This window comes from Agelaius tricolor, unplaced genomic scaffold (assembly GCF_023055355.1).
Source record: "Agelaius tricolor isolate 1412-34295 unplaced genomic scaffold, bAgeTri1.0.p SCAF_101, whole genome shotgun sequence".
Taxonomy (NCBI): Eukaryota; Metazoa; Chordata; class Aves; order Passeriformes; family Icteridae; genus Agelaius; species Agelaius tricolor.
In genome coordinates, this window is record NW_027269361.1 from 258,607 (window position 1) to 328,365 (window position 69,759).

A 69,759-nucleotide genomic window follows, 5' to 3' on the forward strand; every position below is an offset into this window, starting at 1 on the left:
AAATGAAAATATGGGAATAAATGAAAATATGAGAATAAAATGAAAATATGATGTGAATAAAGTGAAAATATGGAAGCGAGAGGAAAACGAAATGGTAAAAATAAAAAAAAAAAAGAGAATAAATTGTAAAAAAATCAAAATAAAATGTGAATAAAATGTGAATAAATTGTGAATAAAATGTGAATAAAATGTGAATAAAGGAGATCGCGGTTCCCGAGCGTCCCCGCGGCATCGGCACCGAAAATGCCCCAAAAATGCCCCGAAAATGCCCCGAAAATGCCCCAAAAATGCCCCAAAATTGGGAATTTCCGCCCCATCCCGGCGTTAATGAATCTCCGGCGTTAATTAATGCTCGTTAATTAACGAGCGCCGTAATGAGCGCGGGAATTGGGGAATGCGCGGCCGAGGCTCCTCTGGGCGAGCTCGGGGTGCAATTAATGGGGAGTAATTAATGAGGGATTAATGAATGAATGAATGAATGAATGAATGAACGAACGCGCTGATTCATTGCTGGGGAATAAAGGAACGCGCGCCGGGATCCTCTGGTGTTATTTATTATTTATTTGACTTTATTTTATTTTATTTTATTTTATTTTATTTTATTTTATTATTCTATTTTATTCTATTTTATTATTTTATTTTATTTTATTTCATTTCACTTTATTTTTAATTTTATCTATTTTTATTTATTTTATTTTATTTCATTTCATTTCATTTCATTTCATTTTTAATTTTATTTATTTTATTTATTATATTTTATTTTAATTTATTTTATTTTCTATTTTTTTCTATTTTATTCGATTTTATAATATTTTTTTATTTTATTTTATTATTTTATTTAATTTTATTATTTTATTTTATTTTGCGCTGTTTTTAATTTTTCAAATTTCATTTTATTTTTTCATTTCTTTCTTTTTAGTTTGGTAGTTCTATTTTTTATTTCTATTTTTATTTTATTTATTTTAATTGAATCTTTTACCTTTGTATATTATTATTATTATTATTATTATTATTATTATTATTATTATTATTATTATCAAAAAATCCCGCCTGAAATTCATCAAAACCGAGAGAAAACTCCGAATATTCTCCGCCTTTTCCGACTTTCTGAGGGTGACAATAATTGGAAAAGGTGCTGAGGTGAAATTAGCCGAGAAATTCAAAATATGGAGGGGAAAAATGGGGAAAAATCCCCGGAAAACAAAAATTCAGGGAGGTGAAAGTTGGAATTTGGATTTTTGGGGGAGAGGCCGGAACGAGGAGCTCGAGGGGCTCCTGGGGAATTCGGATCCTTTTGCCAGCCCGAAACCTCCCCAGAAATTCGGAAAAATTCGAATTTTCGGAGCCGCAATTGCAGCCGGAAACCCGGGGGGAGAAGCGGAGGAAATGAGGAAAAAATCGGGAAAAAATTGGGAAAAAATCGGGAAAAAATCAGGGAAAAAATCGGGGAAAAAATCGGGGGAAAAATCGGGGAAAAATCGGGGAAAAATCAGGGAAAAATCAGGGAAAAAATCGGGAAAAAAATCAGGGAAAAAATCGGGGGAAAATCAGGGAAAAAATCGGGAAAAAAAATGTGGGGAAAATGAGGGAAAATATCAGGGGAAAATCGGGGGAAAATCAGGGAAAAAATCAGGGGAAAATCGGGAAAAAAATCGAGAAAAATTCGGGGAAAAATCGGGAGAAATCGGGAAAAAAATCAGGGGAAAAACAGGGAAAAATCAGGGAAAATATCAGGGAAAATATCAAGGGAAAATCGGGGAAAAAATCGGGGAAAAAATCGGGGAAAAAATCAGGAAAAAATCGGGAAAAAATCAGGGAAATTTTGCTTTTTTTATTTTCTGGCTGCTGGGCCTGGAGGAGCCCCGGGGGGTTTTTAATTTTTAATTAGCGGGGATTAATTAACGAGGGAGGGAATAAATGAATGAATGGAGGAGCCTCGTTGAGGGGAGATGGATGAACCCAAACGAAAAAGGAAAAACGGGAAATAAAAGGGAAAAACCCGGAATAAAAAAATGGAAATAATAAATAACAATAAAAAGGAAAACTGGAAATAATTCGGGGCTTTTTTTTATTCCCCTTTTCCCCCTTTTTTTTTCCCCTTTTCCCCCGAATTTCCCCTTTTTTAGTCACATTTTCCCCCATTTCTCCGTCCCAAAGAATCGAGGCCTTTGGGGCCTTTTTGGACCTTGGATCCATTTCTGGGATTTTTATGAACCTCGAATCCGTTTTTGGGATCTTTTAGGACCTTGGATCCATTTTTGGGGTTTTTATGGACCTCGAATCCGTTTTTGGGATCTTTTAGGACCTTGGATCCATTTTTGGGGTTTTTATGGACCTTGGATCCATTTTTGGGATTTTTTTTGACCTTGGATCCACTTTTAGGGTTTTTATGGACCTTGGATCCATTTTTGGGGTTTTTATGGACCTTGGATCCATTTTTGAGGCCTTTAAGGACCTCGGATCCATTTTTGGGATCTTTTAGGACCTCGGATCCATTTTTGGGATTTTTTTTTGACCTTGGATCCATTTTTGGGGATTTTTTTTGACCTTGGATCCATTTTTGAGGCCTTTATGGACCTCGGATCCATTTTTGAGGCCTTTTCGGACCTCGGATCCGTTTTTGGGATCTTTTAGGACCTTGCACAAATTTTTGGGATTTTTTGTTTGACCTCGAATCCGTTTTTTGGATCCCGTGGGGCCTTGGATCCATTTTGGGGTCCCAAGCGCCCCCAGGTCCCTTTTTGGGGTCCCACCCGCTCCCGTTTCCCCTTCAAATCCTCCCTTCCCTCCTTGGCCCGCCCAAACCCCAAACCCCGAACCTCAAAAACCCCAAAAACCCCAAAACCCCCAAACCCCAAAATCCCAAATCCCCAAACCTCAAATCCCGACCCCCAAATCCAATCCTAAAACCCCAAAACCCCCAAAAACCCCAAACCCCAAAACCCCAAAATCCCAAATCCCAAATCCCCAAAACCCCCAAAACTCCAAAACCCCCAAAACTCCAAACCCCAAATCCCAAACCTCAAAAACCCCAAAAAACTCAAACCCCAAAATCCCAAAACCCCAAACCCCAAAATCCCAAATCCCAAACCCCAAATCTCAAACCCTTAAACCCCCAAATCCCGAACTCCAAACCCCAAAACCCCAAATCCCAAACCCCAAATTCCCGACCCCCAAATCCCCAATCCTCAAACCCAAAATCCCCAAACCCCAAACCCCCCAAAACCCCCCAAAAACCCCAAAAAACCCAAAAACCCCAAACCCCCAAACGCCCCCAAATTCCCGCTTTTCCCGGCCCATCCCCTGCCCGGTTTTATTGGGATTTTATTGGGATTTTATTGGGATTTCTGCCCCTTTTGGGATTTTTATGGCTCCGATTTTCTCTTTATGGGGCGCGGCTGAGACAAAGCAGCCGCTCCTCCCTGGCCGCGCCATTTCCTCCTCCAAACCCCAAATTTCCCCTTTTTCCCCCCATTTTTGCGCCCCAAATCCCCCGGATCCCAACCCCAAAACGGAACCAAACCCTAAAATCGGAGTTTTGGGCTTTTCCCTTTACCCAAAGCAGCAAAAATCCCGATTTTCCCGGCCGGGCTTTGTTGTTGCTGTGGGGTTTTTTTAAGGGGAAAATCCGAATTTTTTAGGGGAAAAAAAAGGAGAATCGGGGAGAAAATTCTCAGCTTTTTGTGGGGTGGGAGCGGAATTTGGGGGGAAATGCGGGAAAGGGAAAAACGCGGCGGAAAATCCCCAAAAAAAGCGAAAGATCCCATAAGGATCCCATAAGGATCCCATCAATCCCCTCCCGCCCCACCCCGAGCCCGCCCCAAAAGGGCCCAAAATCCCAAATTTCGCGGCGCTTTTGGGGCCGGGCTGGGATTTTTGGGGTTTTTCTCCAACGCCGCGGTTGGGATTTGGGATTTTGGGGGATTTTGGGGGATTTTTGGGGGATTTTTGGGGGATTTTTGGGGGATTTTTGGGGGATTTTGGGGCCTTTCCCGGGCGGAGCCGCCGCCGTTCCCGCCGGGCTGGGCGGGCAAAGTGAAGGTCAAGTTAAGCTCGGCCTAAGCTGCGCCCGCCCGCTCCCTTTTTTTGTCCTTTTTTCCCCATTTTTTCCCCTTTTTTCCCCTTTAATTTTACCTAAAATCCCAAATCCGCCCCCCCGAATCCTCGGGGTCGATTTTAGGGAAGATTTTCCCCAAAAATTCCGATTTTTCCCCTCTAAAATTTGATTTTTTTCCCTCTTTTTATTCCCCTCCACGCGGCTTAAAATCAATTTTCCCCCTTTTTTTCCCCTTTTTTCCCTTTTTTCTCCCCCTTTTTCCCCATTTTCGCCGCCCAGGGGATGAAAAAGCAGCGGGAAAATCCCAATAAAGGTGAAAAACCCGAAAAAGGCGAAATTCGCGCGGTAAGAGGGGAAAACAAGGAGGGGGGGAGGGAGGAAAAATGGGAATTTTCCCTTAAAAAAAATGGGAATTTTCCCTCAAAAAAAAAGGGGAATTTTCCCTAAAAAATAATGGGAATTTTCCCTTAAAAACAATGGGAATTTTCCCTTAAAAAAAAACCCGGGAAAAATAAAATCCTAAAAAAAAAAAATTGGGATTTTTGGGGGGTTTTGGATCTTTGGGGGTGGCAGGAAAGGGGAAGGGCTGGAAAAATTGGGATTTTAAGCGGGTTTTAAGCGGATTTTTAGCGGATTTTTAGCGGATTTTAAGCGGATTTTTGGGGCTTTTTGGCTCCGGGAAAAGCGAGAAAAGGGTTTGGGTTAAATAAAGAAAATCCAGGGGAAAAAATGGGAAAAAAATCCCATAAATTCTCCCCAAATCCTCCTTAATTCCCTCCCTTTCCCCCGGAGCTGATTCCACCCCGAAATCCGAAAAAAATTGAATTAAAATCAATTAAAAATCAAATTAAAAATAACGGGGGGGGAGGGAGCGAAAATCCCCAAAAATGGAAACAAAATTCCCCAAATGCCCCAAAATGGAAAGGATGGGGACAAAGCTCGGCCGGGACCCGAATTTGGGAGATTTTGCCCCAAATTTTACCCCAAATTTCGCTCCCTGGGTGGGGCCGGACCCCGCGGGCGGACAATGGGAAAATTCGGATTTTTGGGGTTTTTTAATTCAATATTTTGGGGCTGATTTTGCTTTTTTGGGGGGAATTTTTTCTCCTCTTTATTTGGGGTTTTTTCCTCTTTTTTTTGGGTTTTTTTTTTCCTCTTTTTTTGGGGGATTTTTTCCTCTTTTTTTTGGGGGGGATTTTTTCCTCTTTATTTGGATTTTTTTCCTCTTTTTTTTTAGAATTTTTTCCCTCTTTATTTGGATTTTTTCCTCTTTTTTGGGGGGATTTTTTCCTCTTTTTATTTGGATTTTTTCCCCTTTGTTTCCCTCCTCAGCGCCCCCCGAGCCGCAGCAGCAAAACCGGCACCAAAAAATGGGGAAAAAATCCCAATTTTCCCCCAAAAATCCCAAATTCCCCCCGATTTTCACCCCCCGAGTGCCTCAAAAACCAAAAAAAATCCGAATTAAACCCGCGGACGGGGTGGGAGGGCGGAGAAACGAAGAAATTTTGCAGAAATTCGCCCAAAATTCGAATTCTTGGAGGGAAATTCGCTGCCTGGGTTTCAGTGGGGTGGGGTAAAATGGAATAAAATGCGAATTTTTGGGGTAAAAACGCCGAGTTCGGGGTTTTTAGGGAGGCGGCCGGGGTAAAAATCCGCTTTTTTAAAAATGGGAGAAAAATAAGAAAAAAACCCAGAGAGGAGCAATAAAACCAGAGGGAAAAGGGAATTTTAACCCATTTTCAATGAGATGAAAGAGGGGGAGAAGCCAATAAAAGTTGAATTTGGTGGGGGAATAAAGAAATCAATCAAAAATCTGATTTTCGAGGGATTTCCGGCCCTAATCCCGGGGATTTGGGGTGGAAAATGCGAATTTTATTGGGAAAAGGCGGCGGGAATTCCTGGGGATGCGGGCAGGGATGGAAAAATGAGAATTTTCCGCTTTGTTCGCCCCAAATTTATCCCCAAAGAAATAAAAAAACAACAACGGGAAGGGTTTTATGAACGGGAATCCCGAATTCCGCCGGGTTTTCCCCAAAAAAAACCCCGAAAATTCAGGAAAAAACCCAAAAAAAAACCAAAGTGAAAAAGCCCAAAATGGAGGGGAAAAAATCAAAATATAAAAACACAAAAATGGAAATTGGGAACGAATCCCGAGGGGTTTAGGAATAAAAGACGCCAAAAAATCCCAAATTTTATCCCCAAATCTTCATTTTAGGGTTTTAAACCCAGAACGGGGCCCGGGGTTAAAATAATCGAAATTTCCGCCCCAAATTCCCGATTTTCCCCATTTCCCTGCCCTTAATTCCCCATTTTTCCGCTTTTTCCCCCAATTTCGGGGAAGCTTTGCCGAGGAATCGCTGGAGAATAAAAGGAAAATGGAAATGCTGAGGTTCCGAGTGGTTTTTGGGGCTTTTTGGGGTTTTTTTAGGGGTTTTTGGGGCTTTTTTGGGGGGATTTTGGGGTTTTTTGGGGGCTTTCTTTGGGGTTTTTTTGGGGTTTTTTTCAGAGGTTTCTTTGGGGTTTTGGGTTTTTTTTGGGGGGGATTTTTTTGGGATTTTTTTGGGGATTTCTTTCGGTTTTTGGGGGTTTTTTTTATGGGTTTATTTGGGGTTTTTTGGGGTTTTTTTTAGGGGTTTCTTTGGGTTTTTTTTTTTTGGTTTTTTAGGGGTTTCTTTGGTTTTTTTTAGGGGTTTCTTTGGGGTTTTTTTGAGTTTTTTGGGGTTTTCTTAGGGGTTTTCTTTGGGGTTTTCTTTTGGTTTTTTGGGGGGTTTTTTTGGTTTTCTTTGGGTTTTTTTAGGGGTTTCTTTGGTTTTTTTTAGGGGTTTCTTTGGGTTTTCTTTGGGGTTTTTTTGGGGTTTTTTTTGGGGTGAAACGCGGCGGGATTGGGGTCGGGGTTGGGGGGCGTTGCCGGGCCTGGGCTTTGTTCCCTTCCCGGCCCAAATTTTGGGAATTTTCCCCCGAATTTCCCCAAATTTCGCCCCTCGGAGCCGGGCTGGGGGATGGAAAATGGGGGGGAAAGGAAAAAATGGGGAAAAATGGGGGAAAATGGGGAAAAAATGGGAAAAAATGGGAAAAAATGGGGAAAAATGGGGGAAAATTGGGAATAAAGGGAGAAAAATGGGAAAAAATGGGGGAAATTGGGAATAAAGGGAGAAAAATGGGAATAAAGGGTGGGAAATGGGAATAAAATGTGAAAAATGGGAATTATTTCTTTCATTTCTATGATTTATTTTTATTTTTCAATCCCATTTTCATTCATGGTTTATTCCATCCTTTGAGCATTGATTCTTTTATTATTTTATTCCTTTTTTCCATTCCTTTTTTCACTTTTCCATCGTTTCTTCCTTTCCACCATTTTCATTTCCATTTTTAGGGATTTCTTTCCTTTTTTAATGATTTCTGTCCATTTTTTAAAATTCTCCCTTCCCTTCATGATTTATTTAATTTTTTTACAATTATTTCTTTCATTCTTTATTATTTATTTGCATTTCAAAATTCTCCATTTCCTTCCCTCATTATTCATTTCATTTCTGCTTTATTCATTTCTTTCCTTTCCTCCTTATTTATTTCGTGTTTTATGATCACTGAAATCCCTTTAATTTTTATTATTTCAAATCCGGGCGAGAAAACCCCAAAAATCCCCAAAACTCCCCAAACCCGCGGTTTAAAATCGCTTTTTTTTCCCCACTCTCACCGTTCATTTTCCTGCCCTAAAATCGCTTTATTTTCCCCCAAAACCGGCGGCGAAATCCGCGGTAAAACCGAGCTCCGACCTCTTGAAATTCATTTTTATTTTTTATTTCTTTCCATTTTTTTGGGCGGTTTTTAAAGTCCCTCCACCCCCACTTTTTGGACTTTTCCCCATTTAAACTCCTTTAAATCAATTTTAATTTTCTTTTTCCTCTTTAAACTCCTTTAAATAAATTTTAATTTTCTTTTTCCCCCTTTAAACTCCTTTATATAAATTTTAATTTTCTTTTCCCCCTTTAAACTCCTTTAAATCAATTTTAATTTTCTTTTTGCCCTTTAAACTCCTTTATATAAATTTTAATTTTTTCCCCTTTAAACTCCTTTAAATCCAAAATTTCTTTTTCTTTTCCCCCTTTAAACTCCTTAAAATAAATTTTAATTTTCTTTTTCTTTTTCCCCCTTTAAACTCCTTTAAACCCATTTTTAAATGCACTTCCCCTTTAAACCCCCTTAAACCCACATTTTTATTTTTAACCTCCCTTAAACCCAAATTTCTCCCTTTAAATCTCCCTTAAACCCCATTTTTTAATATTTTTTTGCCCTTTAAACCCCTTTAAACACAATCCCCTCTATTTCCCCTATTAAACACCCTTAAATATCCATTTTTATATTATTTAAATATCCAATTTTTTATTATTTAAATATCCATTTTTATATTATTTAAATATCCATTTTTATATTATTTAAATATCCAATTTTTTATTATTTAAATATCCAGTTTTATATTATTTAAATATCCATTTTTTATTATTTAAATATCAATTTTTATATTATTTAAATATCCATTTTTAAATTATTTAAATATCCTTTTTTTACTATTTAAATATCCATTTTTTTATTATTTTCCTGCCTTTTAAACACCCCTCATTCCCATTTTTAATTTGATTTTCCCTTTAAACCCCTCAGCCCCCGTTTACAACCTCACATTTCCCATTTCCGATGTTATTTTTCCCTTTTCCAATCCCATTTTTTCCCTTTTTTCCCCCCTTTTTCCCACCCCGAACAAAGAATCCTTTCTACAACACCCACAAAAATCCCCGGAGGCCAAATCGGGGCTGAAAAACCCAAATATTATTGGGGAAAAAAGAGAAAAAATGAGGCAAACAAAGGAGATTTATTGGGAAAAGTTCAAGGCCAGGCCGAGCCCGCAGCCAAACAAAACTCGGATTTTTCTGGGCCCATTTCCAGCTTTTTTGGGAAGGAAAAGGCCCCGAAAATTCGGAATTTTGGGGCTTTTTGGGGGGCGCTAAAATCGCCTGGAAAGGGCGGGGAGCGCTCGCGGATTGTGGGGAAAACGGGGCCGGAATTTGGGGATTTTGGGGAGGATTTGGGGGTTTTCTGGGGGGGTTTGGGGTGGGAGAAAATCAGAAAATCCCGAGTGTGGAAAATGGGAAATTCGAAATAATTCGGGAGCAAAACGGGGAAAAGGCGAATGGGGCTTTGATTTTGGGGGGAAAAGGGGAAAAATGGGAATTTGGGGTTAATTTTGGGGAGGGAAAATGGGAATTTCGCGTTAATTTTGGGTGGGGAAAATGGGAATTTTGTGTTAATTTTGGGGAGGGAAAAGGGGAAAAAAGGGAATTTCCTGCTCATTTTGGGGGGAAAAAACGGAATTTCCTGCTCATTTTGGGGGGAAAAAGGGGAATTTTGAGGCGGGGAGAAGCCTCCGGTTGTGAAAATGGGAAAAAATGGGGGAAAAATGAGGGAAAAAAACGGAATTTCCACCTTTAACGGAGCAAAAAGCGCCGGGACCTCGCGGCTGCGCCTCCTCTCCCATCCCTGCGGCCCCAAAAATCCCCAAAAAAAGGAAAATAAAAATCAAAATTTCCCCTTTTTTGGGGGGGTTTCATTTCCTCCACCGGGCGCTTCCCAAGGCCCCCAGAATTTGGGATTTTTGCCGCTTTTCCCCCGTTCCCCGCTCCTTTTTTTAATTTCCTTTTTTAAATTCCCTTTTTTAAATTCCCTTTCTTTAATTTCCTTTTTTCATTCCCTTTTTTCATTCCCTTTTTTAATTCCCTTTTTTTTATTCCCTTTTTTTTAATTCCCTTTTTCAATTCCCTTTTTTCATCCCCTTTTTTAATTCCCTGTTTTATTTATTCCCTTTTTTCATTCCCTTTTTTAATTCCCTTTTTTTAATTCCGTTTTCATGTTCCTTTTTTTTAATTCCCTTTTTTTTTTTAAATTCCCTTTTTCTATTCCCTTTTTCAATTCCCTTTTTTCATTCCTTTTTTTTTAATTCCCTTTTTTAATTCCCTGTTTTCATTCCCTTTTTTTAATTCCCTTTTTTTTAAAATTCCCTTTTTTTTAATTCCCTTTTTTTTTAATTCCCTTTTTTAATTCCCTTTTTCATTCCCTGTTTTCATTCCCTTTTTTTTTATTCCCTTTTTTTTCATTCCCTTTTTTTAATTCCCTTTTTTTTTTAATTCCCTTTTTTTAAATTCCCTTTTTTTTAATTCCCTTTTTTAATTCCCTTTTTTATTCCTTTTTTTTCCATTCCCTGTTTTCATTCCCTTTTTTATTTATTCCCTTTTTCATTCCCTTTTTCATTCCCTATTTTCCATTCCCAGTTTTCACCCCCCCTTCCCACCAGCGCCGCTTTTCTCCCGCCCCCGTTTTAGGCCGGGGCTGCCAAAGCCGGGCCCAGCCGCTCCCGGTGTTAAATTTTATTGGGGTTTTTGTTTTTCCCTCGGTTCCTTTGGTTTTTTTGTTGGTTTTTTTTTGGTTTTTTGGGTTTTTTTTCCTGCAGGAATCGGAGCCGCCGGGCCCGGCCCCGTTTATGGCCGCGGTCACTTCTGGTGGTCAAATTCAAGGCCTGGGGCCCTGCAGGAAGCGGCCAAATCCCGGCCCTAAGCCCGGCTTTAAACCCGAGCCCGCCCGCAGGCCCCGAGCCCGGCTTTCAAACGCCATTAAACCACAAAAAAACAACAAAAAAACACAAAAAACCCCAAAAAATCCACAAAAAACCCACAAAAAAACCCCCCAAAAACCCCAAAAAACCCCAAAAAAACCAACCAAAAAACCAACAAAAAAACCACAAAAAACCCACAAAAAACCCACAAAAATCCCACAAAAAACCCACAAAAATCCCACAAAAAACCCACAAAACCCCCCCACAAAACGCACAAAAAAACCCACAAAAAACCCCCAAAAAACCCACAAAAAACCCACAAAAATACCCCAAAAATCCCACAAAAAACCCACAAAAAAACCCCACAAAAACCCCACAAAAAACCCACAAAAACCCACAAAAAACCCCAAAACCGCCCTGAAAACCCAGAACTTGCCTGGAAACCCCAAACTTGTCTTTGAACCTCAAAACCCCAACGTTTTACACCCCAAATTTGCCTTAAAACCCCAAACCTGCCCTGAAAACCCCCAAACCTCCTTTAAAACCCCAAATCCGGCCCTGAAACCCCCAAAATTTGCCTTTAAAACCCCGAACCCGCATTGAAACCCCCAAATTCGCCTTTAAAACCCGAAATTTGCCTTGAAAACCCCAAAACCTCCTTGAAAATCCCAAATCCGGCCTTAAACCCCCAAACCTGCCTTGAAAATCCCAAATTTGCCTTTAAAACCCCGAACCCTCCTTTAAAGTCCCAAATTCGCCTTTAAAACCCCAAATTCTCATTTAAAACCCCAAATTTGCCTTGCAACCCCCAAACCCCTCCCTTAAAACCCCAAATTCGCCTTTAAAAGCCCCAACCGCGCCTTGGAACCTCAAAACCCCCATTTTACACCCAAAAATTGCCTTTAAAACCCCCCAAAAAAGCATTTAACACCCCAAACCCGACTGCAAACACCAAAAAACCCTTTTAAAACCCAAAAACCGCATCTCAACCTCCCCGAATTCGCCTTTAAAATCCCAAATTCGCCTTTGTCCACCCCAAAACTGCCTTTAAAATCCCAAATTTCACTTGAAACCCCAAACCCGCCTTTTTCCACCTCAAACCCAGCTTTAAACCCCAAAACTCGGCTTTAAACCCCAAAACTCGGCTTTAAACCCCAAAACTCGGCTTTAAATCCTTTCCCCTCCCAAACCCCGGGAATTCTCCCCCTCCCAAAGGCTTCGCTCCGATTTCGGGGTAAATTCGGGGATTTTTGGGGTCAATTCGGGGATTTTTGGGGTCAATTCGGGGATTTTTGAGGTAAATTCGGGGATTTTTGGGGTTAATTTCGGGCCTTTTGGGGTTTCAGCATTTTAGGACCGGCTCCAATTCCCCCTCCGGTTACAAAATCCCCGTGGGCTCTAAAATCCCCCAAAAATTTGGATTTTGAACCATTTTCCTCCACTTTTGGAGGGGATTGAGGGGCTCAAAAATAAAACTTAAACCCATAAAAAATCCGCGCCCATCGTTAGTCCGGACCGCGGGATTAACATCGCCCCATAAAAGCCCCGCTACTCACAATTTTAATTAAAAGTTTTGCCCCAAAACGCCATAAAAATTAAAAAAAAAAATTTAAAAAAAAATGGGTCAGGAACAGTGAAAAAATCCGGGATTGGGGCTCGGAGCGGAGCCGCTTTATTTGGGTTTTATTCCGCTTTTTATTTCCATTTTTATTGGGATTAAAAACCCTCAGCCCGCAATTCCTGGGGAATTTATTTGTGTTCCCAGCCCTTATAAAAAGGACCCAAAAAAAAAACCCCGGGATTTTATGGGATTTTATGGGATTTTATGGGATTTCATGGGATTTTATGGGATTTCATGGGATTTTATGGGATTTTATGGGATTTTATGGGATTTTATGGGATTTCATGGGATTTTATGGGATTTTATGGGATTTCATGGGATTTTATGGGATTTCATGGGATTTCATGGGAATGGGGAGGACAAAGCCCAAGGAAAAGGGTGCGGAGAGCCCCAAATCCACGGGAATTATTCGGCCCCGAGAATCCCCCCCCAAAAAACCCCAAAATCCCCGAAATTCCCCCCAAAATCCCCGAAATTCCCCCCAAAATCCCCGAAATTTCCCCCAAAATCCCCGAAATTTCCCCCAAAATCCCCGGCGGGGTTCGGGGGGCGCTGCCCAAATTCCCGGGGTTTTTTTTCTTCCTCTTTAGGAATTTTCGCCCTCCGGGCTCTTCCCTCCAGAAAAATCAAAATTTTCCCCCATTTTCCCCCAAATTTGGGGACATTCGGATTCCAGCCGCTGCCCCCCCTCTCCAGGGAGGTTTTTTCCCATTTTCCCACTTTTTTCCCTGGAATTCGGCCGAAAATCCCCAATTAGGGGGGAGTGGGAGCGAAATAAATGGAATTAAACCGGGGAGGGCCTGGGGGGCGGATTGGGGATTTTGGGGGGAAATTCCCATTTTTTGGGGGCGAAATCGCCGTTACCGGGGGCGGGTTTCTCATTTTGGGGAGAAATTCCGATTATTTGGGGCGGATTTGTTATTTTGGGGTGAAATCCGGGTGGTTTTGGGGTGAAATTCCCATTATTTTGGGCGGATTTGTTATTTTGGGGTGAAATCCGGGTGGTTTTGGGGCGCAATTCCGATTATTTGGGGCGGATTTCTGGTTTTATTTCGATTTTTTCTCTCCGAGAGCGAGGCCAACCCAAAGCCGCCCTCGAGGCTTTTCCCGCCCCTGAAATTTCCCTTTTTGCCCTTAAATTTCCGGCTGGATTTGGGACAAACCCCTCCTAAAACCTTCCCCTCCTTTTATTGGGAATTTCCACCCCTTCAAACAAATCCCTGCCCAAATTCCGCATTTTTGATCCAATCCCACCCCAAATTCCACAATTTTTATCCAATCCCACCCCAAATTCCCCATTTTTGATCCAATCCCACCCCAAATTCCCCATTTTTGGTTCAATCCCATCCCAAATTTCCGCTTTTTCAGGGCGGGGATTCCCGAGGCGCAGCCTGGAAATAAAAATAATGGGGAAAAAAAAAAAGAAAAACCCGAATTTCCCGAGGTTTTATTCCCATGGGGGAAGGATCCGAATTCCCAGCCCAGGTGAAATCCCCAATTATTTATTCCCAATTATTAATCCCCAGTTATTTATCCCCAATTATTTATTCCCACTTATTTATCCCCAATTTATTTATCCCAAATCAATTATTTATCCCCAATTATTTATTCCCAAATTTTTATCCCAAATTTATTTATCCCCAATTATTATTCCCCAAATGTTTATCCCCGAATTATTTATCCCCAATTATTTATTCCAAATCAATTATTTATCCCCAATCAATTATTAATCCCCAATTATTAATCACCAATCAATTATTTATCCCCAATCAATTATTTATCCCGAAATATTTATTCCCAATTATTTATTCCCAATTATTTATCCCCAATCAATTATTTACCCCCAATTATTTATTCCCAATCGTTTATCCCCAATTATTTATCCCCAATAAATAATTTATCCCCAATTATTTATCCCGATTATTTCTCCCCAATTATTTATTCCCAATAAATTATTTATCCCGAATTATTTATCCCAAATAATTATTCTCATTTGTTTACCCCCAATTATTTCTCCCCAATTATTAATCCCCAATATTTATCCCCAGTTATTAATCCCAAATTATTTATCCCCAATTATTTCTCCCCGATTATTAATTCCCGATTATTAATCCCCGATTATTTGGGCCATTTTCTCTCCTCCACAACCAAACCCCGACCCCGCCGGAATTTCCCATTTTTCCCCTTTCCCGAGCGGTTTTTTTCCATTCAAATCCCTTTTTTCACTGAAATTCGCCCAATCCCGTTGCCAACCCCCCCATCCCCGGCCGCCCTTGGATTATTTCGATTTTTGGGGTGAATTCCAGCGGGCCGGGGCTCGCCGAGGGTCCCGGGGCAGACAAACGAATTTAACCAAAATTCCCTTTTTTAATTTCCTCTCTTTTAATTTGAATTCGGGCAGCGCCGCCTCGGATTTGGGGTAAATTCAAGGCCGAGGGGGTGAAAATCCCAGCGAAAATCCCAGCGAAGAAATTTTTCATTGAAAATCCCAGCGAAGAAATTTTTCATTGAAAATCCCAGCGAAAAGGGGGAGCTGGGGACGCGGAGCGGGCGGGGATCCCCGCCCTTCGTTTTCCTGCAGAATCCGCGAGATCCGCACCTAAACTCGGTCAAAATAGCGTTAAAAAAACATTAAAAATATTATTGAAAATTCATTTTAAAATCCATTCTAAAACCACCCAAAAATTATTTAAAATTCATTTTAAAATCCATTCTCAAACCACCTAAAAATTATTTAAAATTCATTTTAAAATCCATTCTCAAACCACCCAAAAATTATTTAAAATTCATTTTAAAATTCATTTCAAAATTCATTTATAATTCATTTTACATTCATTTCAAAGTTCATTTTATATTCGTTTTAAAGTTCATTTTACATTCATTTAAAATTCATTTTACATTTATTTTAAAATTCATTTTACATTCATTTTAAAGTTCATTTTATATTCATTTTATAATTCATTTTACATTCATTTTATAATTCATTTTACATTCATTTTATAATTCATTTTACGTTCATTTTACGTTCATTTTAAATTCATTTTACATTCATTTTAAAATTCATTTTTAATTCATTTTAAATCCATTTTAAATTCATTTTTAATTCATTTCTAATGGATGAAACGCCCGGGCCTGCTCCGTGTTTGAGGTTGGGAAATCCGCGCGCTCCGGGGCTGGAATTTTTTCATTTTTTCCATGCGAGTCACGAGGAGAGGCGCAATTAGCGCTCATTAGGGGCTCATTAATTAGCGCCAATTCCCCCGGCCGCGGGGATTCGCTGAATTTCGCTGAATTTCCGTTTATTGGGGAAAATCCCCCCGAAACTGCCGGGGTTTTATGGAGCCGCCTGAAGCTTCTGCGGGCGCGGGAATAATAATAATAATAATAATAATAATAATAATAATAATAATAATAATAATAATAATAATAATAATAATAATAATAATAATAATAATAATAATAATCAGAGTATTAAAAAGGCTGAAAATGGGAATTCCTGGCCCGTGGAGCGGTGGGGGCGGCGGGAGGGGAAAATGGGGGAAAAAAGGGGAAAAATGGGGTGGGGAAAAGGGGAGGAAATAAAGGGGGAAAAAGGAAAAATGTAAAGGGGAAAAAGGAAAAGAAAAGAGCGAAAAGGACGGGGAAAGGTAAAAAAGGAGCGAGGAAGTGGAAGGGAAAAAGGGGAAAAAAAGGGGGAGAGAAAAACGGGGAAAAAGGGAAGAAAAGGAGAAAAGAGAGGAAAAAGTGGCAAAAAGAGGAGAAGGAAAGAAAAGGGGAAGGAAGAGGGGGAAAAGAACAAGAAATGGGAAAAAGGAAAAAACCCCAAAATAAAAATGGAAGGAAAAGAGAGCGAGAAGAGGGGAGGAGAGAGGGGAAAAATAAAGGAGGAAAGAGGAGAAAATCAAGGAAAAAATGGAAGGAAAGGAGAAAAAGTGAGAGGAGAGACAGAAAGATAAAAACGAGCAAAAAGGGGAGGGAAGAAAAGGGGAAAAAAGGGGGAAAGAGAGGGAAAAAGAGCAAGAAAGGGGAAAAGGGGAAAAATAAAAATTAAAAATTGGAAGGGAAAGAGCGAGGGGAGGGGAGGAGAGAGAGGAGGAAAAGGAGCGAGAAAGGGAAAAAGAGGAAAAATCGAATTGAAATATTGGAGGGGAAAGAGAGAGAAGAAATGGGAGAAAGAGGAAAGAGGGGAAAACACGGGAAAAAAACAATTGAAGAAATAGAAAAGGAGTGAGAGGAGAGACGGAGAGGGGAAAAAAGAGCAAAAAGGGGAAGGAAAGAGAAGAAGGGGATGGAGAGGGGGAAAGGGGCAAGAAAGGGGAAAAGAGCAGGAAAGGGGGAGAGGGGAAAAATGGGAAGAAAAAAGGGAAAGGAGCAAGAAAGGGGGAAAGGGGGAAAAGGGGAAGAAAAAGAGAAAGGAAAAGAGCGAAAGGGGAGGAGAGCGGGGAAAGCGTCGGGAGAGGAGGGGACGGAGCCCCCGGCCGTGCCCGCGGAGCGGGGCCGGGGCTGGAGCGGGGCCGGGGCTGGAGCGGGGCCGGGGCTGGAGCGGGAGCGGGGCCGGGGCTGGAGCGGGGCCGGGGCCGGAGCGGGGCCGGAGCGGGGCTGGAGCGGGGCCGGAGCGGGGCTGGAGCGGGGCCGGAGCGGGGCTGGAGCGGGGCCGGAGCGGGGCCGGGGCTGGAGCGGGGCCGGGGCTGGAGCGGGGCCGGGGCTGGAGCGGGGCCGGGGCCGGGGCTGGAGCGGGGCCGGAGCGGGGCCGGGGCCGGAGCGGGGCTGGAGCGGGGCTGGAGCGGGGCCGGGGCTGGAGCGGGGCCGGAGCGGGGCTGGAGCGGGGCTGGAGCGGGGCCGGGGCCGGGGCTGGAGCGGGGCCGGGGCCGGAGCGGGGCCGGGGCTGGAGCGGGGCCGGGGCTGGAGCGGGGCTGGAGCGGGGCCGGGGCTGGAGCGGGGCTGGAGCGGGGCCGGGGCTGGAGCGGGGCTGGAGCGGGGCCGGGGTCGCTGCGCTCGCCCGGGGCTCGGGCCCGGCTCTGTCCCCGCCCGCGGCGCTCCCGGCCCGGCCGTGCCCGGTTCCAATTCCTCAATTCCCCAATTCCTCAATTCCTGAACTCCGCAATTCCCCAATTCCCCAGTTCCTGAACTCCTCAATTCCTCAACTCCTCAACTCCTCATTTCCCCAACTCCTCAACTCCTCAACTCCTCAATTCCCCAACTCCTCAATTCCCCAATCCCCGAATTCCCCAACTCCTCAATCCCCGAACTCCCCAACTCCCCAATTCCCGACTCCTCAATCCCCGACTCCTCCATCCCCGAACTCTCCAATTCCCCAACTCCCCAATTCCCAATTCCCCAATTCCCCAGTTCCCGACTCCTCCATCCCCGACTCCCCAATCCCCGAATTCCCCAATTCCCGACTCCTCCATCCCCGTCTCCTCCATCCCCAACTCCTCAATTCCCAATTCCCCAATTCCCCAATTCCCGTCTCCTCCATCCCCGGCTCCCCAATTCCCGAATTCCCGAATTCCCCAATTCCCGAATTCCCCAATTCCCCAGTTCCCGTCTCCTCCATCCCCGGCTCCCCAATTCCCGAGTAATTCCTGGTTCCTGCCCGGGCTCCGTCACGTGGCGCTGCCGGCGGCTGAGGCGGAGCTCGCGTCATCCGATCCCAGCCTCCCCAAAATTCCCTTCCTTTTTTTTCTTTTTTTTTTTTTTTTTAATTTATTTTCCGCCCCTTCCGCGCTGCTTTCGCCCCCCCCCTACCCCCTCCCACCCCCTCCTTTTCCACCACCAAAAAAAAAAAGCAAAAGCCCCTTAAAAAAAAAGAAAAAAAAAAAAGAAAAAAAAAAAAAAGCGCCTCAGAAGCCCGAGCAGCGCGGCCGAATATAAAATAACAAAACCCCCCAAAAAAAGCCCCGTGCGAGCGGCGGGGCCAGCGATGTTCAACTCGGTCAACCTGGGCAACTTCTGCCCCTCGCAGGCGCGCAAGGAGCGCGCGGGCGGAGGCGGCGGCGACTTCGGCGAGCGCGGGGGGAGCCTGTACGTGCCCGGCTGCGCCTACTACGTGCCCGAGCTGCCCGCGGTGCCGCCGTTCGCGCCGGGCCGGCAGCTGCCGTACCCGCCGTACCCGGGCGTGCCCCGCGAGGTGCCCTACGCGCTGGAGCCCGCGGCCAAGTGGCCGCCGCCGCCGCGCGGGAATTACGCGGCCTGGAGCTCGGCGGAGGAGCTGCTGCACCGCGAGTGCCTGCCCGAGGTGCTGATGAAGGGCGAGGGTTTCCACCACCACCACCACCATCATCATCATCACCACCCCCAGCACCCCCAGCACCCCCAGCCCGCCCCGGCGGCCGCGCCCGGGTTTTACCCGGCCGCCAGCAAGGGCTCGGTGCTGCCGCAGGGCTTCGATCGATTCTTCGAGAACGCCGCGCTCTGCGCGCCCGAGAGCGCGGCCGAGAGCGCGGACGGCGGGAGGAGCGCGGAGGGGAACGCGCAGGAGGAGGAGGAAGAGGAGGAGGAGGAGGAAAACGCCAACCCCGGCTCGGCCCCGGCGGCCCCGGCGGCCGCGGCCAAGGAGGGCCCCAAGAGCGGCGCTCAGAGTAGGTAGAGCCGGGCTTAGGGCGGGGAGCCCCGGGCAGAGCCGGGATTAACGGGGAAAGCCCAGGGTAGAGCCGGGTTTAAGGCGGGGAGCCCAGGGTAGAGCCGGGTTTAAGGCGGGGAGCCCAGGGTAAAACCGGGATTAATGCGGGGAGCCCCGGGCAGAGCCGGGATTAATGCGGGGAGCTCAGGGTAAAACCGGGATTAACGCGGGGCAGCTCCGAGTGGGTAAAACCGAGATTAACGCGGGGAGCTCAGGGCAGAGCCGGGATTAACGCGGGGAGCTCTTAAAGAGGAGGCAAAGCCGAGTTCAGAGTAGGATAAACCGAGCTCAGAGCGGACAGAACCGAGTTTAACGCGGGGAGCTCAGAGTGGATAGAGCCGAGTTTAACGCGGGCAGCGCACAGGAGGCAAAGCCGAGCTCAGAGAAAGCAAAGTCGAGCCCAGAGGAGGCAAAGCCGAGTTTAACGGGGGCAGCCCAGAGGAAGCAAAGCCGAGCTCAGAGAAGGCAAAGCCGAGTTTAACGGGGGCAGCCCAGAGGAAGCAAAGCCGAGCTCAGAGAAGGCAAAGCCGAGTTTAACGGGGGCAGCCCAGAGAAAGCAAAGCCGAGCTCACAGAAAGCAAAGCCGAGTTTAACGGGGGCAGCCCAGCCCGGCCGCGCTTTGCCGAGCCGAGGTTTTTATGTGCAGTTTTATAAGCGCGGCCGCGGTTTTACGAGAAGCTCCGCAGCGCTTTCTTCTTTCTCTCTCCCGTTTTTTTTTCTTTTTACGATGGCGGCGAAAAAAAAAAAATAAAAGGAGAAAAAAATAATAATAAAAAAAGCAAATGAAAAAAAGCGGCGAGAGAAACAAAAAAGAAGAAAAAAAAAAAAGGAAAATAAAATAAAAGGTGAAGCCGGGGATGTTAAGCCCGGCCGGGTCCTGCTCTGCGTCTCGGAGTCTGTGAAATTTTAAAAGCGCGGCCGGTGCCAAAATTAACTTTGATCGTGAACTTAGGCGGGCGTTTTAAAGCCGGGCTCGGGCGGCGGGAGGCGATTGGGCAGAACCCGGCCCCATTGAACCGCGCCGCGCTCGGGCTCGGGGAACCGGCGGAATTGGGGGCGGAAAGGAGAAATTCGGGGCGAAAAGGAGAAATTCGGGGCGGAAATGGGAAATTTGGGGCGAAAAGGAGAAATTTGGGGCGAAAATGGGAAATTCGGGGCGAAAATGAGAAATTTCCCCATTTTCAGGGGCGCATCCTCCCCTCCCCGCCGCGCTCGGTCAGGAGAGGATTTCCCCTCGCTCCGGCTCCAAAGGCGATCTTAAACCCAATTTTAATTCCTATTTGAGGGATTTGATTTGATCTTATTTGATTTTATTGGATTTTATTGGATTTTATTTGATTTTGATTGTTTATATTTGATTTTATTTGATTTTATTTGATTTTATCTGTTTTTATTTGATTTTATCTGATTTTATTTTATCTGTTTTTATCTGTTTTTATCAGATTTCCCTCTCCCCGCGCCCCCTCGGCGCCGCTCTGGGGACCCGGGAAGGTTTTGGGGCGGTTTCGGGGAATTTTCGGGGCTCTTTCGCCTTTCGGGGTGGGTTTCGGGGCTGTTCTGCCCAGTGAAATTTTTTGGGGGCTTTTTTTGCCTTTTTGGGTTTTTCTCTCGGCTCTTTTCCCTTTCGGGACGGTCTCTGGAGCTGTTTTGCCTTTCGGGATCTTTTCCTTGGCTGTTCCTCCTTTAGGGATATTTTTGGGGGGAAATTTTCCCTTTCGGGATTTTCCCGGGGGGATGCTCTGCCTTTTGTGCCATTTTTGGGGCTGTTCTGCCTTTTGGGATGGGCTTTGGGGGCTCTTCTCAATATTGGGATTTTCCGGGGTCTCTTTCCAATATTGGGATTTTCCGGGTTCCCTTTTCCCCATTGGGATTTTCCGGGGTCCCTTTTCCCCATTGGGCTTTTCCCGGTGCTGTTTTTTTCCCCTTTTCCCGGCTCTCTTATCCCTTTTGGGATTTTTCTGGGGTCTCTTTTCCTTTTGGGATTTTCCCGGTTCTTTTTCCCCATTGGGATTTCTCCGGGTCTGCTTTCCCCTTTTGGGATTTTCCGGGTTCCCTTTTCCCCATTGGGATTTTTTGGGGTCTCTTTTCCCCATTGGGCTTTTCCCGGTTCCCTTTTCCCCATTGGGATTTTCCCGGTTCCCTTTTCCCCATTGGGCTTTTCCCTGTTCCCTTTTCCCTTTTTGGGCTTTTCCCGGGCTGTTTTCCCCCTTTTCCCAGGTCTGTTTTTCCCTTTTTGGCTTTTCCCGGGCTGTTTTCCTCCATTTCCCGGTTCCCTTTTCCCCTTTTTTGGGATTTTCCCGGTTCCCTTTTCCCTTTTTGGGATTTTCCCGGGCTGGTTTTCCCCCTTTTCCCGGTTCCCTTTTCCCCATTGGGCTTTTCCCTGTTCCCTTTCCTCTTTTTGGCTTTTCCCTGTTCCCTTTCCCCTTTTTGGCTTTTCCCGGGCTGTTTTTCCCCCTTTTCCCGGGCTGTTTTTCCCCTTTTTTGGCTTTTCCCGGTCTCTTTTCCCCCATTTCCCGGCTCCCCCCCGCACCCCGCGTTTCCCCTTCGGTTTCGATTCCCTCGCTAATCCCGGCCTAGGCTGGCGTTGATCAAAGCCCGGCCCCGCTAATCCCGGCCTAGGCTGGCGTTGATCAAAGCCCGGCCCCGCTAATCCCGGCCTAAGCGGGGCCGCCCCCGGCGCCGCCTTTGATCCCGAACCGCGCCCGGAGCCCCAGGCCCGGCTGCGCCCCCAAAATCCCCAAAATCCGCCCCAAATCCCCGCGCGGGAGGGGAAAACGGCCCCAAAATCCGCCCCGAGCCCTCCCGGGAATCCCAAATTCCAGCCGCGGGTTCGGGATTTGCTCATTCTGGGGGGGTTTGCTCATTTTTGGGGGGATTTGCTCATTCTGGGGAGGTTTGCTCATTTTGGGGGGGTTTGCTCATTTTTGGGGGGGTTTGCTCATTTTTGGGGGGATTTGCTCATTTTTGGGGGGGTTTGCTCATTTTTGGGGGGGATTTGTTCATTTTGTGGGGGTTTGCTCATTTTGGGGGGGTTTGCTCATTTTGGGGGAATATTTGTTAATTTTGGAGGATGTTTGTTCATTTTTGGGGGGATTTGTTCATTTTTGGGGGGATTTGTTCATTTTTGGGGGGATTTCTTCATTTTTAGGGGGCATTTGTTCATTTTTGGGGGGGATTTGCTCATTTTTGGGGGGATTTGCTCATTCTTGGGGAGATTTGTTCATTTTGGAGGATATTTCTTCATTTTTTTGGGTATTTATTCATTTTTTGGGGTATCTATTTATTTTTGGGGTATTTATTCCTTTTACGGCAATTATTCCCTTTGAGGTTATTTGTTCTTTCAGGATATTTACTCATTTTTTGGGGTATTTATTCATTTTTTGGGGTATTTATTCATTTTTTGGGGTATTTATTCATTTTTGGGGTTATTTGTTCCTTTTGGGGTTAATTGTTCCTTTTGGGGTTAATTGTTCCTTTTTGGGTTATTTACTCTTCTTTCCTTTTGGGGTTTTCCATCCCTTTTTGGGCTCCCCATCCCTTTTTGGGATTATTGATCCTTTCCAGGTTATTTATTCCTTTTTCGGGCCACTCATTCCTTGCTTTTCTCCGTATCTTTATCCCATTTTCGGGCCACCCATCCCTTTTAAAATTTATATTTTTTCCACCATATTTATCCCTTTCCCAGGCCACCCACCCTCTATTTTATTTCATATTTTTCCGGTGTATTTACCCCTTCCTTGGGCCGCCCATCTCTTTTTGAAATCACGTCTTTCTTCAGGTTATTATTTATCCCATTTTCTGGCCACTTATCCCTTTCTAAATCACTTCTTTTTTCAATATATTAATCTCTTTTTCCAGCTACCCATCCTATTTTTTAATCATCATTTTTCCTACGTTATTTATCCCATTTTCAGCCTACCCACCCCTTTAAGAATTCCCTATTTTCCCGTGGTTTTACCCCCTTTTTGGCCCACCCACCCCCTCTATAATTCCATTTTCCCCCACGATATTTTCCCCATTTCCGGCCCACTCACCCCTTTAATAATTCCACATATTCCCAGTGTATTTCACCCCATTTTCGGCAACCTTCCCCATCCCCAACCCCCATTTTTCCCCCGCTATTTCACCCCAAATTTCCCTTTCATCTCACCCCAAATTTCCCCTTTATTTCCCCCCACAATCCCCATTATTCCCCCCCACATTTCCCCTTTATTTCCCCCCCATTCCCCCTTATTTCCCCCCCCACATTTCCTCTTTATTCCCCCCACATTCCCTTTTATTCCCCCCAAATTTCCCCTTTATTTCACCCACATTTCCCTTTTATTCCCCCCAAATTTCCCTTTTATTTCCCCCCCACATTCCCCCTCATTCCCCCCCACATTTCCCCCTCATTTCCCCTTCATTGCCCCCACATTTCCCCATTATCCCCCCCCACATTTCCCCATTATTTCACCCCACATTCCCCTTTATTCCCCCCACATTTCCCTTTAATCTCACCCCAAATTCCCCTTTCATTCCCGCCACATTCCCCCTTATTTCCCCCCACATTTTCCCTTCATTTCCCCCCACATTTCCCCCCAAATTTCCCCTTCATTCCCCCCAATTCCCCCTCATTACCCCCCACATTTCCCTTTCATTTTCCCCCCATTTCAGCCCAAATTTCCCCTTTATTTCCCCCCCAATTCCCCATTATTTCCCCCCCAATTTCCCCCTCATTTCCCCCCCTCATTCCCCATTATCCCCCCCCAATTCCCCATTATTTCCCCCCCACATTCCCCTTCATTTCCCCCCAAATTTCCCCCCCAATTCCCCCTTATTTCCCCCCCTCATTCCCCATTATTTTCCCCCCAATTCCCCCAAATTTCCTCCTCATTTCCCCCCAAATCCCCCCCAATTTCCCCATTATTTTCCCCCCAATTCCCCATTATTTCCCCCCTAATTTTCCCCCCAATTCCCCCTCATTTCCCCCCCAAATCCCCATTATTTCCCCCCTAATTCCCCATTATTTCCCCCCCCCATTCCCCCTTATTTCCCCCCCAATTCCCCATTATTTCCCCCCCAAATCCCCATTATTTCCCCCCCTTATTTCCCCCCTAATTTCCCCCATTTTCCCCCCGTTTCCAGGCGCTCCCCGCGCGAGGAAGAAGCGCTGTCCGTACTCCAAGTTCCAGATCCGGGAGCTGGAGCGGGAATTTTTCTTCAACGTTTACATCAACAAAGAGAAGCGGCTGCAGCTCTCGCGGCTGCTGAACCTCAGCGACCGCCAGGTCAAGATCTGGTTCCAGAACCGCCGCATGAAGGAGAAAAAGCTCAGCCGGGACCGCCTGCAGTATTTCTCCGGGAACCCCTTGTTGTGAAATCCGCCCCAAACGGCCCCAAAACGGCCGCGGCCTCGGGGGGGACAGTGGCGACCTCGCAGCTCAAGAGTTTTCCTTTTTATCCTGATTTTTTTCCGGTTTTTTTCCCATTTATTTCAATTTTTTTCGAGTTTTTTCCCATTTTTTCCCAATTTTATTTCGATTTTTTTTTCTGATTTTTTTCCCGATTTTTTCCCGATTTTTCCCCCCATTTATTTCAATATTTTTCCAATTTTTTCTGATTTTTTTCCGGTTTATTTCCATTTTTTTTTTTCAATTTTTTCTGATTTTTTCCCGATTTTTTCCCATTTCCCCCCATTTTTTCCCAATTTTTTCCCAATTTTCCCCAATTTTTTTTTCGATTTTTTCTGATTTTTTCCCGATTTTTTCCTGATTTTTTCCTTTTTTTTCCTTTTATTTTCCCAACTTTCTTTTCAAAATTTTCTGGTTTTTTTTCTGATTTTAAATTTTTTTTTAGGTTTTTTTTTCAGTTTATTTTTTCCTAATATTTTCCTGATTTTCCCTATTTATTTCTATTTTTTTTTCTGATTTTTTCTGATTTTTTTTCCTGATTTTTTTCCAACTTTTATCTGTTTTTTTTCCTGGTTTTTTTTCTTTTCCGGATTTTTTTTCTGATTTTTTTCCTATTTATTCCTGGTTTATTCTATTTTCCCCCCCCTGGGTTTTTATTGTGTTTTTTCCTGATTTTTTTTTCTGATTTTTCCCGATTTTTTCCGATTTTTTCCTTATTTTCCTTGATTTTCCCGGATTTTTTCCTTATTCTCCTTATTTTTCCCTATTTTCCCTTATTTTCCTTATATCCCTTATTTTCCCTGTTATTTTTCCCGATTTTTCTGATTTTTCGCTGATTTTCCCCCTTCATTTCAAGGACTTGAACTCCACGGACTTTATTTAATTTTATTTTCCCCCTTTGTTGTTTGTTTTTCTCTCCGGACAGTCTGTGATCCCTTTTTTTATATATATATTATATAATTATTATTATTATTATATTATTTTATTTTTATTTTTATTCTCCTTCAGGCACACGGGAATTTCAACCCAACCCTGGAAATTTCCATCCCCAAACCCCCAGATTTGGGGCATTTCCCCCCAAAAACCCCAAATCCCCGCATCCTTAGGGGAGAACGGGCTGGAAAATTCAATTTTTGGCCTCAGAAAAATCCCCTTGCCCACGCTCTGTACAGAAACCCCCGCGCGGTCCCTTTTGTATTTTGATTTTATTTTCGTTTTTTCTCCTCGGGAAACGGGAGGAGAAGCAGCAGCGGAGGAAAAGCTCCCGGAAAAGGTGAAAAATGCTGGAAAAAAAGCGGAATTTCTGTGTGTGTGTGAGGAGGGGAGGTGCGGAATAAAGACGTTCACGGCCTGTTCTCCATCAGGGTTTTATTTGACGTTTTATTGGAATTTCCCTTTTAAAGCCTCCTTGCGGTCGTTGGGGCCGGGGCTTCCCCGGCCAAAATCGGGAATTTCCTCCCGGATCCGGCCCAGATTCGGCCGGGGCCGTTGGGGTTTATGGGGTGACCTTGGCGCTTTTATTTCTCCTCCGTTTATTTATTTTTCCATTTATTTTTCTATTTATTTTTCTATTTTTAATGTATTTTATTTTATTCTTTAAATTATTTTTCTGTTTATTTTCTATTCATTTTAAATGTATTTTTTTTAATTTTTATTTTTTACTTTGTTTGATTTTAAATTTATTTTTATTTCTTTATTTTTAAATATTATTTCAATTTTAATTATCTACATTTAAAAAAATATCCTTTTCCCTGTTCCTATTATTATTATTATTTTCTTATTCCTATTCCTATTAACCTTATTATTTTCTTATTCCTATTCCTATTCTTATTATTATTTTCTTATTCTTATTCCTATTCCTATTATTATTATTTTCCTATTCCTATTATTATTATTATTTTCTTATTCCTGTTATTATTATGACTATTTTCTTATTCCTATCCCTATTATCCTTATTATTGTTATTTTCTTACTCTTATATTTTCTTATTCCTATTCCTATTATTATTTTATTCTTATTTTCCTATTCTTATTATTCCTATTCCCTTTAAAATTATTTTATTCTCATTCTATTATTATTATTATTATTATTATTATTATTATTATTATTATTATTATTATTATTAGCCCAAACCTCCCGTTCCTCCCCCATTTTTAAATTCTTGCCCCTCACGATTCAAATCCCCCCAGATTTATTTTAATTTAATTTTATTTTTTTTACCCTTTCCAAGACCTCCCTCTCTTTGGGAAAAAAAAAATCAAAATACCCCCAAATAATCCAAAATACCCCCAAAAAAATTCAAAATACCCCCCAAAAAAATCAAAATACCTCCCAAAAAATTCAAAATACCCCACAAAAAAAATCAAAATACCCCACAAAAAAATTCAAAATACCCCAAAAAAATCCAAAATACCTCCAAAAAATCCAAAATACCCAAAATAATCCAAAATACCCCAAACCCGACCCGAGAACGGGGGGAATTGGGGATCGCGGTGTCCTCAGTCAAGGCTGCCGACCCCACGGGCAAAGTTCAAGTTTTGCCCAAATCGCCGCAAGTTCACAGCCACAAACTCCATTTTTTTTTTTTGCCACTTTTTGTTGTTTTTTCCGGATTTTCTGTGGGGCCAAAGGGCGCGGTTCGGGCTCGGAGCCGCCAATTCCGGCCCCGTTGGGGTTTTATGGACTTTGGGGGGGAGAAAAAGCGAGGAAAAGGCCCCAAAAAATCTCATTTATTTCGTTTATTCGCGCGCTCCCGGAACGTCCCCGGCTCCTTTCAAGGCCGCCGCTAAAAGAGGGAAAAAAAACAACAAAAAAAGCCCAAAAAAAGCCCAGAAAAATCGGCTTTGATGGGGCCGCGTTTTATGAGGGGAAAATATGGAGGGAAAACCACAAAAATGCGGCGGGTGCGGGCCCGCGGCAATTAAATCGCAATTAAATCCTAATTAAATCCAAATTAAATCCAAATTAAATCCGTGCGAGGGCTGCGAGGGAGCGGCCTGGGCTGGTTCTGATTAAAATGGGGGGAAAAGAATTTTATTTCTCTTTATTTCAGTTTACTTCTTTATGTTTCTCTTTATTTCTGTTTATTTTTCTTTTTCTCTTTTTTTTTTCTATTTTATTTCCGTTTTTCTCTCTTTATTTCGCTTTGTTTCTCTTCGGTTCCGCTGCTTCTGCTGGGCCCAAACCTTGGAAAAATTCGATTTTTTTTTTGGAAGGGAAAATGAAAATAAACACAAAGATCAGAGGCGGCTTCGCGGCCTGGGGGAAAAATACAAAAGAAAAGCAAAATAAAGCCAAAAAAAAGGGCAAAAAGGGCAAAAAACCAGTTTGAAGGATGGCAAAAAAAGCTAAAAAGAGGGGATAAAAATTAAATAAATAAAGGTAAGGAAAACGAAGTTTTAAAAGCCAAAATAAAGCGAAAAAAAGGGGGGAAAAGGGTAAAAAATGAGGCGTTTTTAAGATGAAAAAACCCCACAAAATAGAAATTAAAACCCCACAAAATAGAAATTAAAACCCCACAAAATAGAAATTAAAACAGGCCAAAAAAAAATAGAAATTAGAACAAGCCAAAAAAAAAAAAAGGGGGGGAAAATAAAATTAAGAAGGCCAAAAAAAGACAGAAATAAAATTAAAAAGGCCCAAAAAAAGACAAAAATGAAATTAAAAAGGCCCAAAAAAAGGACAAAAATAAAATTGAAAAGGCCAAAAAGCAGAACCCAAACCCAAATCCAGACGGGATCAGAACAAAAAGGGTCCAAAAGGGCCAAAATTGCATTTTCTGGAGCGGCGGCCCCGGGCGGCACAAAGGCCCCGTCTAGACAGCCCCAATTAGCACCGAGCGTTAATTACGGCTGGGCCGGCGGCTTCCGCCCGCCGCGGGGCCGCCCCTCGGGCCCTGCTCGCCTTTCCCATTTTATTCACTTTTACCTTTTTACCTTTATTCACTTTTACCTTTTTACCTTTATTCACTTTTATTCACATTTCCCATTTACCTTCATTCACTTTTACCTTTTTACCTTCATTCACTTTTACCTCAATTCACTTTTACCTTTATTCACATTTCCCACTTACCTTTATTCACTTTTACCTTCATTCACTTTTACCTTCATTCACTTTTACCTTTATTCACTTTTACCTTTATTCATTTTTACCTTTATTCACTTTTCCCATTTACCTTTATTCACTTTTTACCTTTATTCACTTTTCTCTTTTTACCTTTTATTCACATTTCCCATTTACCTTTATTCACTTTTCCCTTTTATTCACATTTCCCATTTTCCCTTTTATTCACATTTCCCTTTTTACCTTTTTATTCACTTTTCCCCCATTTCCCCCCTTTTATTCACATTTCCCCCCCCTTTTCCCCTTTATTCCCATTCCCCACTTTTCCCTTTTATTCCCATTTCCCATTTTCCCCTTTTATTCACATTTCCCCACTTTCCCCCTTTATTCACATTTCCCCCTTTATTCCCATTTCCCCATTTCCCCTTTATTCCCATTTTCCCCATTTTCCCCCATTTCCCCCCCTTTAATTCCCATTTTCCCCATTTCCGCCCCTTTTATTCCCATTTTCCCCCCCTTTTCCCCTTTATTCCCATTTCCCACATTCCCCTTTTATTCACATTTCCCATTTTCCCTTTTATTCCCATTTCCGCCCCTTTTATTCACATTTCCCATTTTCCCTTTTATTCCCATTTCCGCCCCTTTTATTCACATTTCCCATTTTCCCTTTTATTCCCATTTTCCCCCTTTTATTCCCATTTCCCCACTTTTCCCCCTTTATTCACATTTTCCCCATTTTCCCCCCTTTTATTCCCATTTTCCCCCCCAATTTTCCCCCTTTAACTCCAATTTTTCCTCCCCTTTTCCCCCTTTTATTTTAATTCCCCCCCCATTTCCCCCCTCTTACTTCAATTTCCCCCTTTATTTTAATTTTTCCCCAATTTTCCCCCTTTTATTCCCATTTCCCCCTTTAATTCCCATTTTCCCCCATTTCCCCCCCTCTTATTTTCATTTTTCTCCATTTTCTCCCTTTTATTCCCATTTTTCCACTTTTATTCCTATTTTTCCCCAATTTTCCCCCTTTATTCCCATTCTCCCCCTTTTATTTCCATTTCCCCCCATTTTCCCCCTTTTATTCCAATTTTTCCCCTTTTATTCCAATTTTTCCCCCTTTTATTCCAATTTTTCCCCATTTCCTCCCTTCTGTTCCCATTTTTCTCCCTTTATTCCCATTTTTCCCCATTTTCCCCCATTTATTCATATCCCCCCCTCTTTTTGGTGTTTCCCCCCCTTTTTCTCATTTTTTCCCTTTTTTTCCCCATTTTTGGTTTTTTCCCGCTCTCCCTCCCCAGGCCGAGTTCAAAGTTGGTTTTTATTTGGTTTTATTTGGGTTTTTTTTTGTTGTTTTTCCCCCCAGGAAAAGGCGCTGGAGGCCATAAAATGGAATTTATGGAGCGTGCAGGGAAAGCTCCTTAAATAATCCAGGGAGAAAAAAAAGGGGAAAAAAAAGGGAAAAAAGGGAAAAAAAGGGAAAATCGCGATGGGGCCGAGCCAGGAATTGAGGCGAGAGTAGAACAAAAAACCCCAAAAAATCAAAATATTCGGATTTTCCCTCCAATTCCCCTCGATTTTGGGTGGAAAAATGCGAATTTCGGTGTCCCTGAGCTCCCAACCGCGGTGGGGACGAGGCGCGAATTGAGGCGAGAGTGGGGAAAAAAACCCAAAAAATGAAAATATTCGGATTTTCCCCCAAAATTCCCGGGTTTGGGGTGGGCAAGGGGAATTTCGGTGCCTTTGACCTTCAGGGAGTCAAGGGCAGCGCCGCGGCCCCGCCCGCCCGGGGCCCGAATTTCGCTTTTTTCCACCCAAAATCCGCCCGGGCCTGGCTCGGCCCCGGCCCCGTGAGGGAAATCCGCGATTTCCACCCCAGAATTCGCAGCAGCTCCGATTTCTTGGTTTTCCTGCCTTTTTCCCTGGTTTTTGATTTATTTTTGTCATTCCTGGTGAGTCTATTCCTATTTTTAAAAATTTTTCCCTTTATTTCTATTTTTTATTATTTAATTTAAGGGTTTTTTTTATTATTTTATTTTAAATTATTTCTTATTTGATCTTAAATTTTTTTAAATTTTATTTTTATTTATCTTATTTTAAATCCCTATCTTATCATATCATTATCATTTATTATTTTTAAAGTATTTTAAATTAATTTTAATATTTTATTATATTTTAATTGTATTAATTTTTAATTATTTACTTTCAAATTATTTCTGTTATTTTGAATTCCGCTTTTTAATATTGGTGTTTTCTATTCCTGCCTTTTTATTCCCTTGTAAAAAAATCACTTTTGGCAGCCGGGCTTGGGGCAGGGATCCCTGAGGCCAAATTGAGTTAAAAATTCAATTTTTAAAGCCTTAAAAAATGATCCGAAAGGCCCAAAATTGGAGAAAACTTCCGGCAGGGAGGAGTGGAAAATTAATAAATGAAGAGATAATTGGGTAAATAAATGGTAAAAGGAGTGTTAAGTTAAATATAAAATTAAATGTTAAAATAAGTATGGAAATAAATAAATAGGTAATTAAAGAGATAAATAAATATATAAATACAATAAATAAATTATACACATATACTTAAATGTATGAATAAAATTAAATAGATGAATAAATATATAAAACCGCAGAAATAAATAGAGAAACAAATATATAGATAAATATATGATTAAAATTTAATAAATAAATCGAGAAATAAATAAATTAGTGGATAAGCATAGAAATAAACAGAGAAATAGAGAAATAAATGGAGGAAGAAATACGGAAATAAATCCCCCCCAAATAAACCCGGCTTAAAAAGGGATTTGGCCTCTTAAAAACACAAAAAAACCCCAAAATAGCGCCTTAAAAATCAAAATAAAATAAAAATACAGCTCCAAAAAAGAGAAATTTTAGCCCTAAAATCTGCAGAACTGGGGAGAGGCGATGCCGGCGATTTTGGGGAGGAAATCCGGGTTTGAGAAGGAGAAAAAATCCGAATTTTGGGGCATTCGGGCCCGAAATGGCGGCGGGGCCGAGCCAGAAAGGCACAAAAACCCCTCGGGAACGCGGCGGGAATTCCCTCAAAAAAAAAAACCCCAAAAATGCGAATTTTGGGGTGGAAAAAATTCAAAATCCCCCGGGATTGGGAATTCTGCGCTGGGGGGGAGGGAGGAGGAAAAGCGGCGAAAATGGCGGAAAATTGGGAATTTTGGCCCCTCCCGAGGGCCCCGCGGCGCCGCCGGATCCAAAATCTGGGCCCAAGATGGGCCCTGATCAAAAGCGGCTGCGAGGGGAAAGCGGAAAGACGGGAAAAGACGGGAAAAGAAATGGTAAAAATTCAATATATTCCGTAAAAAATCAATATATCCCGTGAAAACTCCATATATCCCGTGAAAATTCAATATATTCCGTGAAAATTCCATATATTCCGTAAAAATTCAATATATCCCGTGAAAATTCAATATATTCCGTGAAAACTCCATATATTCCGTGAAAATTCCATATATTCCGGAAAAATTCCATATATTCCGTAAAAATTCCATATATTCCGGAAAAAATTCAATATATTCCGGAAAAATTCAATTTATCCCGTAAAAATTCAATATATTCCGGAAAAATTCCATATATTCCGGAAAAATTCCATATATTCCGGAAAAATTCAATATATTCCGGAAAAATTCCATATATCCCGTAAAAATTCAATATATTCCGTGAAAATTCGACTGGGCCCTTCAAAGGGTTAAAAATCCGGTTATTTACTCCAAATCTGGGGGAAAAAGATCCAATTTTTCCCCCCTCAAAAATTCAATTTTTCCCTCCTCAAAAATTCCAATTTTCCCCCCTCAAAAATTCAATTTTCCCCTTCAAACCTTCCAAATAAACTCAATTTTTCCCCTTCAAAAATTCAATTTCCCATTCAAATATTTTTAAATGTCCGTTATTCCCTTCAAACCATGTAAAAAAATCCAATTTTACCCCTCAGAAATTTTAATATTCGCCTTGAAATGTGAAATAAAAATCGATTATTCCTCTAGCATGGGGTTCGAAAAGGCCGAAATTCAATTTATTCCCATTGAACTGCAGCGGGTTAATAAAGTCTGGGTGTCCAAGCTGTGAAATTTCATTTTTTTATTAATTTTTTTCTCCCCATTCCCATCTCCCGAGAAAATCGCATTTTAGCCCCAAAAATCGCAATTTTGAGGTGGGAAAAAAACCCCAAAAAATTCATTTTTTTTCTCTCCCAGATAGGTCAAAAATGGGAATTTTTGGTGTTTTCCCCGTGGTTCTCGGGGGCCTCGCGTTGATGATTTTGGATGGATTTTGATGATTTTGGATGGATTTTGATGATTTTGGATGAATTTTGATGATTTTACGACTTTTCTTTAGCAGCCAGCGCCCCCCGGGCCCACAAAGCCCCGAAAATTCGGAATTTGCCCCCAAATCCCAGCGGCGCCGCCCGCCTGGCCCCGCCTCCCGCGGCAGCCAAAGAAAATCCCGATTTTATTCGGTTATTTGACCCAAAAAAGACGATAAAAATCGGAATTCAACGCAAAAATAATGGGAATTTTTGGGGTTTTTTTGGGGGGAAGTTTTGGGGGTTTTTTGGGAATTTTTTTAGGGTTTTTTTGGGAATTTTTGGGGGATTTTTTAGGATTTTTTTTTGGGGGCGATTGGGACTTTTCGAAGATTTTTTTTGGTGTGGTTTTGGGGGGGATTTTGGGGAATTTTTAGGGGATTTTTAGGGGATTTTTAAAAATTATTTTTGGGGGAGTGTAGGGGGATATTTATTTTTAATTTTGGGGTTATTTTATGTTTCAGTACTTTTTTATTATTTTTGGGGGGATATTTTGGGGCTTTTTCAGAGGGTTTGGTGTTTTGGGGGGGATTTTTTTATTTTTATGGGGATTTTTTTATTTTTCGGAGATTTTGGCTGTTTTTGGGGGGGGGTTGGGGGATTTTTAAGGGATTAATTTTTTATTTTGGGGAAAATTCTTTTATTTTTTGGCCTTTTTTTCTTGGATTTTTTGGGGGGATTTTTTGGGCCTTTTTGCCTGGAATTATTTTTAATTTTTTTTTTTTTTTTAATTTTTGGGGGCTTTTTTTGGGGGATTTTTTTTTTTTTTGGTCCCTTTTGCCTGGAATTATTTTTAATTTTTTTTGGAATTTGGGGGTTGGATTTTAGGGTTTTTTTGTGGTTTTTAAAAATTTATTTTGAAATTTTTTTTTTTAATTTTGGGGGCTTTTCTTGGGGTGAATTTTGGGGGTTTTTTGTGGGTTTTTTAAAATTTATTTTTAAATTTTTTTTAAATTTTTGGGGGCTTTTTTTGGGGTGAATTTTGGGGGTTTTTTTGTGGGTTTTTTAAAATTTTTTTTTTTTTTTTTTAATTTTTGGGGGCTTTTTTTGGGGCGAATTTTAGGTTTTTTTTGTATATTTTTAAAATTTATTTTTAATTTTTTTCCCGGGCTTTAGCGCAGGGTGGGGGGCAAAGCAAAGGCCGCCAAGGATTCCAGAATTCCGGGATTTGGGGCTGCGGGGAAGGAGCGATTGTAAAATTTGATGGATTTCTGGTGCTGAGCGTTTACAGTTCCTGAGCCAACAAATAAAAAAAGGCGTTGAGGGTTTCCCCCTTTTTTTTTTTCTATTTTTTATTTAAAGTTTTTGTTTTTTGGCGTCGCTGGTTTCTGTTCTCCCCCCCGGGCCATAAATCAGAATTATTGAATTATTTCCGGCGCTGGGGGCGAAAAAATAAAATAGAAATTGGAGGTGATGGTTAAAGGCGAGAACAAGTTCCTAGAAAGGGGAGGGAAAACGGGAATAAAATGAAGGGAAATGGGGAGAAAAATGGGGAGAAAAATCGGAATAAAACCGGGGGATATTGGGGGGGAAATTCAGAAAAAAACAGGGAAAAAATGGGGGGAAAATTCAGAATAAATCAGGGGAATATTGGGGGAAAAATGACAATAAAATGGGGGGCAAAAATCAGAATAAATCAGGGAAAAATTGGGGAGAAAATTCAGAATAAATCAGGGGAATATTGGGGGGGAAATCAGGATAAAATAGGGGGAAAAAATCAGAATAAATCAGGGAAAATTTGGGGCAAAATTCAGAATAAATCAGGGGAGTATTGGGGGGAAAATTCAGAATAAATCAGGGGAGTATTGAGGGGAAAATGAGAATAAAATAGGGGGCAAAAATCAGAATAAAACAGGGGAAAATGGGGAGAAAATTCAGACTAAATCAGGGGAGTATTGGGGGGGAAATCAGGATAAAATAGGGGGAAAAATCAGAATAAAACAGGGAAAATTGGGGGCAAAATTCAGAATAAATCAGGGGAATATTGGGGGGAAATCAGAATTAATCAGGGGAATATTGGGGGAAAAATCAGGATAAAATAGGGGGCAAAAATCAGAATAAATCAGGGAAAATTGGGGGGAAAATTCAGAATAAATCAGGGGAGTATTGGGGGAAAAATTCAGAATAAAATAGGGACGAAAAATCAGAATAAATCAGGGAAATCTGGGGGAAAAAAAATCAGAATAAATCAGGGGAATTTGGGGCAGGGGAAAGGAGAATAAAGCAGGGAAAAATCCGAATAAAAGATGGGAATTCGGGGAAAAATCCGAATAAAACGGGGGAAATTGGAGGGGGAAAACACGAATTTAATGGGATTATTAAAGGCACCCAAAGACATCCCAGAGGAGGGGGAATAAAGGAATCTTGGCCATAAAAATGGGAATAAAACGTGGAAATTGGGAGGGAAATAATTCGGGATAAATTGGGAGGTGGGGAATAAAAAAGGGGGAAAGGGGAGCAGGAAAAGCCAAATTTTAAAATTTTGGGGATTCGTTGACCCAAAATTGGGTTCCGATCTCCAAAGGGAGGGGGAAAAGCCAAATTCCGGGGTTTTTTTAGGGTTTGTTGGGCCAGGAAACCCAGAAATGACCCCAAAAATTGTCCCCAAACCCCGGGGGTGAAGAAATGAAAAATCCTCGGTTTTTAGGATTTCATGGGAAAAAAATGACACAAAATGAGGGCGAGGAAGGGAAAAATCCCCAATTTTTTCTGGTTTATTGGACAAAACCCCTGAATCGGCCCCAAAATTGTCCCCTAACCCCGGGTGAGCGAGGAAGGAAAAAAAATCCCCAATTTTTTCGAGTTTGTTGGCAAAATCCGCCCTGAATTGGCCCAAAAAAGGAAAAAATCCTCATTTTCCCCCTTTTTTCTTTTTGGCCCCAAAAATTCTCCCGCATCTCCAAGGGGACGAGGAAAGGGGGGAAAATTCAATTTTTTTGAGGTTTTTTTAGCCCCAAAATGGCCCAAAAGGCCGGGCTGGAGCCGCCGTGAGCCCGGGCACGGCAGGGGCTGAAATTCCCAGGAAATTGGGCAAAAATGGGGAAAATCCCGAATTTTCCTGCGCTGCCTTTTGGGGCTTTCTGGCCGTTTTTGGGGATTTATTCTCCCCCCGCTCAGGCCGCTGAATTTGATTCCTCTCCCCTCATTAAAACCGAGTTTTAATCGGATTTGGGATTTTTGGGGATTTTCAGCAATTTTCCCTCTCCAGGCCTTTTCCCTCCCTTTTTTCACCCCAAAAATTGAAATTCCCAGGAATTTCCAGCTCGCAGTTTAGGGATAATTTCATTTTTTTGTCATTTATTCGCCACTTCGCGGCCCAGACGCTGATCGGGATCATGAAACGGCCTTAAAACCTTCCAAAAATGGTAAAATCCGCTCAAAAATCCGCTGGAAATGCGGATTTCCCTGGAAAAATTACCTTTTCAGCGCCTTTTTGCCCCATTTTCACACCCGTCTTGGGGGGACTTTCGCTCCAGTTGTTCCTGCGTGGAGGAGAAAATTCCAATTATTTCAATCCAGCAAACCGGGATGAGAGGGTGGAGAAAATGGGGGAAAACTCGGGGATAGAGAGCAAAAAATGGGGGAAAAAATCAATTTATTGTCCAGGCTGACAGCGCGGGGCGAAATTTGGGTGTCCCAAAAATTGGGGAGATTCTGGGGCGGAAAAAATGAAAATAAAAAGCAAAATGTAAATCAAACCGGAGGGGGAAAAATAAAATTAAAAGGGGGAGAAAATGAAAAATAAAAATAAACCAGAGGGGAAAAATAAAGTTAATGGGGGGAAAATTTAAATAAAAAATAAACCAGAGGGAAAAAAATAAAATTAAAAGGAAGAAAATGAAAATAAAAATAAACCAGAGGGGAAAAATAAAATTAAAAGGGGAGGGGAAATGAAAATAAAAATAAACCAGAGGGAAAAATGAAGTTAATGGGGGAAAAATTAAAATAAAAAATAAACCGGCGGGAAAAAAAAAAAAAATTAAAAGGGATTGGAGGGGGGGGGAAAAAAAGCGGAATAAAATGAAATGAAATAAAATAAAATAAAATGAAATAAAATGAAATAAAATAAAATAAGGTAAAATAAAATAAAATAAGGTAAAATAAGGTAAAATAAAATAAAATAAAATAAATAAAATAAAGTAAAATAAAATAAAATAAGGTAAAATAAAATAAAATAAGGTAAAATAAAATAAAATAAATAAAATAATAAAATAAAATAAAATAAAATAAAATAAAATAAAATAAAATAAAATAAAATAAAATAAAATAAAATAAAATAAAATAAACCCCCGGCGCTGCTGGGCTTTAATTTCCTCGCCCATAAACGAAACTTTGGGAAAGAGGCGGCGGAATTTGCCCGGATCCCATAAAAAGCCGCGATTCCCCCCGCGGATCCCCCATTGAGGCCATAAAGCCGCAATTCGCTTTTTTCCCTTTTTTTTTTTTTAATTTTTTGGGTTTTTTTTCCTTGCCGAGGGCACCAAATGGCGCCGGAGCCGCGGGCGATTCCAACGCGCGGCGCTTTTAGGCCCAAACCTCGGGATTTTGGCTCATGGGCTGCGGGAAGGGACCCGGGCAGGGCCTGGGGGAACCTCGGGGAAATCCCTGGGAAATCTCTGGGAAAACTTTCCCAAGAAATTCCCGGAATGCCCCGGGCTTTGCCCTAAACCGTCACAAATCGCCCCAAACGGTCAAGTTCCACTTCTTTTTTTCTCCTCTTTTTTTTCCCCTTTCCCTCCGTTTTATTTTTCCCCTTTGTCCTTCCCTTTATATTCTCATTTTTCCCCTATTTTTTCCCTGTTCTCCCGCGCTTTTTGTTGCTGTATTTTGGGTTTTTTTTCGTGTTTTTTGTGTGTTTTGTGTTTTTTTTTTTAAATGAACGCCGCGTTTTCTTTCTGTTTCCCTTGGAAGTGACTCTGAACCCGCCTCTTTCTCCCCCGTCGTGATCTTGAAATTCCCGGCCTTTTTTCCCCTCTTTTTCCCCCCATTTATTCCTCGTTTTCCCCATCCCCAAACGCTGGAAAAACCAAAATCCGGAACAAGAAATGAAATCAAGTTGGAGGCCACCAAACTCCAAATTCCACCAAACTCCGCCAAAAACTCCAATTCCGGCGCCTTTTGGGGAGTCCGATTTTCGCTGGGAGATGAAAAATTCCCAAAAAATCCAACTTGAGGAGCCTCGGTGGGAACCGCGCTGAGGAAAAAGGGGAGAAAAGCAAAAATCTGGGGGGAAAAAAAGGGAAATTAAATCCATAATTCGCTGCGGGCAAAACAATGAAACCCCGTTTAAAAACTGCAGGGAAAGAATGAAAATTAAATGCGATTAAAATCCGCCCCAATCCGGAGAGTTTCGCTTTAAAAATAAAAATATTTTTGGGTTTTTTCCGAGTGTTTTCGGCTGGATCGGAGAATTCCCGGAGCCAAAGAGGCAGCGGCGCTTGGCGCTCTCCAAATTCCGATTTTTTTCCCCAAATTCCGGCTTTTTTTGCCCCAAAATTCCGGCTTTTTTTTTGCCCCAAATTCCGGCTTTTTTCGCCCCAAATTCCGTTTTTTTCTGCCCCAAATTCCGGCTTTTTGTCCCCCAAATTCCGGCTTTTTTTGCCCCCCTTCTCCAATGGGATTTTTCTTTTTTCCCCTTCCCGCCCGATGCGGTTTTATCCCAGAAATTCCAGACATTGGGGAATGAGGGCGGATAATTAAAAAAAGCTGCTCGGGCAGGGCGAGGGGAGGCGAAGCTGCTGCGCAGCGGGGAAAGGGAGAAGAGAAAAAGAAATAAATTAAAATTCAAAATACACCAGGAAAAAAAGGGAAAAAAACCCGGAATAATGAAAGAAAATTCGGATTTCACCTTTTTTTCCTCCGTCGCGGGAAACCCCTCGGGAAAAACCCAACGCGCACCGAGGAGCTGAGGGAGAAATTGGATTTTTTTGGGGGATTTTCCCCCAAATTTTTCTCTCCCGGCCCCGTTTTTTTTTCCTGAAGGGCCAAACCCGAGCGCGGCCCCCAAAGCGCCCCAGGCCCTGCAGAGCCCGGAATATTCGGAATAAAAATCAAATTTCGGGCGAAATTTGCGGCTCCGAGGGGGAGGAAGGAGCGGCCGGGGGAGGAAGGCGAAGGAGGAAGAGGAGGAGGGGGGGGGGGGCGATAATTAAACCGTAATTAAACCAGAATTAAACCAGAATTAAACCAGAATTAAACCAGAATTAAACCAGAATTAAACGGGGAGGGGGTTTATTTTCGACCGCAAAAAGCGGATTTTCCACCGCTGCAGCGCCGACAGAATGAAAGAACCAAAAACCCAAACAAAACCAGAAATTATAGAAATATGAATAGATATAAAGCAGTACATTATTTTTATTTTTTAACCCAAACTTCCCCGGTTTATCACCGCTATAAAAACGCGCGCGGGGGGCGAATTTCGGCCGGGGATTTATGGGGAAGTGAGGATTTTTTTGCCGATTTTTTGCCGGGTTTTTGCCTCTTTTTTGCCGGGTTTTTCCCCTGTTTTTTTGCCCTTTTTTGCGGGTTTTTTACCGATTTTTTGCCGCTTTTTTTTTGCCGGGTTTTTGCCGGTTTTTCCCCGTTTTTTTTTTTTTGCCGGTTTTTTACCGGTTTTTTTCCCCCACTTTTTTGCCGGGTTTTTTGCGGTTTTTTTGCCGGCTTTTTTGCCGGATTTTTTGCCGGTTTTATTGCCGGCTTTTTGAGGTTTTTTTTCCCGGTTTTTCCCCTTTTTCTTGCCGTGTTTTTTCCCGCTTTTTCCCCGTTTTTTTTTTCCCGGTTTTTGCCGGGTTTCTTTGCCGCTTTTTTCCCCTGTCTTTTCCCCATTTTTTGCCGCTTATTTTCCCGCTTTTTCCCCGCTTTTTTTCCCGGTTTTTCCCCGTTTTTTCCCGCTTTTTTCCCGGGTTTTTTGCGGGATTTTTGCCGCTTTTTTTCCCGTTTTTTTGCCGCTTTTTTGCCGGTTTTTTTGCCGTTTTTTGCGCGGCCGGGCACGGGCAGATGTCGCTGTTGCTCCACGGAGGAGCCGCGGCCGCCGCCGGCGCCACCTTGACCCCCGTGACGCGCGCGGCGCCGTCTGAATCCCCAAGGCCATTTTCAGTCCTTCGGCGCTCATTGGCCTCGCGTCACGTGGGGGGCGCGAAGGGAAAAAAAATAAAAAAAAAAAATTCAAAAAAAATTAAAAAAAAAATAGAGGGGAAAAAATAAAAAAATAAATAAAAAAGAGGCGGGGGTGGCGGCGGGGCGGGGAGGGGGCGAGCGCCATGCGCGGGTAATCACCGCGCTCCGGTTTTTTTTTTTATTTTTTTAATTTTTTTTTTTTTTTCCTCCTCACATCCCTTCCCCTTCTATTTTTTTTTTTTTTTTCCTCCCTCTCTCTCTCTCTCTCTCTCTCTCCTCCTTCCCCCCCTCGCTAAAAAAAAGATGTCAGCCCCTGGCTGGAGTATTCCTGGTTCCTGCCGCCGAGGCTCCGGCCGAAAATGTCCTGTCCGGGGGGCAGCGCGGCCGCCGGCGCCTTCCTGATGGAGCCGCTGGCCCGGCCCGAGCCCTTCGCGCCCGCCGCGGGGCTCTTCCCGCAGCCCGGCGACTTCGCGGCCCTGCGCAGCTGCCAGAAGCGCGACGAGGCCTCGCTGGGCTCCTTCCCGTCCTACCTGGCCCAGCTGGACTCGTGGGCCGAGCCCAAGGGCGCCTTCCGGCCGGAGCCGCTGCCGAGCTGCGCCTTCCCCGGCGTCAAGGAGGAGAGCGGCTGCTGCCTGTTCGCCGAGAAGCGGCCCCGCAGCGCCGCCTTCGCCGCCCAGCCCTGCCCGGGCCGGCCCGAGGGCAGCGCGGCCGCCTTCTACCCCTACGCCGAGCTCCAGGAGGGCCCCGAGGCCGCCGAGCTCCGGCCCGGGCTCCGCGGGGAGCGCCTGGAGGCCGCCCCGGCCCCCGCGGCCGAGCGCGGAGCGGCCCCGGCCCCGCCGGGCGCGGAGCAGCCGCGGGGCGAAGTCAAAGCCGAAAAGGCCAAAGCGGGCGCGGGGCAGGCGGAGAAGGAGCCGGGCAAGAGCGCGGACGGCGGCAGCAGCGAGAATTCCGACAGCGAGGCGAAAGGTAAGGCAGGAGGGGAAAATAAATTAATTAATAAAATGAAATGAAATCAGCCGGCGTTCGGCCCCCGCGCCGGCGGTGAAGGGGTTAAACCCGGGCCGGACCGCGCTCGCTGCTCCCCCGCGGAAATTGGGGTAAAAACGATCCGGATGGGGCAAAAAAACACCCAAAAAAACCAAATAAATAAATTTATATTCGGCTTCAAGCGGCTGTGCTTGGAAATAGAAATATTAAAATATTGAAATATTAAAATATTAAAATATTAAAATATTAAAATATTTGTGCGTTTGGGGGTGAGAGGGGAGAAAGGGGAGCAGAGAGCGCGGGGTGCGGGAAAAGGATGGAAAATGGGGTTTGGGGGGAAATTCGGTGTTCGGTGCGGGAAAAGGATGGAAATTTGGTGTTTTGTGTGGAAAAAAGGATGGAAATTTGGTGTTCGGTGCGGAAAAAAGATGGAAATTTGGTGTTCGGTGCAAAAAAAAGATGAAAATTCGGTGTTTGGTGCATAAAAATGATGGAAATTCGGTGTTTGGTGCATAAAAATGATGGAAATTGTTTGGTGTTCGGTGCAAAAGAAAAGGATAGAAATTTGGTGTTCGGTGCAGAGAAAGGATGGAATTTTGGTGTTCGGTACAAAAAAATGATGGAAATTTGGTGTTTTGTGCGGAAAAAAAGGATGGAAATTGTTTGGTGTTTGGTGCCAGAAAGAGGACGGAAAATCGGATTTTGGTCTCAGCAAAAAGGCTGGAAAAGGGAGTTTGGTGTCAGAAAAAAGGACGGAGATTTTGTGTTCGGTTGTCTGAAAAAGGATGAAAAAATCGGAGTTTGGTGCAGAGAAAAGGATGGAATTTTGGTGTTCGGTGCGGAGAAAAGGATGGAAATTTGGTGTTTTGTGCATAAAAAGGATGGAAATTCGGAGTTTGGTGCAGAAAAAAGGATGGAATTTTGGTGTTCGGTGCGGAGAAAAAGGATGGAATTTTGGTATTTGGTACAAAAAAAAGATGGAAATTTGGTGTTTTGTGCATAAAAAGGATGGAATTTTGGTGTTTGGTGCATAAAAAGGATGGAATTTTGGTGTTTGGTCCAGAGAAAAGGATGGGATTTTGGTGTTTGGTGCAGGAAAAAGGACGGAAATTCGGATTTTTGTGGCCTTTGCTTTGGCACCGCGGGGGTTTTGGGGGGTTCTGGGCTCGTTGCGATTTTCCAGGGGGGCGAACCCCCCGATTTTCGCCCCTTTTTTTTCCCATTTCTTTTCCATTTTTTCCCCATTTCCGCGCGCGGGGCGAGGGTTGGATTCCTCCGGCGGCGGTCAAAGAGAGAGCGCGAGAAAAAACGAGAAAGAATTAAAATGAAATTAATAATAATAATAATTTTTTAAAAAGCAAATAAAATAAAGAAAAGAAGAAAATAAAGAGTCTCGGAGCGGGGATTGCGGCTCCTCCCGGGGCTGGGAAGAGGCTCGGCGAGAGGGGGAGAGCAGAAAATCTTTTTCCAATTGAGTTTTTCCGTTTGTCTCCCCCCGTCTCTGCCGTGCCGAGCAGATGTGCCGGGGCTGGGCCTTTCCCCGGGCCCAGAGGCGCCGCCGAGGCCGAAATTTGGGATATTCGGGGTCCGGGGCCCCCCTTGAACCCCAAACCCGGCGGATTCAGCCCGTGGGAAGGACGGGGTTGGATTTTCTGGGGGAAAAACCCCAAAAATGTCAAAAAAATCCCGCTGGGATCGGAGCCCGGCTTTGCCTGCGCTGAGGGGACCCAAACGCCCCAAAATCCCGGCCCCGGCCAAAACTGCCCCGCCAAAATCGGCCCCGGAGCGAGCAAAACCCCAAAATTCTCCTTTTTTCCCCCCCTCCTCTTTTATTTTGAATAATTCCCATTTTTGGCTTGGCACCGGGACGGGGAAATGATTTTATCTGAGGGCTGAGCTGCGATTACACCCAAAAAACCCCGGAAAATGGGGAAAAAAACCAATAAAAAACCAAGAAAAAAAAGCACCAAAACAAAGGGGAAAAAAAAGCAAAGTCAAGGTTATCAAAACCCCGCAAAGCGAATCCGCACAAAAGCGCCGGGAGAGGATTCGGTGCGAGATAACCCAAAAATAAAAAGGTTTTTTTGGTTTTTTTTGGTTGTTATTTTGGGCTGGATTTGAGCTGTGGGCGGAAAGAACGGGGACAAAAAAATAAATAAAAATAAAGATTAAAAAAGGGGATTATATAAAAATACAGAAATAAAAATCAAAAGGGATTTCTGGGCTCGGGTGTCGGGGATGCGCCGGGCTGGGCACATTTGGGATTTTTTGGGGTCGCTGTGCCCAAAATTCGCTTTGGGGCGGATTCGGGCGATTTCTGTTCCTAAAAACCTCCCCAAGCTGCGGTTTTGTTCCTGTCGAGGTCATTTTATCTTTATTTCTTTAATAAAAACCCCATTTCTGGTGGAATTTTAACGTTTGGGGGCACCCGAGGTCCCGAAGGGCGAACCCCGAATTTCCACGGAATTTCCCCAAAACTGGGCCCGAGGATTTGCTGCGATTTTCTCGGATTTCCCCCAAATTCGGGGTCGCTCGGGTTTTCCTTCCTCGTGACCCAAATTCCTCCGGTGTTCATTCAGGGGCCGCGGAATTTTCCCCAAATTCCCCCGATTTGCCCCAATTCGTGCCCTGGCCGAGCAGGGGAAAAGCTGCGAAAATTCAACGATTTCACCCCAAAACGGCCCCGAACCGCGCCGGGAAAGGATTTGGGGTTTTGGGGGTGATCCGGGGGAGCCCCAAATTCATCGGTGCCCGCGGGGGTTTTTAATTAGCGGCCGTTAATTAGCGGGGGAGGCGGGAGATTTTCACCCCGCGCTCCGACCCCGATTTATTCCATAAATCCCCTTTTATTTTACCCCCGAAATCTGATTTATGTCCCCCAAACCCCGCCTTGTGCACCCCAAATTCCCCATTTCTCTCCCCCAAACCCGATTCTTTTCCCCCCCAAAAAATCCCATTTCCCTCCCCAAATTCCGATTTATCCCCTCCAAACTCGATTCTCCTCCCCAAAATCCCGATTCTCTCCCCAAAACCCAGATTCTCTCCCCAAAATCCCGATTCTCTCCCCAAACCCCGATTTTTCTGCCCTAAACTCGGCTCTTTCACCCCAAATCCCGATTCCCCTCCCCAACCCCATTTTGTCTCCTCCAAACTCGAGGTTTCTTCCCCAAAACCCCATTTCCTTCCCCAAACTCAATCATTTCCCCCCAAACACCGTTCCCCTCCCAAAATTCCGTTTTTTTCTCCTCCAAACCCAATTTATCCCCCCCAAAATCTGATTTATCTGTCCAAAACTCGATTTATCTCCCCAAAACCCGGTTTATCTCCTCCAAAACCGATTCTTCTCCTCAAAACCCCATTTTTTCCCCCCAAAACCCGCGTTATCTCCCCAAAAATCTGATTTATCTCCCCAAAATCCCATTTTTCCCCCCAAAAATCTGAATTATCTCCCCAAAATCTGATTTATCTCCCCAAAATCTGATTATCTCCCCAAAAATCTGATTTATCTCCCCAAAAATCTGATTTATCTCCCCAAATTCTGATTTATCTCCCCAATCCCGGTCTCTTTTTCAACCCCCGGCTCCCCCAAACGCCTCCATTTAAACCCGAGTTTAGGGCCGAATAAATCTTTATTTCACCCCGAATAAACCTCGATTTAAACTCGATTTCCAACCGAATAAAACCTTTATTTAAACCTGATTTTCGAGCCGGGGAAAATCCCATAATTTAAACCCGATTTTGGGGGCGAATAAACAAATTTTTTCCCCCGACTTTCGAGCCGGAACCCCCCGTTATTCAAACCCCGTTTTCGTGCCGAATAAACCTTTATAAAAACCCCATTTTCGGGCCTAATAAAACTTTATTTAAACTCGGCTTTCGAGCCCGGAAAAACCTTTATTTCACCTTGATTTTCGTGCGGCCAAAGTCTGATTTTAACGCGAATTTTCGGTCCAGGAAAAGCCGTTATTTAATCCCGATTTCGGACCCTCGCAGGGCCAGGTTTTTATGCCGGAAAAAGCTTTATTTAAACCCGATTTTCATGCCGAATAAACCTTGATTTATACTCGATTTTCTCGCGGAAAAAACCCTTCTATAAACCCGATTTTCGGGCCTAATTCAGCCCCTGTTTCTGTGCGATAAAACCCTCGTATAAACCCCATTTCCAGGCGGATAAACCCCTCCTATAAACCCCATTTTCTCGCCGAGAAAAAACCCAAAAACCTCCATTTTCTCATAGAAAAAAAAACCCAAAAACCAAATAACTCAATTTTCTCACGGAAACCCCCCATTTAACCCCATTTTCTGGCGGAAATAACCCCATTTTCTCACGGAAATCCTCCCAAATAACCCAATTTTCTCACGGAAAAAAACCCTATTCAACCAAATTTTCTCGCGGAAGTGGAAAAAACCATATGAGCCCATTTTCTTGTGGAAAAAAAACCCATTTAACCCCATTTTCTCACGTTAAAAACCCCCCTTATTTAACCCCGATTTTCGGGCCTAATTCAAGCCCTATTCCCACGCGTTGAAATCTTTGTATAAACCAATTGTTTTTTTTCAAGGAAAAACCCTCATTTCACCCCATTTTCTGGGGGCAAACCCCCATTTTCCAACGGGGAAAAAAAAAGAAACCATTTAACCCCATTTTGTCTCGGAGAAAAACCCATTTAACCCAATTTTCTCGTGGCAAACCCCCCCATTTTCTCTGGGAACCCCCCATTTTCTCTGGAAACCCCCATTTTCTCTGGGAACCCCCCATTTTCTCTGGAAACCCCCATTTTCTTTGGGAATCCCCCACTTTCTCCGTGAGCCCCCATTTTCTTTGGGAGCCCCCCACTTTCTCTCGGAGAGAAAAACCCCAAAACCCCATTTTCTCTGGGATAACCCCCACTTCCTCCGGGACCCCCATTTTCTCCCGGGACCCCCATTTTCTCTGTAATCCCCCACTTTCTCCGTGAGCCCCCATTTTCTCCGGATCCCCCCCCATTTCTCCGGGACCCCCATTTTCTCCATGAGCCCCCCGCTCTCTCCGTGAGCCCCCATTTTCTCTGGAATCCCCCACTCTCTCCGTGAGCCCCCATTTTCTCTGTAATCCCCCATTTCCCCGGATCCCCCCCATTTTCTCCGTGAGCCCCCGCTCTCTCCGTGAGCCCCCGCTCTCTCCGTGAGCCCCCATTTTCCCCGGATCCCCCCATTTTCTCCAGATGCCCCCATATTCTCGGATAACCCCCATTTTCTCCCGATCCCCCGCTCTCTCCGTGAGCCCCCATTTTCTCTGTAATCCCCCATTTCCCCGGATCCCCCCATCTCTCCGGATCCCCCCATTTCCCCGGATCCCCCGCTCTCTCCGTGAGCCCCCATTTTCCCCGGATTCCCCCATATTCTCGGATCCCCCCATTTTCCCCGGATCCCCTCATTTTCTCCGTGAGCCCCCGCTCTCTCCGTGAGCCCCCATTTTCCCCGGATTCCCCCATATTCTCGGATCCCCCCATTTTCTCCGGATCCCCCCACTCTCTCCGTGAGCCCCCATTTTCTCCGGATCCCCCCATATTCCCGGACCCCCCATGTCTCGGGATCCCCGCTCTCTCCATGAGCCCCCATATTCTCGGATCCCTCGCTCTCTCCGTGAGCCCCCATATTCCCGGATCCCCCATTTCTCCATGAACCCCCACTGTCTCCATGAGCCCCCATATTCCCGGACCCCCCATTTCTCTGGGATCCCCGCTCTCTCCGTGAGCCCCCAGTCTCTCCATGAGCCCCCATATTCCCGGACCCCCCATGTCTCGGGATCCCGCTCTCTCCGTGAGCCCCCATATTCCCGGATAACCCCCATTTTCTCTGTAATCCCCCATATTCCCGGATCCCCCATGTCTCGGGTCCCCGCTCTCTCCATGAGCCCCCATATTCCCGGACCCCCCATATTCTCGGATAACCCCCACTGTCTCCATGAGCCCCCATCTCCCCGGACCCCCGTATTCTCGGGTCCCCGCTGTCTCCGCGCCCGCGGGCGCTGCCGGTGCGCGGCTGACGCCGCTGTTGTCTTTGGCAGAGGAGGCGGCGGCGGCGGGCGCGGGCGGGACGTGGCTGACGGCGCGCAGCGGGCGCAAGAAGCGCTGCCCCTACACCAAGCACCAGACGCTGGAGCTGGAGAAGGAGTTCCTGTTCAACATGTACCTGACCCGCGAGCGCCGCCTGGAGATCAGCCGCAGCATCGCGCTCACCGACCGCCAGGTCAAGATCTGGTTCCAGAACCGCCGCATGAAGCTCAAGAAGATGAACCGCGAGAGCCGCGTGCGCCAGCTCAGCGCCGGCTTCAGCTTCAGCTGAGCGCCGCGGCCGCCTCCGCGCAACCCGCCCGCCAGCCCGGCCCCTCCGCCATGCCTTCCTCCGCCCCGCTTTGAATTTTTATTTTATTCTAATTTTTTTGGGGTTTTTTTTTTGCTGTTTGTTCTGTATTTTGTTGTTATTTTATTGGTTTGTTTCCTTATTTTATTCTCTTATTTTATTGGTTTATTTCCTTATTTTATTCTCTTATTTTATTGGTTTATTTTCTTATTTTATTCTCTTATTTCTTTATTGTTTTCTCTTATTTTATTCTCTTATTTTCCTATTTTATTTTCTTATTTTATTCTGTGATTTTATTGTTTTATTTTCTTATTTTATTCTCTTATTTTCCTATTTTATTCTCTTATTTTATTCTCTTATTTTCCTATTTTATTCTCTTATTTTATTCTCTGATTTTCCTATTTTATTCTCTTATTTTCCTATTTTATTCTCTTATTTTATTCTCTGATTTTCCTATTTTATTCTCTTATTTTCTTATTTTATTCTCTTATTTTCCTATTTTATTCTCTGATTTTATTCTGTTATTTTCTTATTTCATTTTCTTTTTTTCTCATCTTATTTTTATTCTGTTATTTTATTTTGTTCTTTTCTGTTGTTCCTTTCTGGTTTTATTTCATCATTTTATATTTTATTTCATCCTTTCCTTTTATTATTTCACTCTTTCCTTTTATTATTTCACTCTTTCCTTTTATTATTTCATTTCTTTATTTCATTCTTTTATTTTATTATTTCATTTCCTTGTTTATTTTATTTTATTTTATTTTATTTTATTTTATTTTATTTTATTTTATTTTATTTTATTTTTTCTTTTATTACTTCCCTTCCTCTTCTTATTTTATTATTTTATTTTACCATTCTATTTTATTATTTCTCTTTTTTTATTTTATTATTTTCTGTTATTATTTCATTGCATCCTCCCATCTCATCCTCTCATTTCCTTATTTCACTGCATCCTTTCATTGCATTACTCCATTTAATTTCATTTCCTTCTTTCATTTCCTTCTTTTATTTCGTTCTTTTACTTCGTTCTTTTATTTTCTCATTTTATTTTGGGATTTTTTTTTGTTTTATTTTGTTTTGTTTTGTTTTGTTTGTTTTACCCTCGCCCGCAAAATCCCCGACAGCGCCGAAACGGCGGAAAAAAACCAAAACCCCAATGAAACAAAAGGACCTGGAGCGGTTTTTCCGCGCCGCGAGGGGATTGCGCAGCCCGCGGATCCTCGGAGGGGAAATGAAAGGCGGAGAAGGAGACGGTGGCAAAGCCCAAACCCAAACCCAACCCCAAATCCGCCTTTCCCGGGTGTTTAAGTTATTGCAGAGCAGCACAAGGACCTGGCGCTCTCCCCCAGGTGTGGGGTTTCACGTTCAAAACGCCTCCCAAAGTTTTCTGGGTTTATTATTTTATTTATTTTATTTTTTTTTTCCTCCCCAAATCCTAGCGTAGCTTGGCCGCCGTACAATAAAAACGGCGGAAAAAAAAAAAAAAAAAAAAAAAGGGACAAAAAATGGAGAGAAAATGTGGATTTTGTGTGGGGTTTGTGTGAAACGCGAGGGGCAGAGGGGGAAAATCTCTGCAGCTCCTCCCGGGGAAAGCGGGGCCGTCCGTGGAATAAAATATCCGATAAAAAATATCAGATAAATAAAATATCAAATAAAATATCAAATAAAATATCAAATAAATAAAATGTCAAATAAATAAAATATCAAATAAAATATCAAGTAAAATATCAAATAAATAAAATCTCAAATGAAATATTTGAGGGGAATAGAGAGGAAAAAAAAAAGGGGGGGAGGAAAGGAAAAAAAATAAAATTAAAAAATCGGAATATTGGGTGGTCTGATGATGGGGGGAAGAAGAAGAAGAAGAAAAAGGATAAAAAAAGGATAAAAAGTCCATTTCTGGTGGCTGTGGTATTTAAATATATCCTGTATGTGTTACCCTCCTGTGCATGTATCTTCCTTTACGGAGCCAAAATAAATTTCATAGAACCGTGGACGAGTGGGTTCCTTAAAATGTGCAAAAAAAAAGAAAGAAAAAAAAGAGAATAATTTATTTATTTATTTATATATTTTTTTTTCCTTTCGAGGAAGGGAGGGGGGGATGTGAGTGCAAGAATCGCTTCTTCCCCACCTCCCCCCTCCCCAATCACCACCACCTCTCTCTCTGTATATATAAAGATTTTATTTTTTATTTATTTTTATATTTTTTTTTTTCTCCTCAAGCCTCATCCTTTTAAGGCTTCCAGGAGCCTCTCCTGACCACGGGGGACGGGGGGGATGAGATGAAGATTTTTCCCCCTTTTTTTTTTATTTTTTTTATTTTAATATAAGCGCGCGCGCGAGCCCCATAACGCTGATTTAAATATTATCCAGGTGACCACAATAAGTCAAGGTCATAAAACAGCGATGTCAGGCCGGCCTCGGCGAGCGCTGGAGGTGGATTTTATGATCTGCAAATATAAATGCGCCGCGGCAGTAAAAGATGCATTTAAAGGTGACGGTGCGGGAGGGACGGGAGGCAGAGCCGCCGCGGCGACCTTGGGGCGCGCAGCTGCCGGCGCGCGGCGCTCGGGGATCCGCAGCCGCGGAACTCGGGGGCTCTGGGGACGGCGGCCGCAAGGTAGGAGCGCGCATTTCTCCGCTTTTTCCGGATTTTGGTGATGATGATGGTGATGATGGTGATTTTTGGTGAGGATCTTCCCGCAGCCCCCGCGCGTTTCCTCCGCGGGGTTTTGCGCGCCTGGCAGCGGAAATTCCCGGGTTTTCCCATTCCCGGTTTTTCTCCCCTTTTCCCCCGCAAAGCGCGGAGGCTGCGCGGAGGGCGGAGGCTGCGGCAGTTGCGGCAATTTCGGGATTCGGAGCATCCGAGGGGTTCGGAGCATCCGCGGGGTTCGGAGCATCCGCGGGATCCGCGGGGTTTGGAGCGCGGGCGCGGAGCCGTGCGCGGGTTCGGGCCCCGCTGCCGGCAGCTCCCGGGCCGCGGTTTTGGGCCGAATCCGCGCGATTTGAGCGGGGGCAGCTGCGAGGGTCCCGCATTTCCGAGCGCATTTCCGAGCCCATTTCCCATTTCCGAGCCCATTTCCCATTTCCCATTTCCGAGCCCATTTCCGAGCCCATTTCCCATTCCCAGCCCATTTCCCATTTCCCATTTCCCATTTCCCATTTCCCATTTCCCATTATTTCCCATTATTTCCCATTATTTCCCATTCCCAGCCCATTTCCAGCCGATTCCCCCGCACGCCGCGGTCGGATCCATCCGCACCCAGCCCCGGCGCCCTCAATTCGCCGCTCCGCGCTCATTTTTCCCAATTTCGCCGTTTCCGAGCATTTCCCGAGCTGCGAATTTGGGGCGGAGAGCGGCGCGAGGGGGGCGAAGGGAGCCCAGCAACAAAGGGGCGAATTCCCCCAATTTCCTCTCCCTTTTCCCTCTTTTTTTCCCCTCTTTTCCCCTCCCTCCTCCTCCTCCTCCTCTGGCCGGGATTTTTATTTTTTTAAATTTTTTTTTTGTTTTTTTTTTGCCCTTTTCCGCCCGTTCTGACAGAAACCCGTGGATGCCAGCGCAGCTGATCTGTGGTTTAGGTAGTTTCATGTTGTTGGGATGGGCTTTAGGCTCGGCAACAAGAAACTGCCTTAATTACGTCAGTTCGTCTTCATCAAGGGCAGCACCCGCAGCTCCGCCGGGCGCCCTAAAAAAAAATCAAATCAAAAACCCCAAAATCCCCCCAAAATCCCCGTCCCGATGGGGACGGCGCCCAAACCTGCGCGACCCCCCCAGCGCGCCCCTCGCGGGGATTTTTGCCCTTTTTCTCTCATTTTTTGCCCTTTTTCTCTCATTTTTTGCCCTTTTTCTTTCATTTTTTGCCCTTTTTCTTTGATTATTTTTTGCCCCTTTTTATTTGATTCTTGCCCCTTTTTATTTGATTTTTTGGCCCATTTTTATTTGATTTTTGCCCCTTTTTATTTGATTTTTTTGGCCCCGTTTTATTTGGTGTTTTGGCCCATTTTTTATTTGTTTTTTTTTTTGGCCCCGATTTCCCCCCTTTTGTTGCTGGGATGATGAGGACAAAAGCAGCGCTTTTAGCGCTTTTCCACCCCAAATTATCAGCGATGATTGGCAGAGCGATGCCTTTAAAAAACGAGAGAAAAAAAATAAAATTGTTATAAATAATAATTTTTAAAAACCCCCACATTTAAATCCCCTCCCCTTTTCCTCCCTCCCCGTGGCGGATTCTGAACCCCTGAATTTTTAGAAAAATATTCAATTTTTGAGCTGGGCGGGCGATTTGGGGATTTTTTGGGGGGTTCGGCTGAGGAGGGGGCGCTGATTTTTGGGGGGGGGTCGTGCTGGGAGCGCCCCTCGCGCCCCCTTTTGCTGAAAATCCCCTAAAAAAACCCCAAAACTCGCAGGTGAAAAAGGGGGGAAAAAAGCGGAATTCGGGGGCTTTCAGCTCCTCCTGCCGCCGGCGTCTCCAGCCAGGGATTAAATTCAAAATTCCCCCCTTTTTTTGCACGCTTTAATCCGGATTTGCAGCTGCTCTGCGGAGCCTGGATGGGGAATTCGGGAATTAAATCCTCTGGAATAAAAAACACGGGGAAAAAACAAAATAAAAATAAAAAAATCCTCTGGAATAAAAAAATCCTCCGGAATAAAAACCACAAAACCCTCAGGAATTGGGGCTGGAGGAATTCGGGCGTTTGTGCTGCAGGAGCAGAAGTGGGGTAAAAAAAAGCGATTTTCCCCCTTTTTCCCCCCTTTAAAACGCGCCGGGAAAGTTGGGGAAGTTGTGCCAGCGTTTGAATGCCGAAAAATGGGGAAAAAAGGGGAAATTTGGGAGTGAAACGCAGCAAAAACCGCGTGGAAAGAGGAATCGGCGAGGTCTGAAAGCGCCAAGGGGCGAGGGTGAATCCCTGAGGGGAAATTGGGGATTTCGGAGCCGTTTCCGGCTGCTCTCGGTGGATTTTGTGTCCCGACACCCAAAAATGAGAATTGTGCCGGAGCCGGGTGAGGCTGCGGGGCGCGGGTCGGGATTGAGGCGAAACTCGGAGTTTTTGGGGTTTTGGCTGCGGGCGGGCCCAGGCTGGGCCGGAATTGTGAATTTTCGGGCTTGGTTCGGCCGCTGGGTTGGGATTTTTCGGGGTTTGTCCCAATTTTGGTTTCTCCCCTGAGAACCTGAGGTTGCTGGGGCTGGAGTTGATGTCGATGGTGAAAATTGAGATTTTTCCCCCTCAAAAGGGGCTGGGGGTTGTGGCTCAAAGGAGAACAAAATGAATGGATTATTTTAGTGAATGATGAATTATTGAATATCTGATTTTTATGCTCTGTTCGGTGGTTGAAATGCTCGGTTTAAAGCGCGGGAAATCTCTGATTTTGGTGTTTTGGGATATTTTCGTCACCATGGGGGCAAAAAACCGGAATTTAACAGTGGCTAAAAGGGCAAAGAGAAGCTGGAAAATAAAAAAGAAAAGAAGAAGGAAAAAAGCGACCCCACGCTGGTTTAAATTAATATTTCAACAGGAACGAGGTTGATTACTGGTAGGTTTAACCGTAATTATTTGATATTAGCGCTGTGATAATTGAATGATTTAAAGGATTCATTACATTTATGACGAGTTTCGCCTTCTCGGGATTAACAATCTGCAGATTTCTGCCCCCTTTTTCCTCCCAACAGCGTGAGCCAGACAAACCCATTTCTGTTCTCCGCATATTGAGATTGATTTTTATTTCCGAGCTACCCCTGGAGAGAGAGGAGAGAGGAGAGAGGGAAATAATTAAAAAATAAATAAATTTAAAAAAAAAAAATAGCAGCGAAATTTAAAATACGCTCAGCAACCCCGACCCCAGAAAAGCCATAAAAAGTGAAAATCTCCCCCACTGGTTTTTAATTATGAAATTGGAGCGGCGGAGGGCGCGGGCGGGGGGGAATTTATGGCTCCGAGGTTTTCCTGGGATGCGCCGATTTTCCATGGAAAAACCGGGAGGATCTCGCAGGGACGCCGCGTGGATTTTCCGATTTTCATTTTATTTTATTTTATTTTATTTTTGCGTTACTTTTGGCTCCGCTCTCCGCGTCCATTGCGCTCTCTCGGGGTCAGATTTCGGCGGCGTCTCCGATTTTTGGCCGATTTCTCCCGGATCCGCTGCGCTCCCGGCAGGTGGAATCGCAAACCCCGAATTTCTGTGCGGGCGAGCAGCGCCCGCGGCTGCGTTTTCTCCTTTCTGAGGGATTAAAAAAAAAAAATAAAATTGAAAACCACCCAAAAAACGACCCCAAAACGAGTTAAAAACGCCCCAAAAAGCGCCGGGGGGCGGAGGGGTCGCGCTGGTGAATTTTGCGGATCTTGTGTTCATTTTGGGGCGATTTAATCAATTCTGGTTCCTCGCCGGGGTGGATTCAGGGTGGGGAAAATCCCCTCGAGGTCTTGGCAGGGAGAGGGGGCGGAAAAAGGGAAAAGAGGCGGAAAGAGGGGCCGGGAAATGGTGGGAAAAAGGCAGGAATCGGGCAAAGGCTGCGGCGCGGAGGGAACCGCGCAGGATCCGCGCAGGGACCGCGCTGGGATGGGGGAAAACCGCGGGGATCGCGAAAACCTCGGGTGGGGAGGGGAAAAAAGCGCTAAAAAAAATATTTAAAAAACCCTTTAAAAATCTCTTTAAACAAAAAAATATATTTTAAAAACCCTGTAAAAATCTCTTAAAATAAAACAAAACCAAACCAAACCTAAACTAAACTAAAACAACCCAAGAAAAAACCTTTAAAAAAACCCTTTAAAAACCATTTAAAAACCATTTAAACCCCTAAATCAACCCCCCAAAAAACCACCTTGAAAACCCCTAAAACAACCCCCAAATAAACCCCTTGAAAACCCCTAAAAAACCCCAAAAACCCCCACCCATTTTAAACCTTAAAAAAACCCTTAAAAAACCATTTAAAACCCTAAATCAACCCCCCAAAACAAACCCTTAAAAACCCCTAAAACAACCCAAACAAAAAAAAAAAATTAACCTTAAAAAAAACCTCAAAAAACCTTTTAAAAACCATTTAAAACCCTAGATCAACCCCCCCAAAAAAAACCTTAAAAACCCCTAAAACAACCCCCAAAAAAACCCCCTTTTAAATCTTAAAAAAACCCTTAAAAAACCCTTGAAACCCCTAAATCAACCCCCCAAAAAACCACCTTAAAAACCCCTTAAACAACCCAAAAAACCCCCATTTTAAACCTTAAAAAACCCCGTAAAAAACCCTTGAAAATCCCTAAAACAACCAAAAAAGAACCCCATTTTAAACCTTAAAAAAACCTTTAAAAAACCCTTTAGAAACCTAAATCAACCCCCCAAAAAACCCTTTAAAAACCCCTAAAACAACCAAAAAAACCCATTTTAAACCTTAAAAAAAACCCTTTAAAAAACCATTTAAAAACCTAAATCAACCCCCCCAAAAAAACCCTTAAAAACCCCTAAAACAACCCAAAACCCCCCCATTTTAAACCTTAAAAAAACCCTTTAAAAACCCTTAAAAACCTAAATCAACCCCCCCAAAAAAACCCTTAAAAAACCATTTAAAACCCTAAATCAACCCCCCAAAAAAACCCGTAAAAACCCATTTAAACCCCTAAATCAACCCCCCAAAAAACCACCTTAAAAACCCCTAAAACAACCCCAAACCCCCCCATTTTAAACCTTAAAAAAACCCTTAAAAAACCCTTAAAAACCCCTTAAAAACCCATTTAAGCCCCTAAATCAACCCCCCAAAAAACCCCGTAAAAAACCATTTAAAACCCTAAATCAACCCCCCCAAAAAAACCCTTAAAAAACCCCTAAAACAACCAAAAAAGAACCCATTTGAAACCTTAAAAAAAACCTTAAAAAACCCTTAAAAACCCCTAAAACAACCCAAAACCCCCCCATTTTAAACCTTAAAGAAACCCTTAAAAAACCCCTAAAACAACCAAAAAAGAACCCCTTTTAAACCTTAAAAAAAACCCTTAAAAAACCCTTAAAAAACCCTTAAAAAAAACCCTTGAAATCCCGGTTTAAAGCCCCCCGAGCGCGGCTTTTCGGGGTGCGCGGCGCAGGCCGGAGCCGCGGGCCCGGGGCCGCCCCCGCCCTCGCCGCCGCCGCCGCTCCGGGGCCGCTCCGGGGCCGCTCCGGGGCCGCTCCGGGGCCGTTCCGGGGCCGCTCCGGGGCCGCTCCGGGGCCGCTCCGGGGCCGCTCCGGGGCCGTTCCGGGGCTGTTCCGGGGCTGTTCCGGGGCTGTTCCGGGGCCGCTCCGCGTCCTGCGAGGGCGGCGGGGCTGCCCCGACACCTCGGGGCCGCAGACAATGGGGCGGGCGCAGCCCCAGCTCGCGGCCGTGCTTATCTATGCTAATTGCAGCCTGTCTGGGGCGCAGCTAATAAATGAATAAACGCGGCGGCGCAAGGAGCCCAAAAAATGTTTCTCCAGGCGCTGTCGGCCTCGCCGCGCCGGGTTCAGGCTTGTTCCCCGCTCGTCTCCTTCCTGTATTGATTTATTTTTATTTTTATCGCGCTGGTGGGGTTTGTCATTTTATTATTTTATTTTTTTAAATTTTAATTTTAATTTTAATTTTAATTTTTATATTTTTATTTTTATATTTTTATTTTTATATTTTTATTTTTTATTTTTATTTTATTTTATTTTTATTTTTATTTTTATTTTTATTTTTATCTTTATTTTTATTTTTATTTTTTTCCTTCCCCCCCCACCCCGTTTTCCCTTCTCTTGACACGCCGCACCCCCCCCCCCCCAAAAAAAAAAAAGAAAATAAAAAATTAATTTAATTTTTAAAATCCCCCCCCCAAAAAAAAGGAAAAAAATTAATTTAATTTTTAAAATCACCCCAGCGAAGCTGAGGAGAAAAACGCGGGTTTTCCGCCTCTGGGTGTTGGGGGATATCCGCGGAAATTTGGGGTTTTTGGGGGGGGGATGTGTTTAAAAAACCAGAGCAGGACGCGCTTAAAGAAATGGTCGGGAGCTGCTTTAATTCTTTAATTGCGGCTCGGAATTTATTGCGCGCCCGCGGTAGCTCCAGCGCTGGAGGAATCCGGACACGGGGGGGACGCGAGGGGGGCAGAGGAGGCGCCCGAGCAGGTAAAAAACCAAAAAAAACCCAAAACAAACCAAAAAAAAAACCCAAAAAACCCCGCAGCGGAATTTTCCCGGAAAAAAAAATAATAAAAAAAATCCGCGATTTCGGTACCTCCGAGGCGCCTCCGCGACGCTTCCAGCGCGGGAATCGCTGTCCCGGGGAAGGTTTGCCGTGCAATAAATGTGATTTTTTATTTTTAATTATTTTTTCCCTTTTATTTTTTGGCCGTTCCGTTTGCCGGGAGGGGAAACGCAGCGCGAGATCCGCGGATGGCCCCGAAATTGAATTTTTTTGTTTTCTTTTCCCCCGCCCCGCATTTCTTCACTCCGAGAGAAAATCCCGGGATAATCAAATATTCAAATATTCCGCAGCCTCTGGTGCATTGCGGGCGGATTTTTCCCCTTTTTTTTGGGTTTTTTTTTTTAAGGAAAGGAGGAGGAACAAAAGGGAGCGAGCGAGAACTTGGGCAGGAGGAGAGGAAGGGACGGGAAAGGGACAAAGAGAGGCAGGGAAGGGGAATTTTATTCGGGGTGAAGGTTGGGAAAGCGGCCCCGGGGCTGCCCGGGGCGGATCCGCCCTCCCCGAGCGCCGATTTGGGGGGAAAATCCCGAATTCGGGGCAAATCCGACCTTGACTGTGGGAATGGAGCCGCGGCTCCGCGCGGGGATTTTGGGGAATTTGGGGATTTGGGGATTTGGGGATTTGGGGATTTGGGAATTTGGGATTGGGGAATTTGGGGATTTTGGGGATTTGGGGATTTGGGGAATTTGGGAATTTGGGGATTTGGGGAATTTGGGAATTTTGTGGATTTGGGGAATTTGGGAATTGTGAGGAATTTGGGGATTTGGGGATTTTGGGGGTTTTGTCCCTGCCCGGGGATCCCGAGGGGTTTGGGGCCCCCCTGGGAAAAGGGGAAATTTCCCCCAAATCCGGGGCGGCTGCGGCTCCCTCTGCAAAAAAGGAGACTTAAAAACCCCCAAAATAGCTAAAAAGGCAAAAAACCCCCCCAAAAGCAGCGCCAGCCTGGCCGCGAGTGCGTTTATTCTTTTTATCTTCCTCTCCTTCCCCTCCTGCCCTTCTTGCTTCCTTTTTTAATTTTAATTTTTTATCTATTTTTAATTTTAATTTATTTTTTCCTGGGGGTCGAATTTTTGTCCCGATCTGGGCAGGATTTCTGCGAGGGGAGGGGAAAGGTTTGGGAGCGAGGGGGGAGAAGTTTTGAGGCACCAGGGGCAGGACCCGAGCTCCAAAAAGGTGCCAGAAGTGGCCAAGACGGGGCTCAGACAAAGCCTGAAATTCCCGCGTCTCCGCTCTCCTACCTATTTAATTTTATTATTTTTATTATTATTATTATTATCACCGTTATTTATTGTTATTATTTTATATTCGAATTTTTTTTTTTTTTTTAATCTCCGCCAGGAAATAATAAATCTCCGAACCCTGGGCTGAGCTCGCTCGGCGCTGTCGGAGTTTTCTCCTTTATTTTTATTTTTATTTTTTGCCCCCGCGGATTCCAGAGCAGGGGAGGATCCCGGGATTCGCCAATTTCCCCCTCAGTTCCCAGGAATCTCCCCCAAAACCGCGGGGTCCCAGGGCCGGAATTCCGGCCGGGAAAGGGGAAAATTCCCGGGGCCGCCCCCAGAACTTCGCCCCCTCCCACGGCGATGCTTTCCCTTCATTTCTGGAAGAAAAAAAAAATAAAATTTATAGGGATTTTATACAGATTTTATAGGGATTTTATACAGATTTTATAGGGGCTTGATACAGATTTAATAGGGATTTTATACAGATTTAATAGGGATTTTATATAGATTTTATAGGGATTTTATATAGATTTAATAGGGATTTTATATAGAGTTTATAGGGACTTTATAGGGATTTTATGGGGATTTTATAGGGAGAGGCGGAAATTGTCTTGGGGGGTTCCCACGCGGTGAATTTCAGGGGTTCCCCATCCTGGTGCGGGATTCGGGGGGCAAAACGCTGCCTTTAAACCGCGTTTTTAACCCCAAAACCGCCGGGTTTAACCCCGAAATCGCCGTTTCCAGCCCCAAAACCGCCCCCGGCCCCGCTTTGCGCCGCTGCCTCCTCCGCATCCCCCGCGCTCCGCGGGGACCCCGGAGGGTGCGGGGGGGTTCGGCTGGAAAATCCGCACCCCCAGGGCGGGCAAACCCCGATTTTTCCACGTGGAAACGCCGGGAATCGGCGCCTTTTGTGCGACACCGGCTCCGTCCCGTGACCTTGCGGGGCTCCGAGCCCGGCTGGGATCGCTCCCGGCCGCCTCTCCCGGCGGAATCCCCGAAAATTCCCGGCGGAATTCCCAAAATTTCCCGGCGGAATCCCTCAAGAATTCCCGGCGGAATCCCTCAAAATTCCCGGCGGAATTCCTCAAAAATTCCCGTCGGAATTCCCGGTTTTTCCCCCCCGGCTCCGAGTCCCTTTGTGTGACACCGGCTCCATCCCGTGACCTTGCCGGGCTCCGAAATCCGCCCCGAGCCCGGCTGGGATCGCTCCCCGCCCGCCTTTCCCGGCGGAATCCCCGAAATTCCCGACGGAATCCCTCAAAAAATCCCGACGGAATCGCCCGAGAATTCCCAGCGGAATTCCCAAAAAAATTACCGGTGGAATTCCTCAAGAATTCCCGGCGGAATCGCCCGAAATTCCCTGCTGAATTCCCAAAATTCCCGGCGGAATCCCTCAAAAATTCCCGGCGAAATTCCCAAAAATTCCAGGCGGAATTCCCAAAAAATTTCCCGGCGGAATTCCCGGTTTTTCCCCCCCGGCTCCGAGTCCCGGCCCCGCTCCGGCTCCGCTTCCCTCCTTCCCCCTCTTCCTCCTTCCCCCTCTTCCTCCTTCTCCTTCCTCTCCCCTCTCTGCCTTACCCGCAGTCGCTTTTGTGAGGATTCCTCCCTCCCAAAAATTCCCCCCCAAAAATTTCCCCTCAAATCGGGAAATCCCGGGCGGGTTTTATCCCCCGCGCGTGGAGAACGGAGGCGAGGGAGGAAAATTGAGGGAAAATTGGGATATTTTGATTTATTTTGATTTTTTTTTTCCACCCCTCGTCGCGGATGGAAACCCCGGCGAGAGGAGGCCGGGGATTAACGGGGCTGGGAAAGGCCAAGGAGGATCCCGGACCCTCTGGAATATTTTCCCTTTTTTTAGGGCTCGCAGGAGCCTCAAAACGCAGCCAGGGAGGAAGGGCAGAGAGGCGAGGAGGTTTTTTGGGGGGAAATCCGGAGTTTGCCCGCAGAAATCCGTGGTTTTAGCCGAAAATCCCCTTTTCCCAGCAGCTCCGGGACATCCGCTCCTTTATTTTATTTTATTTTATTTTATTTTATTTTATTTTATTTTATTTTATTTTATTTTTTTGGGGTTTTCCGCGGGGCGAGGTGCGGGGTTTGCGCTGGGGAGGATTTTGGAAGAGTTCGGGGGGGAATTTCCTCATTTTGGGCTCATTTTGGGCTCATTTTGGGCTTTTTTCTCCCCTCGATTTTCCTCAGCCCCCTCGCGTCCCTCCCGCCGCCCGAACGGGGGAAAATGGGTGAAAACCGCGGGGTTTTGGGTGCGCGGGGCTCCGGCAGAGCCGCGGCGGCACTGGGGACACCCCCCCCGCTCCTCATTTCCCCCTCTCCTCCCCAAATTTCCCCATTTCCCTCCCAGCTTCAGGAAACCCGAGGGAATCCAGAAAATCCTTTTATTTTAATCAGAAGGGCTCTGTTGCTTTGTTGCTTTTTTTTTTTAAATAAAATGCCGAGATAGAATTTTTTTTTTTTTTAAAAAGGGATTTTATTTTTTATTTTATTTTTTTTGGCTTCCAAAGAAATCGCCCGAGTCCCTTTTTCGGTGGCGACTGCGCTGGGCGGGAGCTCCTCACCTACCTGTCTGTCTGTCTGTCTGTCTGTCCTTACAAAAGCAAGGTTATTCCCTCAAAACGCAGCCGGGCAGTTTTGAGCTCTTCCGCTCGCTCTGGTACAAAAAAATAAAAAAATATAAAAAAATAAAACAAAACACCAAAACCCGAAAGTTTCCAGGCGCGACCCAAAAAAAAAAAAAGAAAAAATAAAAAATAATTTTAAAAAGGCAAAAATAAAAATAGAAATCTCATGTGCCCAGCACGCGTTGCTGCTGCCTCCGCTTCCCCCCCGAGCTCCCCGAGCCGCAAACTCCGTCCTGCGCTTTTATTTAATGAACGACACATTTATGAACAATCAAATGATCCTCGTAAAAATTTTATTGAAGGACATAAAAAACATCCCCGGCTCCTCCTCGCCCAGCGCCGCGGCCGCTGCCTTGCGAGAGCTCGGCTTTCCCTTCCTGGATTATTTTTATTTTTATTTTATTTTAGGGATGGAGGAAGGGATTTATTATTATTATTATTATTATAATTATTATTATTATTATTATACACCCCTTCCTCTTTTTTATTTTCTTTTTGAAAGGCGGCCGGAACGATCCATAATTTGATTTTCTGGCTGCTGGAGAAGCTCCTGGCTCGGAGCGGATCCCTGGAGCAGCCCTGGCGAGGAGACAGCGCTGCCAAAGATGACAAAAGCCGCTTTTTCGAGCCTCTTTTTCGAGCCGCTTTTTTGAGCCTCTTTTTCGAGCCGCTTTTTCGAGCCGCTTTTTCGAGCCGCTTTTTCGAGCCGCTTTTTTGAGCCGCTTTTTTGAGCCGCTTTTTCGGCTCCGTCCCCCCCTCTCCGCTCCCCTCCGCGGCCGCGGGCGGGGGTCCCGGCCCCGCCGCCCCGGAATTCGCTGGGATCGCGCCGGGGCCGCGCGGGGAGCGGGCGCAGGGAGGAATTGCGAGGGGAAAGAGTTCCTGGGGCACCTTCCGCAGTTACCTTGCACCTTCCCTGCCTCCGCTCGCGGCCTCGGGCGGAATCTCCCCCCTCCCAGCGTCCCCGGCCGCCGAGCCCGGCTTCCTCCTCCTCCTCCTCCTCCTCCTCCTCTCCTCCTCCTCCTCCTCCTCCTCATCTCCGCCCCCGTTTCCAGCCGCTTTTTTTTTTTTTTTTTTTTTTAAGGAAAAGCCGGGTGGCGTTATTCGATTAAAAAAAAAATTAAAAAAAAAAAAAAGAGGAAAGGAAAAAAAAAAAAAGAAAAAAAAAAAAAAGAAGAGAAGAGGATAGGAGGAAAGGGAAAGGAAGAAAAAAAAAAAGGGATAAAAAATGGGAAAAAAAAAAAAAAAAAGCCCTGCGGATTGATCCGGGCGATATTTTTGGGTAAATACAATCACGTGAGGCCGGCAGCCAATGGCGCGGTGGGAACGGCTGAAAAAATAATTACCTGCCCTGATTGTTCTATGAGCAGATAAAAAGTACACATACACTTCATACAATAATCCGATGAATGTAAAAGAGGGGGCGAGCGAACCATGTCGGCTTCGGGCCCCATCAGCAACTACTACGTGGACTCGCTGATCGGCCCCGACAACGAGGAGCTGCTGGCCCCGCGCTTCGGCGGCCCCGGCGCCGCTCGCCCCGCAGCGCTGGTGCCGGACTGCGCCGACTTCCCCTCGTGCAGTTTCGCCCCCAAACCCGCCGTGTTCACCACCTCGTGGGCGCCCGTGCCCTCGCAGCCCTCGGTGGGATACCCGCACCCGCACCCGCACCCCGCGGGGCCCTACGGGCCGCAGGCGGCCGAGCCCAGGTACGTGCGGACCTGGCTGGAGCCGCTGGCCGGGGCCGTTTCCTTCCCGGCCTTCGGGGCCCGGCCCTACGGGCTCAAGGCGGACGCGTTCGGGCCCCCGCGCAGGGCGGAGTGCGGCCCCGCCGACGGCCGCGCCGCCTACGCGGATTTCGTGTACGCGGCTCCCGGGGAGCTGCGGGAGCGAGCGGCGCAGAACGTCCCGTCCTCCCCCGAGTCCGAGGCCATCGCTGCCGGCAAACACAAAGAAGAAAAGCACGAATTAGACCCCAGTAAGTCCAAGTCATTCTTGTTTACGACCGCGGAAGGCATTACGGCTTCCAGGACCCCACTCAATAAAATGAAATTACCTTAGAGAGAGAGAGAGAGAGAGGAGAGGGACAGAGCGCGACCCTAAAACTCCAGAGCCGCAGGAAGGGTCTGGGGGTTTCGCCGGCTCCACTTTGTTTCGGGCTCTTTGGGGTGTTTTTATTTTTTAAAATTTTTTTTAATCCCCCTTTCATTCTTCTATATTTTTTCAGTTTTTTTTTGGTTTTTTTTTTAATTATTATTATTCCGCTGACGGGGCTGCTTTGATTCCCCCCCCCCCCCCCCCGCCTCCCACTTTAAATTAAACTAATAATAATAATAATAATAATAATAATAATAATAATAATAATAAATTCGAGGGGAAGAGCATGCGTGTGCGAGACGGGGGTGAAGCAGCGCCTTTGGCTCCCCAAAAATCCAAAATTCCCTTTAAAATTCCCTTTCCCGCTTTCCAGGAACGAGGAAGAGTTCGGGGATGCCTGGGAGCGGGCGGTGCGGATGCGGGGGTGGATTTTGGGGTTGGTTTTTTTTTTATTTTTTATTTTTTTTTAATTATTTATTTTAGGGAGGGGAAGGGAACATCTCGGGGTGAAGGCAGAGGCGCCCCTTTATCTCCTGGAGAAATCAATAAAAGCTCCGGCGGCGCGGTTATTCCTGCATTATCCCCCCCCAAAAAAACAGGAAAATTCCTGCACGTGGGAATGAAGGGAAAGGTGAAGCCTGGCCAGGGGCAAGGCAGGAATGAGGAGAAAAATCGGGATTTTAGGGCCGGCGGAGGGGGCGGGAGGCGGCGAGCGCAGGAGCTGCTGAGGAGGGAGGGGAGAACTTAAAAAAAAACCAAAACCCCCCAAAAAAACCCCAAAAATTCAGAGCAGGAATCAGCAAAAAGCCGAATTTCCCCAAGGGCAGCGAGCAGGTAACGGCCGCTGCTGGGAGAGCGAAAATCGCCGGGAATCGCCCCAAAACCCGGCCGAGGGGAGCGGGGGAGGCTGTGGGGGGATTTGGGGGGATTTTGGGGTGATTTTGGGGGATTTTGGGGTAATTTTGGGGCGGTTTTGGGATGGCACCCCCGGCGCACGGCCCGCGCCTCTCCCGCGCCCGCCGGGCCGGTGCCACCGCGCTGGGAACCCGGGGCTGCCCGAAACGCCCCAAAATCACCCCAAAATCACCCTAAAACCACCCCAAAATCACCCCAAAAACGGCCCCGCCGGGAAAAGCTGCGGCCCCGCGCCCGCGGCGTGAAAACGCCTCCAAAACCCGAATTAAACCACGCCAAAAGCACCCCAAAATAACCCCAAAAAATGCGATTTTTGCGCGTCATCCCGGAGATATTAAAAAAGCCAAGGCGGCTCTGGCGGCCCGGGAGAGCTTCTGGGGAAAGTCTGGGCGAGCTGAGGTTGTAAAAAGAGTTTATGGGCCTATGAAATGGTGGGAATTTTGACTTTTTATGACTTGTTCCTCGATTACCGCCAGCAGCAGCAGCAGCAGCAGCAGCAGCCATGTGCATCGTTATTATTATTATTATTATTGTTATTATTATTATTATTTTTAAACCCGGCGCGCCGCTTTTATATTTATTATTATTATTATTATTATTACTGTTATAGATATTTTTTTATTTTTTGCTGAATTTTTTTTTGAATAAAAAAGAAAACAAAAAGTGATAACGGCAGCGAAAAGAGAAAAAGGAAGTGACCCCCTCCAAAATAAACAGATTAAACCCTTGCGAAGGTCACTTAAAATATTTAGGTAAGAGCTGCTAATTAAACAGGTCCTGGCTGTAGGGCGCGGAAGGGGGAGGGAGAAATTAATAAGAGAAAAAGAAAATAAATTTTGTACATTGGTTTTCCCCCTAAAATATTAAAAAAAAAAATACAAAATATACCAAAAAATAATTTAAAAAAAAATATATATATAAAAAAATCTTCTTTCTCAGACAACCCCGTGGCAAATTGGATTCACGCGCGCTCCACGAGGAAGAAACGATGCCCTTACACAAAATATCAGACCCTGGAACTGGAAAAAGAGTTTTTATTCAATATGTACCTCACGCGGGACCGGAGGTACGAAGTGGCGCGGGTGCTGAACCTCACGGAACGCCAGGTCAAAATCTGGTTTCAGAACAGGCGAATGAAAATGAAGAAAATGAATAAAGAGAAAAGCGATAAGGAACAGCAATAATAATAATAATAATTAACAAATTATAAAAATAATAAATTAAAAAAAAAAAAAAAGAAAAAAAGTTTGGCGGAGAGAAACGAGGGTGGATGGAGAGGGAAAAAGAAACAGCGGGAAAAAAAATGCAGGGAAAAACAAAAAAAAAAGGGGGAAAAAAGGGGAAATAATAATAATAAAAAAAAATAAGGGGTGAAATGTTTCTGACTCTGAATGTGCGGATGGATGTTTAGCGATAGAGGTTTGGGGACTCGAGGCTTTTCTAAAATGCGACTAAAATCAGACAAAAAAAAAAAGAAAATTAATAATAATAAAAGGTGCCCGGGGGGGTTTGGTTTTCTCTTCCTTTCTCCCGCCTTGCTCTGCCCTCAGCAAACGCGGCACGAGAAGTACTTGAATTTTTATTTTGCTGGTTTTTATTATTATTATTATATTTTATGTCCTAAATTAAATCTTCACCCGGTATTTTGAATTATTCTTTTTTTTTTTTTTTTTTAATCCCGCGTGAATATTTTGTACAAAAAAACAAAAAAAAGAAAGAAAGAAAAAGGGTTTAAAAAAAAAAACGAGGAAAAAGGAGGAAAAAAAATACAAAAAAAAAAGGACTGGAGGGAATGGTGGCTCCCGATGCTGATGTTCTGTCACGGTGTTGAACGTTTCTGCTGTACCGATTTTTGTGTATTTTATCCTCGTAATATTTGTTCTGTTGCCTATTGTAGAGCAGCTCTGTAAATATACCTTAAAAAAACAAAAAAAAAAACCCACCCGAAAACAACAAAACGGCAAAAAAAAAAATCGGCCTTGGAGGTGTCTTTTTCTTTAAAAGCAGCCCCGGGGCTCGGCCCGAGCGTTCCCCTGAGGTTTTGGGTTTTTTATTTTAATTTTTTCCTTTTTTTTTTTTCCTTTTTTTTCCCCCCCCTCTCTGCATTTCCCGTGCCCCCAAAGGCGGCGGCGAAAAGCGCTGAGGTAAGGGATGTGTGCGCCATCAATTTGGAGATTGCGATAATTAATTGCGCTAATTTATGGCCGCGGGCGATCGAAGGATGTGCTCGGGAAAAAAAAAAAAAAAAAAAAGAAAAAAAAAGGGGAAAAAAAAAAAAGGGGAAAAAAAAGCAAAAAAAAAAAGCAAAAAAAATCCGGGGATGAATGGAGGAGCTCGGCAGAGGCTGGAAATGAGGAGGGGAGGGGGGAAATAATTAAAAAATCAAATTAAATATCCGAGGCGAGGGCAAAGACATCGAGAAATCGCCGATTTTTGGGGCGGAAAAGGCCAAAAAAAAAAAAGCAGATCCGAGACCCTCCCCCCCCCCCCTTCCTTCCTTTTATATTTTTTTGCTGCGGGAGGGGGGAAATTATTAAAAAAATATTTTAAAAAATGGGGGGAAGCTGAGAAAGGGCAAAAAAGCCCCGGGAGGGGAAAATCCGGGTCCATCCCCGGCCCCTCCTCCCCTGGCGGCGCTTCCAGGCTGCGGGAAAAGGGAGGAAAAAAAGGAAAAAGGAGCAGCGAGGGCTCCTTTTAATGGGAAAAAATTAATGAGAAAAGCCCGGGCCCGAGGTGCCTTTCTTTAATTAAATCAGCGCTGGGGTCGCCCTAATTAGGACCAGACCGTTCGTGGCCCCCATCCCGTTTTTCCCCCCATGTCTCCCCCGCCTTGTTCCCAAAAAAAAAAAAAATTAAAAAATAAAAAATTAAAAAATCTGGAAGAGATTATTGCCGCTGATCCGCTGAAATATCGCTCTGTGATATTTCAATATCGTTCTGTGATATTTCAATATCGCTCTGTGATATTTAAATATCGCTCGGTGATATTTCAATATCGCTCTGGAATATTTAAATATCGCTCTATAATATTTCAATATCGCTCTATAATATTTAAATATCGCTCTGTGATATTTCAATATCGCTCCGTAGCATTTCCCTGCTCCTGAGGGTTTGGGGTTTTTTCCCCTCCGTTCCTCCCCCGGTTTTGTGTCGCTTTTCCCGGGGTTTTGTCACCGAACGGGAGCGCGGGCAGAGAGGCACAAAAATCCTTTTTACGATCCCGGTTTCGTGCCAGAAGAGAGGGAAAAAAACCCCAAAAAAACCCACAAAAACCTTAAAAACCTTAAGAGGACCGCGCCGTGAAACGCTCAGGGTGGAAAAGATTTTTTTTTTTTCCTTTTTTTTTTTTTGTTTTTTTTTTTCTTTTTTTTTTTAGCCGAGCGGGAGATTTATGGCCGAAAAAATAAATAAAATAAAACAGGAGGGAAAAAAAAAAAAGGGGGAGCGGGGGAATGTTTCTACCGAAAGGCGATTTTTGACGAAGCGATTGCGATTATTGTCACGATGATTCTTTTCCGTTCTCCGCCCGGAATAAAGAATAAAAACCGCCGCCCTCCCCGCCCGTTTTAGCGTCGTTAATTAATGAATTAATTGATGAATGAAGAGCCCGAGGCCGCGGGGCAGGAGCGGCTTCGGGGCCGCTGGAAGGGCCGCGAGCTGCGGGCACTTTCCTGGATCCCAATCCTGGATCCCAGCCCTGGATCCCAATCCTGGATCCCAATCCTGGATCCCAATCCTGGATCCCAGTCCCGGCTCTGTCCCCATTTCCCGGCTCTGTCCCCATCCCTTTCCCTGTCCCCCTGCCCATCCCTGTCCCCATTTTCTGTCCCCAGCCCCGTCCCCATTTCCTCTGTCCCCATGCCCAGTTCTGTCCCCCCTCGCTGTCCCCCATCCCCATCCCTGTCCCCAGTTCCTCTGTTCCTCTGTCCCCATTTCCCCTTTCCTTGTCCCTCCCTGTCCCCATTTCTCCTGTCCCCCTCTCTGTCCTTGTCTCCATCCCTGTCCCCATTTTCTCTGCGTCCTCCCGCCCCCATTTTCCCCATCCCTGTCCCCATTTCCCCTGTCCCCAACTCCTCTGTCCTCTTGTCCCCCTCCCTACTCCTGTCCCCATTTCCCCTGTCCCTGTCCCTTCCTGTCCCCATTTCCCACATTTTCCCCATCCTTCTCCCCTTGTCCCCCGTCCCCCCCATTTCCCCCGTCCCCACCATTTCCCCTGTCCCCATTTCCCCATTTCCCCTGTCCCCCATTTCCCCTGTCCCCCTGTCCCCCTGTCCCCCTGTCCCCCTGTCCTTTCCTGTCCCCCTGTCCCTCTGTCCCTCTGTCCCCCATTTTCCCCCGTCCTTTCCTGTCCTTGTCCCTCTGTCCCCCTGTCCCCCTGTCCCCCATTTTCCCCCGTCCTTCCCTGTCCCTGTCCCCCTGTCCCTCTGTCCCCCTGTCCCTCTGTCCCCCTGTCCCTCTGTCCCATTTCCCCTGTCCCCCATTTCCCCCCGTCCTTCCCTGTCCTTGTCCCCCCGTCCCCGTCCCCTCCCCGCGGGTTCTTTTCGTTCCCTTTGTCTGCGCTCGCTGCGCGCTCCCTTTGTGGGGCTCTCGCTCCCTTTGTGGGGCCGCGCGTTCGGTCATGTGCAAGGCCCGCGGTGCCCTCCGCCCCCTGCGCGCCCCCGCCGCCCCCTGCGCGCCCCCGCCGCTCCTCAAAGCCCCCCCGGCCCCTCCGGCCGCGGCCCCTCCATTGCTGCTCCCAAAAATCACAGAAACCAACCCCAAAAACCCCAGAAACCAACGCTAAAATCCCCAGAAACCAACCCCAAAATCCACAGAAACCAACCCCAAAATCCACAGAAACCAACCCCATAAACCAACGCCAAAATCCCTATAATCCAACCCCAAAATCCCTATAAACCAACTCCAGAAACCCTATAAACCAACTCAAAAAATCCCACAAACCAACACCAAAAACCCCAGAAACCAACCCCAAAAACCCTAGAAACTAACCCCAGAAACCAGCCCCAAAATCCCCACAAACCAACCCCAAAAACCCCAGAAACCAACCCCATAAACCAACCCCAAAAACCCCAGAAACCAGCCCAAAAACCAACCCCATAAAGCAACCCCAGAACTCCATAAACCAACCCCAAAAACCCCACAAACCAACCCCAAAAAACCCCCGTAAACCAACCCCAAAAAACCCCCATAAACCAACCCAAACCGCGGCCGGAGTGGGAGGGAATAAATCATAATTATGGTTCCAAATCGCCACCCGGCGGGGCCGGGTTCTGGCGGCCGCGAATGCGTCAAAAAGCGGCGATTTGGGGTTTTTTCCGTGCCATATGGCGCGTGTGTGCAGCCGCATTCTGATCCCGCCTTTGTGCGAGCGCCGCAGCCTCCCCCGGACCCCAAACGCCGCCAAATTCCCCCCAAAAACCGCCGGGAATTGCGCTTTGCCCACCCCCCGAAACCCGGCAGGGGCAGGCACAAAACCCCCAAAACTTCCCCCAAGCCCGAGGTGAGATTTTGAATTTTGGAGCAGAGAGAACGGGGAGAAAAGGGTGAAAATAAGGGTAAAAAAAGGGTGAAAATAAGGGTGAAAATAAAGGTGAAAATAAGGGTGAAAATAAAGATGAAAATAAGGGTGAAAATAAGGGTAAAAATAAAGGTAAAAAATAAGGGTAAAAATAAGGGTGAAAATAAGGGTGAAAATAAGGGTAAAAATAAAGGTAGAAATAAGGGTAAAAATAAGGGTAAAAATAAAGGTGAAAATAAGGGTGAAAATAAGGGTAAAAATAAGGGTGAAAATAAAGGTGAAAATAAGGGTAAAATAAGGGTAAAAATAAGGGTAAAAATAAAGGTGAAAATAAGGGTAAAATAAGGGTGAAAATAAAGGTGAAAATAAGGGTAAAATAAGGGTGAAAATAAGGGTGAAAATAAAGGTAAAAATAAGGGTAAAAATAAGGGTGAAAATCCACCAAAAAAACCCCCAAAACATTAAAAATACAACGCGTTTTTTGGCGTGGTTTGGGCCGTGCAGTAATTTTATTTTTGTTTTTACACCAAATATCCTAAATACAAATTTTTTTTGGCGGTGGTTTTGGGGCTCGCCGGAGTTGTAATTTTATTTTTGGGGTTTTTTTTTGTTTTGGTTTTTTTTTTTTTTTGGCGTGCGTGTTTTATATATATATATATATTTATTTTTTCCCCCCTTTTGTGAAGGACACAAAAAAAGGGCCCGGGAGGCTGCAGCTGGCCAGAGGTGCATTTCCGCAGCCCCCAAAAAAATGCGATTTTTACAGCTCTGTTTGTCTCCCTGCTATGCGGGGCTGAATAGGGGCGAACAAAACCGGGCCGGCCGTGGCTAGACGTCTGGCCTTAATTGCTTTATGGGGTAAATAAGGTGCGCGCTCTGCCCTTTGAAACCCGATTTTTGGAATGTTTTGTCTACAAGCTACAAACAACAGACCCCCCTGGGGGCCCGCAGGGGAGGGGGCAAAAAAAGGGGGGAAAGAAAAGGGAAAAATCCGAGCCGGAGTGGAAGGGAAAAATGGGGTGGGAAGGGAGGAGGATTGGGGAGGAGGGGGGAAAGAAAAAAAGGGGGGAAAA

General features: G+C 44.9%; 3 protein-coding genes across 3 annotated transcripts; all 3 read left to right on the forward strand.

Annotated features, from left to right (window-relative positions):
- The first annotated feature begins 18,199 nt into the window (after positions 1–18,199).
- Positions 18,200–26,698, forward strand: HOXC11 (homeobox C11). The gene is made up of 2 exons (XM_071419188.1): positions 18,200–18,857; positions 24,023–26,698. The coding sequence occupies exons 1-2, from the start codon at positions 18,200–18,202 to the stop codon at positions 24,253–24,255; spliced, it is 891 nt and encodes a 296-aa protein (XP_071275289.1). The 3' UTR covers positions 24,256–26,698.
- A 12,814-nt stretch (positions 26,699–39,512) lies between these two features.
- Positions 39,513–47,103, forward strand: HOXC10 (homeobox C10). Its single transcript, XM_071419186.1, has 2 exons — positions 39,513–40,755; positions 46,826–47,103. The coding sequence occupies exons 1-2, from the start codon at positions 40,149–40,151 to the stop codon at positions 47,101–47,103; spliced, it is 885 nt and encodes a 294-aa protein (XP_071275287.1). The 5' UTR covers positions 39,513–40,148.
- A 14,487-nt stretch (positions 47,104–61,590) lies between these two features.
- On the forward strand, positions 61,591–64,352 carry HOXC9 (homeobox C9). The gene is made up of 2 exons (XM_071419190.1): positions 61,591–62,134; positions 64,108–64,352. Exons 1-2 carry the CDS (start codon positions 61,591–61,593, stop codon positions 64,350–64,352), a joined length of 789 nt encoding a protein of 262 aa, XP_071275291.1.
- Positions 64,353–69,759: the final 5,407 nt, after the last annotated feature.

Coding starts and splice junctions, on each gene's coding strand:
- HOXC9 (XM_071419190.1), top strand. CDS start 61,591: ATGTCGGCTTCGGGCCCCATCAGCAACTACTACGTGGACTCGCTGATC. Junction 62,135..64,107: donor AAAGCACGAATTAGACCCCA/GTAAGTCCAAGT, acceptor CTTCTTTCTCAG/ACAACCCCGTGGCAAATTGG.
- HOXC10 (XM_071419186.1), top strand. CDS start 40,149: ATGTCCTGTCCGGGGGGCAGCGCGGCCGCCGGCGCCTTCCTGATGGAG. Junction 40,756..46,825: donor TTCCGACAGCGAGGCGAAAG/GTAAGGCAGGAG, acceptor TGTCTTTGGCAG/AGGAGGCGGCGGCGGCGGGC.
- HOXC11 (XM_071419188.1), top strand. CDS start 18,200: ATGTTCAACTCGGTCAACCTGGGCAACTTCTGCCCCTCGCAGGCGCGC. Junction 18,858..24,022: donor CCCCAAGAGCGGCGCTCAGA/GTAGGTAGAGCC, acceptor CCCCGTTTCCAG/GCGCTCCCCGCGCGAGGAAG.